At 35.6% G+C, this 70,082-nt stretch overlaps 4 protein-coding genes across 4 annotated transcripts; all 4 read left to right on the top strand.

The window, feature by feature from the left end:
• Positions 1-16,751: 16,751 nt before the first annotated feature.
• Positions 16,752-17,916, top strand: LOC149541339 (endochitinase 4-like). The gene is made up of 2 exons (XM_089796619.1): positions 16,752-17,547; positions 17,698-17,916. The coding sequence occupies exons 1-2, from the start codon at positions 17,127-17,129 to the stop codon at positions 17,874-17,876; spliced, it is 600 nt and encodes a 199-aa protein (XP_089652745.1). The 5' UTR covers positions 16,752-17,126; the 3' UTR covers positions 17,877-17,916.
• A 1,600-nt stretch (positions 17,917-19,516) lies between these two features.
• LOC149541338 (cold-responsive protein kinase 1-like) lies at positions 19,517-21,361 on the top strand. The gene is made up of 5 exons (XM_089795594.1): positions 19,517-19,745; positions 19,900-20,080; positions 20,287-20,437; positions 20,812-20,914; positions 21,153-21,361. The coding sequence occupies exons 1-5, from the start codon at positions 19,517-19,519 to the stop codon at positions 21,359-21,361; spliced, it is 873 nt and encodes a 290-aa protein (XP_089651720.1).
• A 2,392-nt stretch (positions 21,362-23,753) lies between these two features.
• LOC149541337 (endochitinase 4-like) lies at positions 23,754-24,951 on the top strand. Its single transcript, XM_089796621.1, has 2 exons — positions 23,754-24,598; positions 24,749-24,951. The coding sequence occupies exons 1-2, from the start codon at positions 24,178-24,180 to the stop codon at positions 24,925-24,927; spliced, it is 600 nt and encodes a 199-aa protein (XP_089652747.1). The 5' UTR covers positions 23,754-24,177; the 3' UTR covers positions 24,928-24,951.
• A 91-nt stretch (positions 24,952-25,042) lies between these two features.
• On the top strand, positions 25,043-34,096 carry LOC149541336 (cold-responsive protein kinase 1-like). The gene is made up of 6 exons (XM_089796616.1): positions 25,043-26,027; positions 26,117-26,241; positions 26,524-26,737; positions 26,841-27,072; positions 27,279-27,429; positions 33,241-34,096. The coding sequence occupies exons 1-6, from the start codon at positions 25,694-25,696 to the stop codon at positions 33,574-33,576; spliced, it is 1,392 nt and encodes a 463-aa protein (XP_089652742.1). The 5' UTR covers positions 25,043-25,693; the 3' UTR covers positions 33,577-34,096.
• Positions 34,097-70,082: the final 35,986 nt, after the last annotated feature.

Below are 70,082 nucleotides of genomic sequence, written 5' to 3'. Positions count from 1 at the left end.
TTAGATGTGCATCCATTTCTTCAAGTGTATTCACTTGCATGAATTGCATAGATAGCTCAATCAACAACTAGATACAAGTTGGAGCTCTTTGATGGGGTCCACTTACAAAAAGCAACCTTGCCAATAAAATATACAAGCCTTGTCACAACAGGATAGATTCAAAAAGGCACTATTATCCAACTTACTGCATATACTATTCCAACCATTTGTTCATCAAGGTAAACCACCTATTGTCTAAATATTCTTACAATAAACCTTTTTTTTTTCTATCCAAGTACAATCTATACTTAATATACATTTCTTCTCTTTTCTGTAGGTGGATTGTAGTTTCCAAATTATTGGTCTCTTCAACAACACATGAAATAATTGGTGACCCCACCTTGTACTACAACAAACCTGAGAAAATTGTAGAAAATGAACAACCTTTTTCAGTTACATTCAAAAATGCAAAATAATTTCCAGCTTCCATTCCATGTACTCCAAAATTGATGTTTGGATTGCATGCATCCCTAATTAAAAAATCTCCCCCCACTACTATTTCTTCTATCTGAAGCTTGAATTCATTCCAACCACAGTGGATGATACAAGGTCATGTTACTGCAAAGAAGGAGATACACCACTTCAAAAACAACAAAGGAAATAGGCACATGTTTAGTTTTGATATGATAGGTAAAGAAAGAATTAAAGTTTGTGTCACTTGCTTCGATGAACTAGCTGACCTCCATTTCCAACAGATTCAACCTGGAAGTGTGTATACATTATCTCGTGGTACTATCAAGTTAGTGAACAAATTTTATAATAAGCTTAATGGTGATATATAGAAGTAATGTTGAATGATGATTCCAGGGTCAACCATTATGAAGATGACTGCTTAATTCCAACACTAATTTTCTCATTTACAAATATTATAGATATCCTGTCTCATAATGTTAACACTTCTCTAGATATTATTGGAATAGTTATATGTGTTGATCCTTCCACTACAATAAAATGAAAAAATGATGCAACTGAGGTCCTTAGGCGAAGTCTCAAACTTGTAGATATGTCTTCGTCCATAGTAACTGTTACTTTGTGGCGTAAAACAACCCAAATTGAAGGTAGTCAAGTGCAAGAAATGTATCATCTACAAAAAGTTACTATTTTTGCCATAAAAAATGACCGCATTGCTGAATACAATGGTAAGGTGGTGAGTACATTGGCAACATCACAATTGTTTATCAATCCTGATATCGAAGAGACAAAGCAACTACAATCTTGGTTTGCAACAAATGGCCCATATCCTCCTTCCCCAAAGTGACTTTGTAGGGCCATCCACCATCTTAAAGAAAAATAACATCTAATCTATCACTGAAGCTCCTTCATGCACATTACAACCTCTACATTGCATTGTTAGAGCAACCTTGATTTTTATTAAGACGAAAACTACTTGCTATCTAGCTTGTCCCAATGAGATTGGGGGTAAGCAATGCAAAAAAAGAGTAGAACTAAATGTTGATGGACATTGGTCTTGTTCAAAGTGTCTACTTACTTTTCTAGAATGTAACTATAGGTATGTTCTTCAAATAAAGATTGAAGACCCCACAGGTGGTCTTTGGGCAACAACATTTGATGAGGCTGTAACTAAACTCGTTGGGATGCCTACAAAGGAACTATATATGCTACAATTCAACCACAACAATGAACATTCTATTGAGTTGGTCATAAAAAATCTATAGTACCATCAGTACCATTTTACTCTATCAAACCACATGGAAACGTACACCAATGAAACACATTTGAAATCAACTATTGATGATGTGACAAATTTTGGTTTCATTGATGAAATCAACTTTTTGTTACAAGGTATTTCTTCATTTTGTCTTACAAGTAATGCCTAACACCTCAATCTTACATACCTATATATGTACCTCTTTACTTATTTCTTCTTCCATACTCTTTTTTACTTTTTAAACTGCTTTCTGCACTAGCTATGTACAGGGTTTCAAGGCCCCTTCAAAACTTGTTACATACACTAGATATACAGATAACACTTTGTTTATGGTTCTAGTAAAGCATCAAATGTAGCTACTACTTACCTTGTATACATATTTGTGAGTCCTTTTTATAAATTATTTCATATTTTCTGTCCACACACTTAGAAATACTTAATATTCATACTTGTTATGTTTAACTTTATGATTTTTCTTTTTTGTTGGCTTACAATTATATATGTTATCTACAAACAAATTCAATCTAGAAACACATATATTACTAATATAACTTTAATTTTACAATTCTTAGTAGAATATTTGCTATTTTAATGGATAACTACACATGATTAATTGTAACACATTATACCTCGCAATGAAATTAACAACTAATTTTGTTGCTACCATACATGCTGCTACACTTGTATATTGTATTAAGGATCACAGTTATTGATTACATGTATTGTATATTTTATGGAGTACAAAAAATGGACTCAAATGTACATGATTTTAATGGATGGACAAACTTAACTAGCCCTGTTGATCTTTGATCACGTGGAAGAAGCCAATTGTATTATGCTAGGCATAGAGCTTAGATTAGTGCATGGCATAGGATCCATCGTGCAACTACCACCACTGCCTCACTTGTTCATACACTCCAATCCTACTACCAACCTTCTACTACCACCCCACATCAATTATCCAATCCACCCATTCCAACACTACTTCCATCACAAACCCCACCACCTCCACTTCCAATGTGCAAACATCTAATAGCCTTTCACACTTCAATAGCCCCATTGAACTACATACATGTAAGAGAAGTCGTTTGTATTATGCTCGCTATAGAGAGGAAATTAGAGCTCGCCAAAAACTTCAGCACATGCAATGACTCCAACATACATCAAATCAACCACTTTGTTTGTCTACAGAAGCTCTTCCAACCAACCATGCCATCTCTTTGTGTACCCCCTCTTAGACAAACCTTTCACAACATAGGCCTCTTCATCCACTCCCACTTAACAATATGGATTTCAATGTGCGATCTTCCTTCTTAGACATGACCAAGTCATTTAGAACTAGGCTAGATGCATTGTCTAACTTACACGCGTGTTATATATGTAATGAACGCTACTCAAGTATTCTTGTGTGCTCCTCACACAAAGACATAGCTTGTAGAAGATGCATTGCTAAGAAAGGTTTTCATCATTTCTCACTTGCAAACAATATGGACCCACTTGAACAACCAAATTTTCTTAAAGTTCTCACACAAGTAGAAGAAATGCTCATTGCACGTGTTAATCCAATCTTACAAGTAACACATGCCATGGCATACAATACAAATATAGTGGTCATACAATTATCTTCCCCCAAGATATAAAACTCATTGCAAAAACATTGCCACATAGGCTTGACGAATTGAATGTTTTAATAGTATGTAAGTTGAATTCACACGGAAAGGCTTATGATTGTTATGTCAATAAAAGTCATGTCCACAATGCACTCCAATACATTTAAATCAAATATGACCCTTATTACAATGACATGATAATCAATGAGAGCACATTATCAGTGCTGCCAAATACTACTACTGCATCTCTGAAATGCTTCACTCATCACATAGCGAACATAAAGAGCCACATTCAACCAACAATGACCTTGAAAGAGTACCAATTGACCACGAACAAAATACTCAAAATTCTACTTCATTTATGGTAAGTCTACCAAACAAACAATGTGAGTTGCAAATCATTAAGGAATCATTGCACCTCGACCATGAACCTAACACCAAACTTGATTGGCCCCACATCAGTTCAACACCAATTAATGAGTACACCACTAAGGAACTATTTGACATGGCATTTCAACTCTATTCCCAAATGGAACATCACAACCCATGCAACCACGAGCAAGAGATGTGCAACTTCATTAATATGCTTTGCACCTTATGTGTTACCATGACAACAGGTTCGGTCAACACCCATGGTTTACATACTTCCTCCTTAACCTTATGATGTGCCATCATAGCCAAGGTCTAGCATTGGTGTTTATTGAATGCAAACTTGATGATAATAGACCAACCACTATAGAAAATCTTCCGTCCCACTTAAAAAACCTTCTCGATTGTCAATTAGTGAAAGAACTAATGCATTTTGGATCCACCTTGTGAGGTACACACTCATACTAGAATAAACACCACACAAATCTAATAGATCTTATTACCCAAATAGGTACTCCCACATTGTTCTTCACTTTAAGTGCAACTGACACCAAATGGCCTGACCTACATGTAATCTTATCTCCAAACATAGCATTTACTGACCTAAACAACAAACATCACATACATAATTTCATTAGGAACCCCCATTCAACAACATTATACCTACATCAACGTTTTACAATCTTTCGTGAAGAGGTCATGGAGAAACTAATGGGGGCAGTCAATAATTGGTACCAATATGAGTGGAAAAGTTGTTGGTCTACTCACATTCATGGGTTCATTTGGCTAAAAAATGCACCCAATATGGATACATTGGATTGGGGTAATCCAGATGAAGTAAAAAAGGCCAAAGATTTTTTCGACCAATATGTCACTACTTGGAACCCTCAAGACAAATGTGATATTGAAAATGTTATTCATAGGGCCCCAATAGACGATTCGTGCTTGCACAACACACATGCAATAAATGTGACTAATCCACATGACTATGAGGAATTGGTTAATTGTGTACAAGGACACACTAAATGCACTGAATGGACTTGCCTATGAAAAAAAGGCCACCAACCAGAATGCAGGTATAAAGTGCCTTGGATAGAATGTGATGAGTCATAATTGCTATGTGATGACTTAGGTCACAAGTCATATGTGCCCGCACGCAATGATGCTAGGGTTAACATACATAATCCACAAATGCTCTCTATTTGGAGGGAAAACATTGATTGTCAACCAGTCATGTCATGACTTCTTGTTCTCAAATACATCGCCAAATACACTTCTAAAGTAGAGAAGAAATCTAAGAGTTGTGAAAATATGCTATCAAGGATATGTTTAGATGCTAACGAGCAAGATAATGTTGTCAAAGAATACCAAAAATTCATGTCCAAAATTATTTCGAAGCGCGATATCAGTGCACAAGAAACATGCCACATGCTACAAAAACTTCCTCTTGTCATCTGCAACCGAAATTTCATATTGCTTAATGTTAGAAAAAAATATTTCATCGCATTAAACCAACTACAAATGGACATGAGATACAATCTACCTACATACATCGCCCATCACACTTAGAGAAAATTTCATTCATAGAGTTTGTTAGATCATATACATATTTGCCCAATCATAAAGGGTGCAAATGATGTCATAGAGATGATAAAGCAATTGTTCAAGTCTACCCAAAATTTTATATGGTTCCACCTGAAGACTCTGACAATTTTGAACTATTTTATTGGAGTGAGTTTCTTTTGTACAAACTTTTTCGTTCACTCAAAAAAGATATAGGTCTTTTGAAAGAACCAATCATTTCTCATTGGAAGGCCATGCCATTGCAAAAATACAATGTTTGGCATATTGATCTCAAATAACAAATTGAAAATGACTTGGGAAAAGATATTGAAAGTGAGGATGAGCCATCTCTACAAGACCCACCCCGATTGCATGAGTGAGAACTTATTTCAAATATGTCTCGTTCCAATAATTTCAACTTTAATGAACTTGACTTGTTGGGTAAACGTGTTTTTGACAAGAACCACAACTGGGAAGGTCACAATGTTCCTTCACAATTGCATGAAGATGCAAACCTATTTGTTCCTAGAACTAAGATATCTCAACAAGCTAATCAACCAGTGCCAAAACATGAGTACAATTACTAGTACGAGTTGTAACCCAAACAACATTTGGCCCTTCAACTAATTTTAGACCATTCCATTGTGAATAGTCATATTGAACCTTTGTACATGCTCTTGCAAGGAACAACAGGAATGGGAAAGTCATATCTAATCAATTGCATACGCATGTCTCTTCAAAATACATCCCCACATGGCTTAATTCCTATCCTTATTCTTGCACCAACTGGAATAGCTGCATTTAATATACATGCAACAACTATATATGCAACCCTTAAGATACCAATTAGAGAAATGAAACCACTACAAGGACAAACATTAACAACTTACCAAGAAGAAATGAAAAACATCAAATATATTTTGATCGATGAAATGAGTTTCATAGGCCCAAAATTGCTACTTAAAATTGATTTGAGGTTACGTAAGGCATTTCCCCACCGACAACACATTCCTTTTGGGGGACTATCTATAATTCTAATTGGTGATTTTGCATAGCTACCTCCTGTTATAGAAAAACCTATTTATGTAGCACAAACAATAGCTCAAAATCTTTGGCTTAATTTTAATATAATTGTAACATTACAAACAATATTTAGACAAGATGGTGGTGACCCAACACAAATAAAGTTTCGTCATGCACTACAAAACATGCACAATGCTGAACCAACTAAGGATGATTGGAAATTACTAGTGACACACACAAACATACACCTTCCACCAACTAAGCAAGCAAACTTCAACCAAGCAATACATTTGTTTGCCACAAATGAACTAGTTGCTATACATAATAAACAAAAACTCAAACAACTAAATGCACCAATTGCACTATGTGTAGCTGTAAATACTCAACGTAATAATGCTGAAACATATAGGGTAAGTGCACCAAGTTGTGGTGCCAAAAGGGGGGTATAAGTGGACACCTTTTTCCTGAAATCAGCAAATTCTAGACTTCAACAAGAATTTGAAGATAGTTACGCTCAAAATTTTAAGATATGACAAAAAAAAAGTCGTAGTCCTTTGAATCTAGTTTCTAAACTACTAATTTTTTTTCAAAATGGTTTAGTTTTAGGTCCTCAAAAAAGGGGGCCACAGAAAGTGGTACTGTTTATTCCAAAAAAACATAACATAGTACAAAGTGTGGCCCCCTTAAAATTTTAACTTTTTTTTTTGAAATTCTTTAATCGCTCCAGTCAAAAGTTACCTAACACTATGTAGTTTATCCCAGATTTTTCGGTTAATTTTATAATGTGTATTTTTTTTTAATGAATTTTTTAATTAGACCCATCCCAAAAACGTGAAATATCTGTGTGCTCCCCCTAGAAATGATTGAAAACTAATCTAAAATTAAAACTTCTTTTTTTCAAAGTGTGTAGAATGGAGTCTAGTTTCTAAAAAACTAAGTTGTTACAAAATTCGATGAATGAGCTAAAATCTATAGCCCAATTAGTACATGGTGGTTTCTGACAAAAAATGAACATACATTCAAAAGAAATTATAGATGAAAGACTTAAAATAGTTCAAATTAAAAATAAATTATATGATTAGATAGCTAATACAGAGACCTATAATGTTATGTAACTTGATCTTATCGATACCCAACCACGAGGAATCTTGAAGGGGAGCACACAAGAAAAATCAATCATTTTTTGTATGTTTGCTGGAAAACACGTCTCAGACCTATTTATAAACTCCAAACCTTTGGGTTGGATCTCCAAGGAAAAACCAAGCCTTAGGCTTGGTTTTAATGCAAAGCTTTGAATAGCGTGTGCGCCCTATAGCGCGCACACACTATTAAAACGCTAGTGAATTCGAGGTAGTGCGCACGCGCTATAGTGCACACGCACTATTGAGACCTAAATTAAAAACCAAAACCAAGAGAGAGCTAGGGGGGTGGGGCGAGGGAATGGCTATTTGTGTGTGTGAGAGAGATAGAGAGAAAGTAGGGGATGGGAGAGGGAAGAGAGGAAGTGAGAAAGAGTAGGGGTGGCAGAGAGAGTATAGAATGGGAGATAGAGGAAATGTGAGAGAGTAGGGGTGGCAAAGAGAGTACAAGATGAAAGAGAGAGGAAGTGTGAGAGAGAGAGTAGAGGTGGCAAAGAGAGAGTACAGGATGGGGGAGAGAGATTGAAAGTAGGGGATGGGAGAGAGAGGAAGTGTGAGAGAGAGTACAAGTTGGGAGAGAGAGATTGAGAGTAGGGGATGGGGGAGAGAGAGAGTAGGTGGTGGGAGACGGAGTGGGAGAGGAAGAGTGAGAGAGAGGAGGATGGGAGTGCATGTGTGTGAAAGAGAGAGAGTAGGGAATGGGAGAGGGGGAAGATAGAGTAGCTTGAGAGAGAGTAGGGGATGGAAGAGAGAGTAGGGGATGGAAGAGAGAGTAGGCAATGGGAGAGGGAGTGGGAGAGGGAGAGAGAGAGAGGGGGGATGGAAATGTGTGTAAGAGAGAAAGAGAGAGAGTGAAAATGTGAGAGAGGGTAGGGGGTAGTAGAGAGAGAGTAGAGAGGGAGAGAGAGAGAGAGAGTGAGAGAGAGTGAGAGTAGGCAGTGGGAGAGGGAGAGTGAGTGAGAGAAAAAGTAGAGGATGGGAGAGGAGAGAGGGGGGATGGGTGTGTGTGAAAGAGAGAGAGAGTAGGGAATGAGAGAGGGGAGAGAGAGATAGAGAGAGTAGGGGATGGGATAGAAAGAGAGTAGGCAATGGGAGAGGGAGTGGGAGAGGGAGAGAGAGGGTGGATGGAAGAGAAAGAGATTAGGCAATGGCAGAGGGAGTGGGAGAGGGAGAGAGAGGGGGGATGGAAGAGTGTGTAAGAGAGAAAGTAGGGGATGGGAGAGAGTGTGAGAGTGTGAGAGAGAGTAGGGGTGGAAAAGAGAGAGAGTGAGAGTAGGGGATGGGAGAGAGAGAGAGAGAGAGAGAGAGAGAGAGAGAGAGAGAGAGAGAGAGATAGTAGGCGATGGGAGAGGGAGTGGGAGGGAGAGAGAGAGGGGGAATGGAAGTGTGTAAGAGAGATAGAGGTGGGGATGGGAGAGAGTAGGCAATGGGGGAGGGAGTGAGAGAGAGAGAGAGAGAGGGGGGGGGGAATGGGAATGTGTATAAGAGAGATAGAGTAGGGGATGGGAGAGAGTGTGAGAGTTTGAGAGAGAGTAGGGGGTGGTAGAGAGAGCTTGTACAGGATGGGGGTGAGAGAGAGAGAGAGAGAGTAGGGGATGGGAGAGAGTGTGAGAGAGAGTAGGGGATGGAAGAGAGAGAGTGAGAGTAGGGGATGGGAGAGAGAAAGTAAAGAGGGAAAGAGAGTACTTGAGAGAGAGAGAGATAGTAGGTGGTGCAAGAGGGAGTGGGAGAGGGAGAGAGAGGGGGGATGGGAGTGTGTGTGACAAATCTAGAGAGTAGGGGATGGGAGAGGAGAGAGAGAGGGGGGGGATGGGAGTGTGTGTCTATGAAAGAGAGAGAGTAGGGGATGGGAGAGGGGAGAGAGAGAGTAGGGGATGGGGGAGATAAAGTAGGCAGTGGGAGAGGGAGAGAGAGAGAGGGGGAATGGGAATGTGTGTAAGAGAGATAGAGTAGGGGATGGGAGAGAGTGTGAGAGTGTGAGAGAGAGTAGGTGGTGGCGGAGAGAGCTCGTATGGGATGGGAGAGAGAGAGAGTGAGATTAGGAGATGGGAGTGTGAGAGAGAGTAGGGGATGGGAGAGAGAGAGAGTGAGAGTAAGGGATGGGATGGGAGAGAGAGAGAGAGAGTAGAGAGGGAGAGAGAGAACTTGAGAGAGAGAGAGATCTAGTAGGCGGTAGGAGAGGGAGAGGGAGAGAGATAGGGGGGATGGGAGTGTGTGTGACAGATGTAGAGAGTAGGGGATGGGAGAGAAGAGAGTGGGGGGATAAGAGTGTGTGTGTCTTTGAAAGAGAGAGAGTAGGGGATGGGAGAGAACGTGATAGTGTGAGAGAGAGTAGGGGGTGGCAGAGAGAGAGTACAAGATGGGAGAGACAGAGTGAAAGGATGGGAGAGAGTGAGAGAGAGAGTAGGGGGCGGCAGAGAGAGAGAGTACGGGATGGGAGAGACAGAGTGGAAGGATGGGAGAGAGTGTGAGAGAGAGTAGGGGATGGGAGAGAGTGTGAGAGAGAGTTGGGAATGGGAGAGAGAGAGAGAGTAAGAGTAGGGGATGGGAGAGAGAGAGTAGAGAGGGAGAGAGAGAACTTGAGAGAGAGAAATAGTAGGTGACCTGGGAGAGGGAGTGGGAGAGGAGGAGAGAGAGGGATGGGAGTGCGTGTGACAAATATAGAGAGTAGGGGATGGGAGAGAAGAGAAAGGGGGGATGGGAGTGTGTGTGTGTGTGTGTGTGTGTGTGTGTGTGTGTGTGTGTGTGAAAGAGAGAGAGTAGGGGATAGGAGAGAGTGTGAGAGTGTGAGAGAGAGTAGGGGGTGGCAAAGAGAGAGTACGAGTGGGAGAGACAGAGTGAAAGGATGGGAAAGAGTGTGAGAGAGAGTAGGAGGTGGTAGAGGGAGAGAGTACGAGATGAGAGAGACAGAGTGAAAGGATGAGAGAGAGTGTCAGAGAGAGTAGGGGATGGGAGAGAGTGTGAGAGAGAGTTGGGGATTGGAGAGAGAGAGAGAGAGAGAGAGTAAGAGTAGGGGATGGGAGAGAGAGAGAGAGAGAGTAGAGAGGGAGAGAGAGAACTTGAGAGAGAGAGAGAGAGTAGGTGGTGGGAGAGGGAGTGGGAGAGGAGGAGAGAGAGGGATGGGAGTGCGTGTGAGTGATCTAGAGAGTAAGGGATGGGAGAGGGGAGAGAGAGAGGGGGATGGGAGTGTGTATCTGCAAAAGAGAGAGTTTAGGGGATGGGAGAGGGGAGACAAAGAGTAGCCCAAGAGAGAGAGAGAGTAGCGGATGGGAGAGAGGGGCAGATGGGAGTGTGTGTAAGAGAGAGTAGGGCATGGGAGAGAGTGTGTGAGAGAGTAGGAGGTGGCAGAGAGAGAGAGAGTAAGAAGTGGGAGAGGGAGGATGGGAGTGCGTGTGAGAGATCTAAAGAGTAGGGGATGGGAGAGACGAGAGGGTGAGAGAGATAGAGAGAGTAGGCGGTGGGAGAGGGAGAGCAAGAGAGAGTAAAGGATGGGAGAGGGGAGAGAGAGTAGGAAGAGAGAGAGAGTAGGGAGAGAGAGAGAGTAGGGAGGGTGGAGAGTGATGTGTTCTCATATAGTGCGTACGCGCTATGTGAAATCACCTAAAAATGGTCAAAAAGAAACTTTGGGGCCCGTTTCATTCATTCTCTGCTTTTGTTTTGTTCTGCACTATGTTATCCCGACAGAAATCACAGGTTTCAACACAACAAACACTCTTTCAAGGTGGCAAACACTATTTCAAGCTAACAAACACTAGTTCAAAGTGGCAAACACTTTTGGAAGCTAGAAAACACCAAATTCAATCATTGGATACATGATTTGAAGACTTTTTGAATATTCCTTGTATAGAAAAGGTTAGTGCAATCTATTTTAAATATTGTTTGTTGATATATAGATACAAATTTGATTATAATTTGACATGTTTAATATATAGTGAATTCATTGAAATTTGTATGTTTCAATGAAATGTTATTTCGAAATGGTTAGAAATTTAACAAGTCATTTTATATATATATTGTGTATTCATTCAAATAATTATAATTTCTATATGTATTTGAATAATTTATAATTTACACATTTTAAGTAATTAAAATGTTTGAATAATTTGACATGTAGAAATCATCATCATGCCAAGGAAGAAACCAAAAAATCAAACAAATGAAGATAGGGAGAGAGATTTGGCAATTAAAAGAGATAAAATGAAATTACTACGTGAGCAAAGAAAATTGCAAAGCAATAATGAAGAATTGACTTTTGAAGAGGATCAAGAACCACCGGTACCAAGAAACAAAGAGGAAGAATTGGAAAGACAAAGAGAACGAATGCGACTATTACGCTCAAGAAGACAATTGAATTGTGAAGCTACACCATCTTCTAATGTTGGAGTCATATCGTCCGCTACACCATCTTCCAATGTTGAAGTCATATCATCCTCTCATGTTGAAGAGACACCGATTTGTAGATCCGACGATATACACACTCCATCATGTCATGTTGAAGGCACAACATCAACACATCAAGTAGGTGATATTCCATCTTTTGCATCTTATTGCCAAGGCACATCATCTTTGGTTCAAGGTACGCAATACACTCAACCTTATGTTGATGTTCAAAATATTGAGAGAATTGAAGAGATTATAACACCTTCTAGAATTCGTTTTAGAAGACCAAAATATTTGATTGATATTGATAGTAACATTTTGAAATCAATGCCTGACAAGATTAGCAAGCGTACTTGTCAAAGAAAAGTTAATCGTATGTGGAGATTATTTTTTGATGAATTAAATATTACAGGTCAATGCCAATTATTTGTTGAAATGATGAGGAATTTAAAATTTAGGCCTATCATGAAGATTCTTGGGCTAAGAATGATGGATGATTCAAATGAAAAAAACATTGTAAAGAATCTAATGAATGCTTATGATAAAGTGGGTTCTAAATCACGTACCAAAGATAGTAATATCGCAAGACGAGTACTTACATCGACAATAGTAAGTAGCCAAATGAAGAAAGCTCGACTCATGAGAAAGATAAGCAAAACATTAAAAATTGGTAGAGGTACTCTAAGGAGAGCCATGCTAAGGCATGAGAGATTGGAAGATCCAACAAAAAATGAGTTATGGACATTTAGCGGTAGACTACCGTGAAAGGATAAAGAAATTAGTGAAGCCTTGAAATCATTGATCGAAGATTTTTGAAAAAATAACACACGTGTTTCCCCTAATCACAGAAATGTTGTAAGAAGGAGGATTGGTAGCCAACATATCATATGAACAAACATATCATATATTAACCAATAATGTCATACATCAAATATAGAATGTCATATGTACATCAAATGTGTATCGAATATGTCTCTCAGATGCCTATATATATACATGGGGAAGGAAACAAGTCTCTATATATATGTATCAAATATCTCAACTACATCTTTTCCTTCCCACGAGGGGAAGGAAATAAGTCTCTCGACGTCCTCTGCCGTCGTGTGGAGGGAGACAGTGGAGATGACGGGGCCCTCCTGACACGCTCACTTGACCTCTTGTTGAGGCTCTTCTCCAGGTCCAACTGATACAAAGAAAGTAGATATGAATCAATATTTATTATACATTGAAATCAAATATATGTACTCAAAAAATCAATTATTTTCTTACCACCAACAAATAGTCACTTTGTAAGTCCACCTCAAATGCTCGTGGACAATCAGGCGTGACAAGACCCTACAACAATACAATAAATATAATCACTTATAAATAACATTAGAAATTTTGAGATTAACTATTATAAACAACAACTAAAACGAAGAAAATTCTTTCATACCTCCGTCAGTGGCTGTGAGCTAGCCACAGCTGCGGCCACTCCACTATCAACAGACTGTCGCAGATGAGGAGGTGTGTCCGACATCATGAGCTGCATGTCATACAATACACGTTATATTTAACATGAAACATAGAATAAATATAATCAAATGAATTAAATTAACATGAAACAACTGTACCTGTGTGAAGCTCGTATGATGTCTCTGCTCTGCGTCTGTGGTAAAGGTTGAGGGTCCTGTGGAGAACTGATGCACATGCATATTTTTTTTGGTCAATCCTTAATATGATTACGTAATAAATATATGTATTAATTAAAATGATTAAATTGATACATACCTCAGGACTCGTTGAAGGGACAAAAAATGGGCCTAGAGGATCGCTGCTAGGCCCAAGAACACTTTGACCCTAAATTTTGAACAATGTCAATAAATCCTAATTAATTAATCATTCACTATACGTATGAAATGTGATCAAATTAGTAATTTACCTGTGTGTCAATGCCAAATGTCTCGTTCAGGAACTGATCGGTGACAAGCCCATCATTTGCACCATCTTCGACATGAGTGCCAAATGTGCATAGGGATCCGCATGAAGTGCACATGTAACCACAACGTATAGAAGGCTCCCCCTCAACTAATGGGCTCATGGAATGGATGAGGGTTTGTGTCAAAGCATTAATGGTCCCTAGAGTGCTGGCCTCTACATGTTCCTTCACAACTGAAGAAATAATCACATGCTCATGCTGTGGATGGACCACGGGTGCCCTAACTACATTAGGGTCACGACGTGCTCCGAGCCTCTCAAATGATGACCCCCCATCTCTAACTTGGGAGTCTAACATATCAAAATAATTGGGGATCTCCCCAAGGACAAACTCACAATATAATTTCTTCAAAAAATACATGGGGACCTCGTGATTGTTGCAAGGAGGGGCATCAAAAACCATCCACCATCTATCCCAAAAATTATTTCTAATAGCATCATGTATGCACCAATGGATGGGGAATCGTTTAGTACCCTCTCTAACAGTATTTTGCTCACCGGGTTTTCTAAATAATGCACATATAATACCTTTTGGTATTTCCTTTTTTCTAACATCTTCATATGACAATTTATTTGCATAAAATCTTTTTTGTTCATCCCTCTTAGCCCGCCATTTGAATATCTAACTGACCACTAACTGAGGCTATCTGAGTGTTAATGGATTCAAGGGATGATGCCAATTGAGCCCTCATTGGATAGGTTTGTCCGGATTCTTTCAACCGAGCAATGATTCCTTCTAATTGAGTTTTGATTCTCTCTATTTCATTTCTTATATTTTCTTGTGTGCCTGGTGGAGGTCTTGCAATTGGTTCAGGTTGTGGAATTTGTTCTTCTTCTTGAGGAGGGTTTTGGTTTTGGGGTTCTTGAGGGTTTTGATGTTCTTGTGGATTTTCTGGTTGATTATGAACATTTCTTGATAAAAAATCAATTGAAATTCAAATAAATAAACAAATCTAAATGAAGTTTGTAAAAACCCTACAAAAGAATATAAAAAACTTACAAAACAATATGAAAAATATACCAAACAATGCAAAGTTAGGTTTATATCACTTACGGCGTCGTTGTGGGTGCGCTTGTGGTCTTGGATTTCGTCAACGAGGAGGCATTTTGGCAAATGGTGGTGCAAATGTTGAGTCTTCAACTCGCGTACGCGCTGCTCGCTGTAGGAGTAGAAAAAAATGCTGATGAAAATGATGGGCTGTGGGTTTGCAGCCCATCATATATACTTTTTATTTTTTAAAAAGCGCGTACGCGCTTTTTAAAATAGAAAAAAAAATTTCTTTGTCACCTTTTTGGCACCACAACTCGGTGCATATGCCCTCTACAGATGCCCAACTCTCACAAGAAGTACTCATATGTAAATTCTAATGTGTCATGCTTACCGCAAACCTATGGATACAAGGTGGCCTTGTCAATGGATCCCTTGGTGTAGTTAAGGATATTGTATATGCCCCATCCTCTAAGCCTCCTTAGTTGCCAACATATGTTACTGTCACATTTGATAGCTACAATGGGCCTCCACGGTATGTCAACAACCTAAAAACCATACCAATCCATCCAATTACCCGAGGCAACCGTACCCAACTACCACCAACTACTACTTGGGCTATCACTATACACAAATCACAAGGCCTAACTTTAGAATGGGCCACAATTGATATAGGTAAAACTGAAAGACAAGGCCTCACCTTTATAGCCATATCAAGGGTCAAATCCCTACAAGGCCTTCGAATTGAACCTGCCTTCTCATTTGAGCGCTTTTACAAAATGAAAAAAAAACCCTACAATATTATTAGAAAGAAAGAAGAAGCTCAATTGTCCTTGCTCTCACTTTGACAAGGTACTTTTTTATAATCACTCCCACCCTTCTATACACTTTCCCTTTTAAAAAAAATTTACCTTATCTAAGAATTACATTTGTTTGATGACATTTTTGTCTACTTTTCTTTTACAGGTTCACTATATGCAACAAAGAGATGACAAAACTCAGATTGACTTGTCATATAGATGATATATAAATGTAATATGAGATATCCTACAAGTAATACCCATACAAATACATTGTATTGTCAAATTTGGCACACTTACTATTACTTAAAAATAATGCTTCTATCAAATATCATGCATGTTTCAAATGAAACTTTACAATTATATTATAATTACTATTTAGGTCTACACATACATTTCTTGGTAAACATTTGTATCAAACATTGTGCATGCATCAAATATTTTTTTTCCATTTTATTGTATACTACTCTGCTTCTAAAATACCATTGTTGTTATGCACTATTGGACCATGTACTAAAAATCATATTTTCTTGAAAAATAATATTATTTATCATCACAAAAATATTTGTTTAACCCTTTACTATACTATGCAATTTCATACAATGATAGTTTTTAAAAATTACGCTATTGGCTTTTCCTTGAACCTCTCATAGGTACAAGTGCGAGTGTATTATAAAAATAACATTTACTCTAATTTATTTTAGATATTTAGTAGTAATTTTGTTCCTCATTTCATGACACCTAGAAAATCACTAAATATTCCCCTTTTCACTTTGGTTAAGCTACTCTCAATGTCATTTTTGGCATGGTAGACATGTAACACATGACATTTAATTTATTCACAATTTTTTTAAATTTATTGCATTTATATATAATTGTTAAATATACTATGAGAAAATGCATAATAACCATTTTACTATTGCAATTGCAAATAAAACAAAATTTTCAAAATCAAATTTGTAGTTTACAATAATAACAATAGGTGACACTTTGACTATAAAATTTAAATCAATGTGGAGGAACTCCACGCTATGGGTCCTGTTTGATTTGCTATTTGAGAAAGGATAGACTAATCTCCATCCAAAATCAAAGGCTAAATGATATTTTCAAAAAAGACATTAATGCTCTTACATATGGAGAGGGACTTATTGTGTATGGTCTTGCTTCAAGTAAACGGATTTACAGGGGACTTGACTAAACAGATAAAAATTCAATGCTCTCCCGCCCACAAATTACAGAAAATATTGAGGCATGGCTCCTGTGCTGTCTTCAACTTAGAAAGTTTAAATTGGTCCATGGCTCCAATTTTGTTGCCTCTTGTGACTACAGGAGTGAAAGACGAAGACAGTCAGAAGTTCTGACATCTACCTGAAATGAGGATCATTTCAATCAGATGTGATAGAACACGGCAGTCTTTGAGTTTAGGTATTGCCGGCTCTGTAGTTTTATGCTTTCCCCCAATTTATTATTAAATCATTGAATAGAATCACCCAAAATTGTTTTTCCATGCATGAATTGAATAGATGACTACACTCTGGACTAGAATAATTAGGTGATTTTTAAATAAAGATGGTCTCTGTGGGAACCTTCTTCGATTGGGTTTATGCCCTGTTACCATTTATGGTTTTACTGAACGTGATATCTTGTCAGAATTGTGGGTGTTCCAGCAATGTCTGTTGCAGCCAGTATGGGTATTGTGGAAACACCACAGATTACTGTGGAGAAGGTTGCAGGGAAGGTCCTTGTACTGCTAAGAGTTCTAATTCTTCCTTGGGGGAGTTTAATATTCTCAATGACACCAAAATTAGAGATCTCTTTAACAGTATTCTCTCTCGTGCCTCGGAAAGCTGTGAGGGTAAGGATTTCTATACACTTAATTCATTTATAGCTGCAGCAAAGACCTTTCCGGGTTTTGGAAGCACAGGATCAACGGAGATTACCAGAAGAGAAGTAGCGGCTTTTTTAGCTAATGCGGCTTTCCTGGTTGGAGGTAATCCAACTAACAATTTTTTCTTTGTTTTATTGATAATCTTTTTAAGTTAAGTAAATATCCTTTGATTAGACTGGAGGGCTTTTACAAAGTGGGTCAATAAGCTTTTGTTTTGCTCCAATCTTGATGACTCTGAATCTTGAACCACAGATTTCTGCTATGTCAATGCAATCAATTCAAGTTTGATAGACTGTGATGAGACGATCACTCTGTATCCCTGTGCTCATGGAAGGAGTTATCATGGGCGTGGTCCATTACAATTAAGTTGGCAAGTTGTCTTGGACTTGTTCATTGACCTATTTTTATTTGCCGCCAACAAATCAAATTAATCGTGGAAGTAACGAACTTATAATCTACAAAGGTTTCAAAAGGCATAAATCTATTCAATTTGATCAATAATGTCAAGTTTAAAGGCAATCAACACTACCTATACATAGTGTGTCATCCAAAGAGATACATGGGGCTCCATTGGCCTTGAGGGCCTATTTTTCAAAGAGAAGGGAGTTTCATAAAGTAAAATAAACTTTGCTACAGAATTAATTGAAGTCTTTTTTTAACAAATAGCAGTAGTTATTTGAATGTGGAGGGCTAGAAATTATGCTAAACAATAAAATTTGCAAGGTCACCAGCTTTCATAAATTGCAGCGGTTAAAATGTTAAATTTAAACTGCATATGAAATTCATGAAATCATCTCCTTAAAAATAATCTTAAAAAATCTCAACAGTACCAGCTGAAATCTTTTAGGAAGTCCCCTCCACAAGGCTTGAGCCTTAAATTTCTGCACTATATTTATTATAACTTAAAATTAGGGTTAAATGTGGATCCAAGACAAAAGACCAAACTGGTTCACAAGGAGGTTTGCACACACGCATTGTAGGAACTTGAACTTAGATCCTTTCAATGTCATACAAGACTGAAAGGCTCCTACACTTATAATATTAAATGTATTACTGGTTACTTGTTTTTGTTCAGGAACTACAACTATGGACCTGCAGGGACTTACCTCAAGTTGGACTTACTAAACCAACCAGACCTTGTATCCACCAACTCTACAATCTCCTTCAAGGCTTCCCTCTGGTTCTGGATGATCAATTCTATCTGTCACACTGCCACTGTTTCTGGACAGGGCTTCATAGAAACTGTTAAAGGTCTAGATAGCACGGCGTGTGATAGCCCTTCGGATGTTTCCCTGAGGGTTGATAACTACAAAACATACTGTCAGAAACTTGGAGTAGACCCTGGAACAAATCTAACATATGACATAACATCAATTTCCACTGGAGGAGGAAGAAAAATTAATAAACTAGTACCCATATTATTAGGAAGCATAGGAGCAGCTCTTCTATGTTTCTTGTTCTTATTCTTCTGCAGGTTTTGTATGAAACAGTTAAGAAGACATAAATCAGATAAAGGTCTAGGTATGTATACATATGAAAAAATATTAGTTTATTGGTTAGTTACAGTTGCCATTTATGCCAACTCTAACATTTTCAAAGTGAAAATCTAGGTGCTGACGAAATACAACCTGCAAATACTAACTTCAATTACACTTATGAAGTTCTTCAAGAAGCAACAAATGGCTTCTGTGCTGCAAACAAACTTGGGGAAGGAGGTTTTGGTGAAGTGTATAAGGTAAAACTTTAGCAGTCGGTAGATATAGTTGGAATCTGTTTCCACCATTTTAGTAGATTGTGAATAGATACCACTGCGAAATACATAAAACTATGTAAAATTTGATATTAAAATGATTTTGTTTATTAGATTCCTACCAGCCATCTTGTTTCTTTAGTGCAATTAATCCAGTTTCCTTCCTTCTTGTCTTCCAGAGCAGTAAATTTCTCGAGTGCTTTACTTTGACACTAAGTTACATAAGCTTATGTTCAGTTTGCTAGATAAATCTTAGGAAGAGATGGTTGTAAAATTTCATGTAAACAATGATATTTAGAAAATGTTTTACTGAATGAACCCATGATCTATTTGCAGGGGATATTCAAAGACGGAAAAGAGATTGCTATTAAGAAGCTCTTTGTAACACAATCAACAAAAGCTATGGAGGAATTCCTTTCAGAAATTGAGATTGTCAGTGGCTTTCTTCATAGAAATCTCATCCGTTTGCTTGGGTGTTGTAGTAAGGGGCAGGAGCGATTTCTAGTTTATGAGTTTATGCCAAATAGGAGTCTTGACAAACATTTGTTTGGTAATGATTAATGAGTTCAACTCATTTCTTAAAAAAAATGATTTCCAACTATAATATTTCACGCTTTCATTCCATGGTGACTGAAACTCTGGATGCAAACAGGGGAGGGGGGGAATTTTTCTCAACTGGATAAATCGTTTCGAAATATTAACAGGCACAGCTCATGGTCTTGTATATTTGCACGGACATTCTCACTTTCCAATTGTACACAGAGATATCAAAACTCCCAACATCTTTCTTGATGAAAACCTGCAACCTAAGATAGCAGATTTTGGACTAGCCAAATTTTTCCCAGAAGACAAGACGCATCTTACAACCAGGGTGGGTGGAACCATGTAAGTCATTAACTGATTTACTTGTCCTTTGAAAATGCATTAGGCGCTCCTCTTGTCTAATTTAAGTTTGCTTTATTTTAACTGTCCTTTAACATTCTTTTGCCATTAATGAACAATAGTGTATCTATTGTAACTACTGAAATAAGCTAGCATTACAACACTTAACTATTATAGAATCTTATAAACTCACATTTTGTTAAATACAGTGGATATACTGCTCCTGAATATGCTGTGCATGGCCAATTAACACGAAAAGCAGTTGTTTATAGCTATGGAGTGGTTGTCCTAGAGATTGTGAGTGGAAAGAAGTGCAGCAATACTGGACTTCCGCATCCCTTGGACCTTCGTTTGCAATGGGTATGTATGCTTCTTAAATTTATACACCAGCATATGAAATGAAATGAAGTTCATTGTTCACAACCAGTCTAGTGGACATTTTGTAGAATCTATTGGAGTTAAATTCATACATACAAAAATATAAATTATAGAGTTACTTTCTATAATATAAAAACTTATATTGGCGTCAATAAATAACTGAAATAGGCCAGAATGATCATACAAGAAGACCCACATTAGTATAGACAAACAGATCTTTAATCTGATTGTAGTGATCCATATTAAAAAAAATATAAGATTACCAAATTTTTTTTGCCTACGATCATCAAGGGGTAAGAGATATGTCCCCAGGACTGAGTCTACCAATGCCATTTCGAGAATGTTCTGACATGAAGGCAGATGTTGATGTTATCCTTGGGCACGGAACATTCTATTTCGAGTCAACACGCAAAGCTGTTGGCCCACTGAGCATCAAGAAGGAAGCTAGCAGATGGTGGTGTGTTTATTCTTTGAGATCAACTGAGTGCTTTAATTAGCCGATAGGCTACTATAGGTGGGAATTTCACTCAAACCTGTCCGATCCTTAGAATACCGGTGGTAAGTAGGTTAGTGGTTTTCAGTTGCCCGTATATGTTTTAGTGGTCGGAAAAATCATTGACTTGATCAAACCAACTCTTATCTGTATCGGATTTTAAATCAAATGCAATTAGATGAAATCTTTAATGGACACGAACAGGGCGAAATATGAGACTTTCATCAGAGAGGCGCATTTCTTTTTCACGCGATTTACATAGGAGAGCATTGATGGTCACACAGGATTTTGAACAGATTTTTCATCGTGGTTGTGGGTATTTTCTACCTACACGGTGGAATGTCTTTATCACTAACAAAGGGGCAGAGGAGCGAAATCAGTTGGGCGGAAGTCAAATTTATGTGCTAGATTGAGAAAGAAAGAGAATTTCAGGTTCTTAAGGCAGAGGTTTTGACTAGTACAAATTTGTATAGAACAATTCATGAGGTTGCGAATCCAAAATAGTATAAAAGAGGATGAAGAGCAAGCAGCGGCTAGGTATATTAATGTTCTATGGTTTTTGCTTCAAGATGAACTGGCCTTAGTGAATGTACCTTGGATGTGGCATATGAACATGCCTTGAAAGCAGAGGGAAAACTAAATTGGAAGAGTAAATGGCAAATAAGAAGGGTAATAAAAATTTGAATAAAGAAAAGAAAGTTCCTCCAAACAAGAAGAGCCCAAGGGAAATGTGAAACCTGACTTTAGAGGAAAAGAGGGCTTTAGAGGCAAAGGATGATGTTTACAATCTTTTAATAAACATGAACAACTTCTTTTCATAATCTAATACATCTTTTAATTCGATTACTTTACAATTTACTTTCTATTAAATAAACATGAACAACTTCTTTTCATAATCTTTTACACTATTCTTACCAATTTCAGACTTTGATCCACATTGTGTTGTTACCATCGTCATGGTGTTCCAAAGAGCATTAAATCAAACTTCTAAGAATCAGTTAGTCTTCACACATTAAAAGCACCTCTTGGTATCTATGTATGGTTCCACCACTCAAAATCTCAACTCAAAACATACCACACTAAAGGCATGAACTTTTGCGATTGCGCCCCTTGTTCATTATTGGAGTTGAGTTTTAATTGAATTAGATTTGCAAATCTAAGTTCTTTACTAACTTTGTAATAAATATATGTATTATGTTCCATTGATGACATAAAATAATGTTAAATCCTAGTTGCAACATTTAAAGAAATACATAATTTATTCTTAAAAAAAAAAAAAATTCAAATTTATATAAAATTTCATCCTTATAATTTATATTGCATTTCCTCCACAACATTGAATGATATGTTGTGTTTCATTTATCAATGTAACAAAACTAGTAAGATATTTGACACAAATTCGAAGAAATATAAATTATGAAAGAAACAAGTGCCTTTGCCTTAATTATAATAGTTTAAGATTAAAAAATTAAAAAGAATTTTAAAGATAATATTTAATAAAATTTAATTAATATTTGATTAAGATTAAAAATATCATTTAAACCATATATATTTAAATATAGAAAAATAATATTTTTATAAAAAATAATTTATAATTAATTTTTTAAATATATCAAATTAAATTAAAATAAACATTAAAAAATGAAAACTCAAAATTAAAAATAGAAACACTTGAAGTAGCAAAAGTTAATAACTAATTCAAGCACAAGTGATTAGGCTAAATTGATATGACATGAAAGAAAGGAAATTTTATTCACTATATTCTATTTGTTAATGAATTTTATCATTGTCATATAAAAATTAAATAAACCTTTATAAAGCATTGTAAATAATAGAATGAAGAGCTATATAATTAATTAATTTTTTTAATCATATGTTACTATTATAAATGAAAAACTATTATTAATTAATATGTTTTATGGGGTTCGTATATATTACTATTAGAAATACTTTCGATTAATTTGGTACCTCTTTTTATTTTTTTGATATCACTATAGTTAATACAAAAAAATCTAACATATAAACATTAGAAAAATCTAAATTTAAAATTTAAAGTAAAAATACTTCATTTCATTTCATTCGTAGCTTGTAGTTGCCATAATTTTAATAATTTAATTAGGTAGAATATTAAATAATTTTATTAAAAATATAAATTTAATAACTATAATAGAAAATTGAATTGGTTGTAATCATAATTTAATTAATATTTTTAATGAATTTTTTCAAATATTTTATTTCTTTAGTTAATTTTTTTTTTAAAACCAAATGATTTCTTCACTTTAATAATAGACTAAATGAAACATAGTATGCAAATTGGGTATCAAGAGTAAGTACACATTTATCAATTAAAATTTTCATATATTTTTATAAAACTTTTCAAATATTTTATTTTTATAATTAAAAAAATGTTTAAACCAAATGATTTATTCACTTTAATATTAAACTAAAGGACAAATAATTCCTAACGAAATAAAATACTAACTATAAAATTTTCGAAATTTTTTTAATTTAAATTGTAATTCTTGAAAAAAAAACAAATGAAAATTAAGTATAAAGAATAAGTAAGAATAAGTACATGTGTATCAATATTTTAATATTTTGCATGGAACTTTGTTTTGTATTTTCAGCATTCTAAAATATTGGTGAAGTTGAAGTAAAATAATTTTTGTGAGTGTAGAAATTACAAAAATCAAAAATCAAAATAAAAAATAGAAAACACTTTCATTATTATATAATCTAATATATATTTAATTTCTTATATACTTTTTAAAATGTCTTATTATTTATAAAAAATGAATAACTTATTGACCGTGTATGGTCTTGCTTCAAGTAAACGGATTCACCAGGGACTTGACTAAACAGATAAAAATTCAATGCTCTCCCGCCCACAAATTACAGAAAATATTGAGGCATGGCTCCTGTCCTGTCTTCAACTTTGAAAGTTTAAATTGGTCCATGGCTCCAATTTTGTTGCCTCTTGTGACTACAGGAGTGAAAGACGAAGACAGTCAGAAGTTCTGACATCTACCTGAAATGAGGATCATTTCAATCAGATGTGATAGAACACGGCAGTCTTTGAGTTTAGGTATGGCCGGCTCTGTAGTTTTATGCTGTCCCCCAATTTATTGTTAAATCATTTAATAGAATCACCCAAAATTGTTTTTCCATGCATGAATTGAATAGATGACTTCACTCTGGACTAGAATAATTTGGTGAATTTTACATAAAGATGGTCTCCGTGGGAACCTTCTTCGATTGGGTTTATGCCCTGTTATCATTTATGGTTTTACTGGACGTGATATCTTGTCAGAATTGTGGGTGTTCCAGCAATGTCTGTTGCAGCCAGTATGGGTATTGTGGAAACACCACAGATTACTGTGGAGAAGGTTGCAGGGAAGGTCCTTGTACTGCTAAGAGTTCTAATTCTTCCTCGGGGGAGTTTAATATTCTCAATGACACCAAAACTAGAGATCTCTTTAACAGTATTCTCTCTCGTGCCTCGGAAAGCTGTGAGGGAAAGGATTTCTATACATTTAATTCGTTTATAGCTGCAGCAAAGACCTTTCCAGGTTTTGGAAGCACAGGATCAACGGAGATTGCCAGAAGAGAAGTAGCAGCTTTTTTAGCTAATGCGGCTTTCCTGTTTGGAGGTAATCCAACTAACAATTTTTTCTTTGCTTTATTGATAATCTATTTTAGTTAAGTAAATACCCTTTGATTAGACTGAAGGGTTTTTACAAAGTGGGTCAATAAGCTTTTGTTTTGCTCCAATCTTGTTGACTCTGAATCTTGAACCACAGATTTCTGCTATGTCAATGCAATCAATTCAAGTTCGATAGACTGTGATGAGACGATCACTCAGTATCCCTGTGCTCATGGAAGGAGTTATCATGGGCGTGGTCCAATACAATTAAGTTGGCAAGTTGTCTTGGACTTGTTCATTGACCTATTTTTATTTGCTGCCAACAAATCAAATTAATCGTGAAAGTAACGAACTTATAATCTACAAAGCTTTCAAAAGGCATAAATCTACTCAACTTGATCAATAATGTCAAGTTTAAAGGCAATCAACACTACCTATACACTATACATAGAGTGTGTCATCCACAGAGTTATACATGGGGCTCCATTGGCTTTGAGGGTCTATTTTCAAAGAGAAGGAAGTCTCATAAAGTAAAATAAACTTTGCTACAGAATTAATTGAAGTCTTTTTTAAACAAATAGCAGTAGTTATTTGAATGTGGAGGGCTAGAAATTATGCAAAACAATAAAATTTGCAAGGTCACCAGCTTTCATAAATTGCAGCGGTTAAAATGTTGAGTTTAAACTGCATATGAAATTCATGAAATCATCACCGTAAAAATAATCCTAAAAAATCTCAACAGTACCAGCTGAAATCTTTTAAGAAGTCCCCTCCACAAGACCCGAGCCTTAAATTTCTGAACTATATTTATTAGAACTTAAAATTAGGGTTAAATGTGGACCCAAGACAAAAGACCAAACTGGTTCACAAGGAGGTTTGCACACACGCATTGTAGGAATTTGTACTTAGATCCTTTCAATGTCATACAAGACTGAAAGGCTCCTACACTTATAATATTAAATGTATTACTGGTTACTTGTCTTTGTTCAGGAACTACAACTATGGACCTGCAGGGACTTACTTCAAGTTGGACTTACTAAACCAACCAGACCTTGTATCCACCAACTCTACAATCTCCTTCAAGTCTTCCCTCTGGTTCTGGATGATCAATTCTATCTGTCACACTGCCATTGTTTCCGGACAGGGCTTCATAGAAACTGTTAAAGGTCTAGATAGCACGGCGTGTGATAGCCCTTCGGATGTTTCCCCGAGGGTTGACAACTACAAAACATACTGTCAGAAACTTGGAGTAGACCCTGGAACAAATCTAACATGTGACATAACATCAATTTCCACTGGAGGAGGAAGAAAAACTAATAAACTAGTACCCATATTACTAGGAAGCATAGGAGCAGCTCTTCTATGTTTCTTGTTCTTATTTTTCTGCAGGTTTTGTATCAGACAGTTAAGAAGACATAAATCAGATAAAGGTCTAGGTATGTACACATATGAAAAAATATCAGTTTATTGATTAGTTACAGTTGCCATTTATGCCAGCTCTAACATTGTCAAAGTGAAAATCTAGGTGCTGACGAAATACAACCTGCAAATACTAACTTCAATTACACTTATGAAGTTCTTCAAGAAGCAACAAATGGCTTCTGTGCTGCAAACAAACTTGGGGAAGGAGGTTTTGGTGAAGTGTATAAGGTAAAACTTTAGCAGTCGGGAGATATAGCTGGAATCTGTTTCCACCATTTTAGTAGATAGTGAATAGATAACTCTGCAAATTAATCCAGTTTCCTTCTTTCTTGCCTTCCAGATCAGTGAATTCTCAAGTGCTTTACTTTGACACTATCCCTTAGTTACATGAGCTTACATCTGCTTGTTCAGTTTGCTAGATAAATCTTAGGAAGAGATGGTTGTAAAATTTCATTTAAACATTAATATTTAGAAAATGTTTTACTGAATGAACCCATGAACTATTTGCAGGGGATACTTAAAGACGGAAAAGAGATTGCTGTTAAGAAGCTCTTTGTAACACGATCAACAAAAGCTATGGAAGAATTCCTTTCAGAAATTGAGATTGTCAGTGGCTTTCTTCATAGAAATCTCATCCGTTTGCTTGGGTGTTGTAGTAAGGGGCAGGAGCGATTTCTAGTTTATGAGTTTATGCCAAACAGGAGTCTTGACAAGCATTTGTTTGGTAATGATTAATGAGTTCAACTCACTCCTTAAAAAAAAATGATTTCCAATTATAGTATTTCACGCTTTCATTCCATGGTGACTGAAACTCTGGATGCAAACAGGGGAGGGGGGAATTTTTCTCAGATGGATAAATCGTTTCGAAATATTAACAGGCACAGCTCATGGTCTTGTATATTTGCACGAACATTCTCACTTTCCAATTGTACACAGAGATATCAAAACTCCCAACATCCTTCTTGATGAAAACCTGCAACCTAAAATAGCAGATTTTGGACTAGCCAAATTTTTCCCAGAAGACAGGACACATCTTACAACCAGGGTGGGTGGAACCATGTAAGTCATTAACTGATTTACTTGTCCTTTGAAAATGCATTAAGCGCTCCTCTTGTCTAATTTAAGTTTGCTGTATTTGAACTGTCCTTCAACATTCTTTTGCCATTTATGAACAATAGTGTATCTTTTGTAACTACTGAAATAATCTAGCATTACAACACTCAACTATTATAGAATCTTATAAACTCGTATTTTGTTAAATACAGTGGATATACTGCTCCTGAATATGCTGTGCATGGCCAATTAACACAAAAAGTAGATGTTTATAGCTATGGAGTGGTTGTCCTAGAGATTGTGAGTGGAAAGAAGTGCAGCAATACTGGACTTCCGCATCCCTTGGACCTTCTTTTGCAATGGGTATGTATGCTTCTTAAATTTATGCACCAACATATGTAGTGAAATGATGTTCATTGTTCACAACCAGTCTAGTGGACATTTTGTAGAATCTATTGGAGTTAAATTCATACATACAAAAATATAAATTATAAAGTTAGTTTCTATAATATTAAAACTTATATTGGCGTCAACAAATAACTGAAATAGGCCAGAATGGTCATACAAGAAGACCCACATTAGTATAAACAGATCTTTAATCTGATTGTAGTGACCCATATTAAAAAAAATATAGGATTACCAAAATTGTTTTTGCCTACGATCATCAAGGGTTAAGAGATATGTCCCTACGACTGAGTCTACGAATGCCATTTAGAGAATGATCCGACATGAAGGCAGATGTTGATGTTATTCTTGGGCATGGAACATTCTATTTCGAGTCAACACGCAAAGCTGTTGGCCCACTGAGCATCAAGAGGGAAGCTAGCAGGTAGTGTTGTGTTTATTCTTTGAGATCAATTGAGTGCTTTAATTATGTTAATATTAAGTATCTACAATTTTTACTAAAAGATTATACAACACTTTAAATGTTGTAGAAATGTGAGGCGTCACCAAATCTGGGACTAAGTAAATATCTCGTTCCATATTTTAAGTTTGTTTGAGAAACTGAGAAGGGGGAGGATGATGGGTGACAGTAATGGTTTGAAAGTATCCTATTTCTTGAGGAAGGAAAAATAAATGCCAACCGTTTGGTAGATAGAAGAGACAAGCTGTGATAGATCAGTACAAAGAGGAGCTAGAAGAGGAGTTTCTGTAAGTTGCTATTCAAGCACTTCAATATAGAGGCATTTTCGCAGACTTAGAGGGGACAAATAAAATGGTTTATATAGTTTTCATTCTCGGATAATAATAGTTCCATGTAGTTTCTGATAATTTTCTGATATTACTTATCTTTGTCGTGTTTTCGCTTTTGGTTCCGCTGTTCTCGATTTCTGTTTGGTGTTGACCATTTACACTGTATCTCTTATACTCCACTGAATTCTGTACCTATTACAGGGTTATTTAATTTGTAGCAATAGAGGTTGTTTGCATCAATTTAGCATCAATCAAACAAACAGGATCCAAAGGGGAATCCATCCGAACTGAGGAAGAGGCAAAAGGAATGCAGGACCATAGTTATATAATGGCGAATAATGGGTTAGGGGTTAGGAGATTAGAAGTCATTAAGGGCAAACTATATCAAGATAATTCTGTGGATGAGAAAGAGAACTTCAGCAATGCATCTAGGGCAGTAGAAGGTTCATTGAAGTTATGTCCAAACAAGGATCTAGACTGAAGGTTGAAATTTCAGATTTTAAAGGCGAATTCACCTCAGATTTATTCACAGATTTGGAGAGGTATTTTGAGGCAGTAAGAATTGATGATAATCATAAACAGGTGAAAATTTCAGCTTCAAAGTTGAAGTCTCATGATGCTTTATGGTGGGAAAAATTATTAAGAACTAGGGACAACAGGGAATGAATAAAATCAGATTGTAGACCAACATGTTGAAGCACCTTGAGAGCTAGATTCTTGGCTACAGAGTATTAGCATAGACTATTAGAGAATTTCAGAACTTAAGGCAGTGGTTTTGACCAGTACAAATTTATATAGAACAATTTATGAGGTTGCGAATCCAAAATAGTATAAAAGACGATGAAGAGCAAGCAGTAGCTAGGTATATTAATGTTCTAAGGTTTTAGCTTTTCCCAGTACAGTCAATCAAATCGATGGCCCAAATTTAAGAACTTAAAGTCAATTACTTAAGATCTAGGGCCAGAATTTAAATATGAGTTAACTGTCCCTGACCCTGGCAGCGAATTTCAACTATACTGTAGCCGTTTTCTTAATGATGCTTTTGTATAACCAGTTCTTTAAAAGAGTCAGTGTCAAGAAACTGTTGGACCGTTACTAACAAAGTTGCCAATTTGGGTGCAAGAATCGGCTGTGCAAAATATTTTTTGAGGGTTTTAGATGCATTTGGATGCACATGCAGACACGCACACACTCACACATATATTCTAAGGTAACTATCACAACTTCAAGCATTATACTCACTGAGCTTTTTGGATATCATCCGATCAGCAAATGGTATTGACCAAGCAAGCAGCATTGATTGAACGAACAGGAAAGAAAAAGTAGAAGTAACCAATCAGACAGCGTCTTGCACAGTACAATCAGCAAATAATGACCTCAGTCATTTCCAGCAGTCAATACGATCAGTGAAGAGTATAATTAATCCATATTTACAAGACGTATAGAGGATGGCGAAGACAGTCAGTACCTTATACGGTCGTCAAGAAATACGAACTTGTCAGCGGTGAATAGGATTCAAGGGATACATGCCGAACGAGTACACATCAGCAGAACAACACTCGGACAGAAAATGATCTAGTAGGAGATAGTAGTCTTTAGTAGTACTCACCAAATACTTTATGAAACGTCTTACACTCGAGGTAGCATTCACATATAACATTTCAAGCGTCGGAAGATCACACTTCCCTGTCGAGTACTGGATAGGCTTTAGAGAATAATGATTAGCGATCTTCAGCACTGGTAAATCAGGAATACGAAGAGCAGTACTTAGAGGCAGTGGCAGTTCAAGCTGGTAATTAAAAGCATATAGAAGTTACAAACGTGTGTGATTAATGGAAAAAATCTATAATTAATATCAATCAACCTCCCAATACTGATTAAAAATCACAAAGGTAGCATCAGTTTTGATGTTTTACTTTTTTCTGGGCTCCCGGATGCAGTGCGCATCCGCAGGGCATCCACATCCCTGCGATACACTTCCTGGGTGCCTCCTCTTCCGCCTTTGAATGCATCTGCATCCGCAGGTGGGGCGAGAAAATCCAATAAATTAGGTTACTAATGATAGCATAATGCTTGTTTAAGGAACGTGCAAAGGTCCAACTTTTGGATTCCATTACACTTTGGTGTAAGGTCAAGACTCAATCAAGAAGAAGACTAAAAAAAAGGTTCACTCATTTACAGATTAACTGTCTATGTGCATATTGGATTTGTACTAATGTTCATAACAAGTCTAGAATTTATATGGGTTAGTGAACATTATTACTTCTTTGTGGGTGGAACGTTTATGTTCCTTTCTTTTTCTGGAAGTCAGACAAGATCTTTCTGAATGAATATATATATAGAGAGAGATAGAGTCTAATCTGCTCAAATTAGTATTGCCCAATTATGTATATATTAATTTCGAGTGTGATTCAAATTGGAATTATGAATGGTCTGTGAATCATAATCTTCAGCCAGAATTTACTTTCAGTTTTGTCGTTCATGCTTGTTGTATAGTGATACACAAGTATTGGTTTCCTTTCGTACTTTCTGCTGAAAGTACCCCCACATTTGTTATTCTTTAGAAATTTGATTACTCATGTTATACGAAGGGAGTTCTACCTAGGCAAAATTTAGAGAGAATCTATATTGTAGTTTACCCAACTGTTGATTAATGGTTTGATCTTGTTTGGGCAAAAGAGTCATTTTAAGCATGATTTTGAAGAAGACTAATCTGTTAACCAACACATGGTATCCCAGAAACCATAAGTAATGAGAGGGATAGTAAATCTCTATGTCACTTCTGAATAACTTTTTCTGGAATAAAGTGGATGATAGGTTGCAATATAGCTCAAGATACCACCCCTTAATCGATGTTTAATACAGATGGTAAATAGAAGTCTAGTTAATCTATGGAGATGTTTGGTTGATGACAACCCAAACAATGCAATTTGACTCTAACCCAAATTCTGTAATGACAGGTTTATAGATAAATCATGTATGGACTTAATTTGATCCAGCAGTAAGCCCACACGTAAAGAAATGCTACAAATGAATAATATATGAAAAATGCTGGCATAGAAAGGGAAAGATCTTCCGGGAAGGGAAATAATTAGGGTACATTTGCAGAAGAACAAGTTGAAAGCCCAAGAAATTTGAGTCTTGCAGGATTTTGAAGAGGATAAATAACAATGCATATGTGATTGACGTTCTTGAGGATTCAGAAATCAGTTTTAATTTTAATATGACTGATCTTTCTTCACACACTACTAAAACAAATGAACAAAACAAAATGTGGAGCAAGTTACTACCAGAGAAAAAAAGATAACAGATTGAAAGAGTGTTAGATAGAAGACATTATATTTCAACAGTCCATAGCAATTAGAGCGTATGTTTCTGAATTCAACTGTCAGTTTTATTTGCAATTTTGCATTAACATTTGGATCATACTCCTGTCATCAGCATGAAAGAGAGCTGCATGATCAGTTTTATTTGCATCAATGTTATCTCCGTCATCAGCACGAAAGAGAGCTGCATGATCAGGTTTATTTGCATCAACATTAAATAGCTGCATGATCAGGTTCATTTGCATCAACGTTAGATTTGAAATCTAACATTGATGCAAATGAACCTGATCATGCAGCTCTTTTTCATGCTGATGTAAGTTACATTTGAAATCTAACATTGATGCAAATGAACCTGATCATGCAGCTCTTTTTCATGCTGATGTAAATTTAACGTTGATGCAAATAAACCTGATCATGCAGCTCTCTTTCATGCTGATGACGGATTATTGAGTATGATCTGAAACGTTGATGCAAATAAAACTGACACAATTGAATCCAGAAACATACGCTCTATAAGAGTGTTAAATACCAAATTGGCCGCTACAAAGAACAGGTGTATATAATAAATTTTCCTTCAATGGGAAGGCTTGCTGAATTCCTATAGTACCTGGATCAGAGAAGCAAAGTTACTGAAATACACAAACCTACCCCACGATATATCTCTAGACAAGGAGATTCCAAATTAAAAAATGTGGGATGGATGATACACAACGGAATCTGTGAGGAACTAGATGTCTTTTGTATTGTTATTTTGGTTGAGAAATTGATGTGTTTGGTTGGAGAGAGTGGCAATGAGAACGTTTTTTTAATATCAGTAGTTGTAGAAACCACCCTGCTTGTAGGGAAAAAGAAACAGGCATCAATAGTTTGGTAAATGGCGTGAAACTAGCTGGTATAGATCTGTAGAAGGTGGCTCTGTTGCAATTCTGGCAGTCCATTTAGAGCTATTTTGAAAGACATAGCTGGGAGATAAAAGTTGAGGTTTTTGCTCATTTTCTGATACTAAGGGTTGTGTTTCAGCTGATAGTTGTTCGGTACATTGCTTATCTTCACTGTATTTTCACTTACGATTCAACTCTGCCTGATTTTTGTTTGATATTGCTCATCTACACTGTATCCCTGTTTATATGCTGTTTTCAGTCCTGTACTCTGCAATAAGGTTATCTAACATGCAGCAATAGAGGTTGTACATATAGAATGAAGAGCTAGAGAGCTCCATAACAATTGGCTTATAAGATGACATTTTCTAAAGGTTTTAGGAATGGATTGGCAAGTTAAAAGAGTTTGATTATAAGAGAAATAATATTATTCAGTCGCTTGATAGGTATTCTTCTGGGAAATCATGGTGCTTAATCCTCGTAAACATGATAGCAATGAGAGCTAAGAGGAAGATTCTTTTGAATCAGTACTCATAAAATACATATTAACCTAATAAGCACATTTAGATCCACATTTTCTTGATCATCAGGTATACGCAGAATTTGATTTTCAGATACCTCTTAGAGTTGAAATCTGCAAGTGGAAGTTTTTGCATATAATGTTTGCTCTGCCAATTATCTTCCTATAATATTTACCTGGGAGATAACAAAATATAGTATCTCGTTTCACTGGCAATATTTCTAGATGGTATTAATTATTTTTTTGATTGATGCAGGCTTGGAAGTCATTTGAAAGAAATGAGAGCTTAAGCATTGCTGATCCAAAACTGGAGTTAGCGACTCTATCTGAAACCGATCAAAGACAGATCTTAAGAGTTATACACATTGCTCTTCTTTGCACTCAAGGCTCTCCTGCGAAGCGACCATCCATGTTTAATGTTTTGTCAATGTTAACAAATGATTCAGAGATTTCAGATGTACCCACTCCACCGGCCTTGTTGGATCTTTCAACAGAAATAACTCCTATGTCTTGCCCAGTAATTGCTAAAACTTCATCTTCAACTTCCTCAACGTCACATGGATCCATCAGTATATCTCTCTTCCCACGCTAAGAGTTATTATTGATCTCCCTATTGATCGGGGTAGATTTGGATGCTAATAAATGAAACATGCCATGTTTGGTTGATGGACTCATCGCATTATACAAAGTCTTTAAACACACACAAACACTTGCCCACTTACAGTAAAAGATATGTGCATACTGCTGGTTACCGCCAGTGCCAAATAGAATGAACAGGGAAGGAAGAACTCTTACAAAGTAAACGATTTGTTTTAGAATTTCAGCATTTCCATATGGATATTTCTTTCTTCCTTTCTGAAAGATTTTAATAAAGTCTATCAAGTCAAAGCAGTTTATGGGACTCCAGACCACACCCACTGTATAGAAATTCGTATAGTGGTTTGATAAAAAAATTGAAGAATGGAAGAAACAAAATTTTCATGCCTACCCTTTCCAATGATGTTCATTGTCTTGGTCGGAATTTGGTTGGCTTGTATCTTAGAATTCGAAGAACTGTCCTCGTTTATGGAATAACTGAGTAAATGACAGAGGGGCTTCTACATTGCCTATTATTGGATGTTTCAAAACCAGAGGAATTAATAGGGAGAATTCAGCCATCTTTAGTTCAATTCATGGCAGGCCTTTCCTATAAACCCTTGGGTTGTAGGCCTGGTTTAATTAGGCCAACAAACAACTAAATCTAATTGGTTATAATTAAAATTTGGATTTATATGGAAGAATTCAAAGTTTCAACCTTACAAATTGTTCAGATTAGGGATGAACCCTACTTTGCCTCATTTAACAACTGATTAATTTGTGATTAGTTTGTAATTGAAATGTGGAAATGGTAGTTTATATTTTTGAATAAAATTCTGTTTTAAAAATTGAAGGAATTTTATGTCAACAAATTAAGGTTATGATCTCATCTCATTTGTTGAAGATCTATGGGCTATAATTGTGACATAACTCACAACACAATGAAGACTTCTAGTCTTATCTCTTTAAGGTATTAGGGAAATAGATTGACCAAGACTTTTTAATGAGCCGCTTATCTTCACTAATGGTTCGGTCTTCAGAAATTCATATAAAAATCTAACCATGAGAGCAATTATTTTTCACAAGATAACATTAACATGTACACATACAATACCATATTCAAATGACATTCAACTAGTAACTTTCATGAAACAACAATGCCATGAAATCAAACACCAAAGTGACAAATAATAATTTTAGATACTTGACAGAGAATGTGAATTGGAAAGGCCATATGTATCATCTTGGCTACTTGTATTCCCTTCTTAGCGCCCTTATGGGTTGCAACAAACTTAATCACGTGAACCATTGCCTTTCCCACCCCAATAAAGTGGACCCAATAGGTTTTCTTGGGAATAATCTTAGAAGGGCCTAAGTCACAGGCTTAAATAGTGATTGATTTGATCAAGGCTTGATTATAAGAGGATTTGATGTATCTTTTGCTAAATCAAGGGTTTGTCCTCATCACAACATGGTTAAGTACAAGAGGAGTGCCTAACTTATATCAAGAGAGAGACTCATCCCCACTCCATTCTAGTGCATTTCAATTGAAAAGGAATGGTAATTTTTCTGTGTGTATTACATTGTGAGTCCATCCATTTCTTGGTCTTTTGCATTGATAACAATGAAGGTAACTATTAGGGGCATGCAACAATCTCCATTCAAAAGGTCATATGGGACTGGGACATAATTCTCAAGTAGTACCTTCCCTAGTCTGATAAATTCCAACTAATAGACTTAGGTTGCTTGTGACAAGTTTGTCGTCCCAAGAAGAAGTAGCTTTTGGCCTATGTCACATGGTTACCTTAGTAATATTGTCATCTATATTCTTCACATCTTAGATAACCCTTAACATTGTTTACCTGTGAGTTATAAGTGATTGCCAACTAACTATCCTAATACAATGTTTAGCTCTAGTTACCATTATTTGCATAATGTATAAGTACATGGTAAATGTGCAACCATTAACTTACCATATCTAGGGTAACCCTTGACAATCTTCACCTTTGTAAACTAGGTAAATGCCAACTAATCCCCAACAATAAATCAAACATTAATTATTGGTAATATCTAATGATTGTCATGTTAGGAAAAATTATGTCTTAACCTTACAATAATAAAAAGGTATTCTTGGTACCAAGAGAAAAAGAAGAAGAAGGTATTATTCATGAAGGGTTACTATTGGTATGTGAGTGTGGGAGGTTGCAAGGACGCAACACTCCCCTTGTGGGCTTTGGTCCCTTCATTGGTTGGTGCCAAAGGTAGTGTGCTTTAATGGGGGTTTCTTGGGGAAATGTCCCTAAAACCAATTTTCATTTATGATTTGTCACTGTGAATCCTGATCATTTATCATTAGGTCATATATCTAATAGTAGGTGTTTTGTATGCCTTGTTTTCCCTAAAAGGCAACCCTATATTATGAGGGCATTATATAATGACTATCCTAAGAGTTTGATAGTTGTTGAGTTGCTTATAAATCTTCACTGTTGATACTCTTGTGAGTAGTTTGCATTGTATTTATATTGTAATATTTTAATGGTTTTTGAATAATATATTGGGCGACTTTTGGGGAGTGGAGTTTTTCTTGTGAAGGGTTTCCTCCCTTAGATCATTGTGTTGTGGTACACATGTTATTTATGCTTAATTTTATTAAGTTTCTATAATTGTTGTAAAGATTTGAGATAATTTTTGTATAACCCTTCTTTCAAGGTTAGCATAGGATGTTGTTTTGTTATCTTAGCTTGCTTACATGTCTATCAATAGTCAATATCCTAGAGGTTCATACTTGGGTCATATCTAGCCCAAGGCTAATTGACATAATAAGTAGGAATTGACTTAGTCTAGTAGTCATTTTTGAGATTGATGCTAAATAATTTTAGTCAAGTATTGTATGCCCTTATAGAAACACATTGACTAAGAACATAATTAACACATCCCTTATAAACTTGAGGTCGTGGGTGCACCCTTTTCTCAACCTAACTATATATGTACTGACTTTTGAATGAGATCATAATTGCACAAAATTCTTCTCACAAGGTTTCTCATAGGATGCCTATAAATAGACTCCCATAACCATTGTTTTATTATATTTATTATGTCTTACTTTAGTGGGGATTCTTTTAAATGATCCATAATAATTAGTGCTAACTACAAGCACAAATTTTTGACATTGTTTCCAATTCAACGTGCCTAAACTATAATACTTCTCTCTAAGGACATTAGGATCTCTAATTAGACCTGGCTACTAATATTGACCCTAATATAACGTGAGAATCTTGAAACCCTTACAATTACATGTCGAGGATATCTACTTGACATGTTTTACACAGAGAATCAAATTTTCACGAGAATTTAACAATTGGAATTTCTTCTCAATGATTACTATTCTAATCATCCTTTCCAATTCTTTGGAATGGGAAGTGAGTAGGATAAATGGATTGAATATATTTGTAAAGCTAATTTATTTTGCAAAGTGACATTCCTAAGCAAAGGAGGGGATTTTATATTGTCTTGGCAACACCATTTAAAAATGATCATTATTTGGGCATTTATCATTAGTTATCTTTTTTATACACTTCATTGGTAGTTTGCAAGGTGGAGAACACTAAAGATTCTAGCATTTTCTACAAAAGTTTGAGATTTTTCAAATAAGAAACTTTTATCTCTAGGAGTTGATGTTCCATGGAGACTACTGTGGAAACATCCATCTCACCAATGCTTGCTTACTATTTTGTCACCCTACATTTTGATGTAATAGGATCACTATTATTGGTGGCAATAAGCTACAAATTGAATCAATTTTGTATGAAGAGGTTAAAGGAAATTAAATTATCTAGTGTATTGGTTAAGGATGTATGAATCCCTTTCAGGAATGCCTAAATAATTACAATGAGAACTTTTGCATTCAATTTTCCAATAGGAGGGTAGTTTGAAGTGAGGAAATAGATCATCTTTCAAGCCATGTGAATGTCTCTTAAATGGAATAAACTAAAGTGGTACAAAAAAGTGCTAGACAAGAAGAAAATAACACTTATCATAAAGGAGGAGGGTGAAGCTCCCATGATGCAAAGGGAGATTCTTTTTCCCATTATAATTATTCTTCCCGTCATGAATGACCTAGGTCTACCTAATAGAATGTGACATGCATCTATTAACACTACATCACAAATTATCACATCTTATATAAATTTCAATAAAAAAGTTAACTAGATATTATTCACTTATCAACAAACGATGTCCTTTCTACAACTATGAAAACTTGTAGAAAGTTGGACATTGTAGCTTTTTTGGCTTCAATATTTCCATCATCTCTTGTACACTAAATTGTTTTTTTAAAGCAAAAGTGGACTAGCCACTATATATATTTTATTAATAAAACTTGATTCAAAGTCTTAACCGGGAAAGAATCAAGAAAGAAAACCCAACATCATTAATGTTACATAAAAAAAGTTAGAAAGTATTCACCTATTACAATATTGGTTGCAAGAAAGCTAGCAACAACATCGCAAAACAAAGTCCCCCAGATCTATACATTTTAAGAACTCATGTCACATAAAATCTGCAACCAACAAAAAACTCGATGTCAATTTAGCCCACTTGCTTGCAAGCTTATTTATCTGATGTAATCACTTTATGAAATTCTTCATCAAGAATAGTATTGCCAAGTGGAATGGTCCTTTCTTGATGAAAACCGTCACAACCCCTGTTAGCTAAATAATCAGCCAAACCATTTCCTTCATGAATGGTATGTGAGATAAAGACTTCCACAAATGAATCTAATAAAAGCCAAATTTTTTAAAGGATATAAGCCTGTTTCTAATTATGGGATACTCTTTTAATACAAGCACTGGTTATTACCATGGCATCCCCTTCCACTTGAATGTTGCTGAAGCCAACTTGTTTTTCCAAGACCAACCTAAGAAACAATGCTTGTGCTTCTGCCATATTATTTGAACCATGAGGGAGGGGAGAAGATTTGAAAGCTAGTACATCACCATGGTGATCTCGAATGCATACACTAGCATAGATTGGCCTGGATTGCCCCGAGATGAACTGTCAAAGTTCACTTTGATTTGTTTGGCAATAGGTGGAATCCAATGTACTTTATCTATCATGGGAAGAAGCTACACTTGGTTGATGACACCGACCAATAGGCACAAGGATGTGTTTCCACTCACGAATAATAACACTATCCCAAGAACACTTTCGAAATGAATTTTTCAATAGAATTGAGAACATTTTCAACTGTGGGAGGGTGTTGGCAAAGATTCTCGTGTTCCTTTAGAATTGTTCTAAATAGATTTCATCTTTGTTTGAGATTTACTTGCACCTTTTCTATTTTCATAAGAATGAGATGCTTTTTATTAAGGATTATCCATCTTCAATCTATCCACATCTTGGTGAAGCTACACTCTCCTGCTCAAGTTGTGCAATGTAAACCCTTGTTTATTCCCATTTCCCATTACTTTTTTGTACTTGAGGATAATCAAATTCCCTATGCCTAGCTTGTCCAGACTAAAAGCATGGTTTGTTAAAATCTCTTCCTCTTCTAGAATTTCCTCTTTCTTTAGGTAATCACCCACACCTCTTGAAAAGTACTTGTTTCTCCTTTCTTATATGGATATGCATGCTCCAGATTGGATTTTCCTCTACCTTCTCAACATCATCCTCATTATGCTCAACTCCATTGTTCATCCTACATAAAGCTCTGTTGTATAATCTTGTTGACTAAATTCTTCTTTTTCTTGAAGTTTTGTGATTGTTGTGAATACAAGTAAGTATTGTCATTGACATCAAACTTGTCATCATTGATCTCAACTAAGGTTTGAAAGTATAGGCCTAATCATGTATACGATTAATCTAGAATGTTGTTGTATCATACTATTACATATGTGTGGAGAGATTGATGGTTAGGGTTATAGATGATATATCTAGATGATTCATGTCTATTCTGAAGCATTGAAATAGTGTTCTTGAGTCAACATCTAAATTTTGGCTATGTATGATTGTTTCGGTGGGCAAAATGTGATAGAGTATCAGTAATGTGGTCAATATTGTTCCTCTTTAATTCATCTTGGCTTGTGGTTCTAGTATGATGTTGGTGGATGCAAAATAAGGTTGTATATTAGCTTTCAAATTCTAATTCATTCAACATCGATTTTTGTGAAATGCTTTGCATTCCTTCATCTTTTGAAGATTATGTGTTGTGGTTCTCATATATAGTTTTTTTAGTGTTAGATGATGCTATATTGAGCATCCATAGGTGTTGCGGAGGTTTGCATCATGTTTTAAGGTTATTTATGATTTTGTCTTTCAAAGTTGATTTGAGTAGTTTGGGTTCATGCAACAATGTGCAAGTTGAAAGTGATGTTTGAGTGTAATAGGAAGGTGTTCGTAAATAGTGTGATGCTTTACCCATTGTTTTTTCCTTTTGAAATGCATTATAGAAAGTATTTTGGGTTGATTGTATATTTTTTACAAATTACATCTATTTAGGAATACCTAATTGGTATTATTGGTTGTTGTGGATGATATATAAAGGATGATACCATTTTGACAATTGTATAAGTTGAATAAGGTTTTGTCTATGGTGTGTGATGCAAGTACATGTACTTTCGTGTTAGGTTAGGAATAATGAAATTAGTTTCAAATGTTTAGAATAATGAAGTTAGTTTCAAATGTTTAGAATAATGAACTATAATTAATGTTTTAGGGGATGTTGTTTCTCTTTAGGGTGCAGTAGCACCTAGGGATTGTGGCTCAATCCTATGCATTTTTGGCTTGTAAATTGTCCTAGCTAAACCTTTAGAGAATAAGGACTTTTTTGGAGTCCTCAAAGTGTGTTTAAGTGATTAGTATGTCGACTTCATGAATTGATAGTGATTAACCTAGTGTTTGACTTAATTAGGTTAGAATAGGCAATAGTTGTCAAAAAGTCAAACTTGGTAAAATAATTGACTTTGACCCCAAAAAGGTTGTAATGGTTTGAATAGACTTTAGATAGTCTTAAGGGACCAAGTTGAACCCATTAGTGGTCATAAAAAGGGGTGAACCTCTTAGATTGCAAAAATTGTAAAATTTGTCAATGACAACTTTACAACTTTGCAAAGTTGCATTGACAATAGTTAGCAACTTTTCCCCAATGAAACAAGAATGAGTTGGAATTTGGTTTAAATAGTTGAGTCACATGCATCTAAGATATATAAGCCCTTTCTGTTTGATGGGGGGGAAGGTGGGTTGGAGGACATTTTTGTACAAAATAGAGACTTGAAGTTATAAGGAACTCATAGAAAACTATTCATAGTCATCTTGCAAGCCCAACATCCACAAGTTAATGGACTGACCTAGGCATATGGTTGGCAGGGATATATAGAGCTTCATTTCTAGTTTTAGTGTGTGCAATTTTTTTTGCAATTTCTTCTATTTCGATAGGAGTTAGAAAATCTTTCCACAAGTGGCCTGTTCACTAGTCCAGTTAGAGTAGTTGACACAAAATCCTCTCTAGCATGGATTCTATGGGGTGAAGGGTATGTGCAGGATCATGGTGTGCCAAAAAGTGGCTATGTGAAAAAAGTGGAGTTTGAAAATTTCTAAAAGCATTTCAAAATCTGCTTTGACTTTTTTCCACCCATCTTGATACCAAAGCTAAAAAGTTAGGACCAAGCCTTCTCGGGTATTCGATCGGTAATCAAGTATTTGATTTCATATGGGATACTCGATATTATATCAAGTATCCAATATGAAATTAGATACTCAAAACCTATAACATAGATTTAAAAAAAAACCTGAGAGCTCTTTTTACATTGAATTTTTTTTGGCTTGAGTGTTGACCTCCATTCGGGTATCGGGTTTCAGAACAGGTTTATGATAAGGGTAATTTTTTTAAAAAAAAAATAAAATAAAATGTTTTGAATGAATATTATTATAAATTGGTTATTTTAAATTGAATTTGTTAAAAATTAGGTTTTTTTAAAATAGAAATTGTTGAAATTTAGGTTGTTTTTAATAGAGATTATGTTTTGCAAATTAATAGGTATGGTTGATCCAAATGATGATATTGAGGCAGGAAACAATGTTCCTTGTAACCCTCCACCAAATGATCCAGTACCCCCCCCCAAAAAAATCATCCACCAAACGATCCCCTACCCCCTCAAAACCCTCCTCAAATTAAAGATTTGATATTTCAAATATCGCTGAACTGAGGGTTTTGTGAACCACATATAACATTGTACTCACATTGGCTCCCACATTATCCATGTTAAACACCATAGTGGATAATATTGAAACACTTACCAATGAAAAAAATGTTGCTCTTTGCTAGCATGACTAAATGCATGCCATGTTTGATGATGGGTTGGACTATGATGAGGTTGTGGCCCTAAATATAACTAAGGATGATATAGTTTGCCTTTTTGTGGACCCAAAAACTAGTAAACAAGTAGAACACACAAAGCATAAACTATCAACTAAATGGTGCACAAATGAGGCTATGTGTGCAAACTTTTGGGATTATTGGTGGATGGTTTTTGACATCCCTCCACACAACAATTTAGAGGTGCCATTTTATTTCATTACAAAATTGTATGCCAAATTTGTGTTGGGCCTCAAAGTGAACTATTGGAGCATGAGGCCCAACATGGGTGTAGGAGGAGGAGCTCCTCAGATAGACACTTTGCCCAATGGAAGAAAGTTGGCACTTTTGTCCCCCCTACTGATGTCTCCCCCCCTCGTTCAATGCTAGGTCAGTGTTGCCTCCCCATGTTGATGATGCCAACGCGAGTTCATCATCAGTGAGCTCATCACATGTTTGTGTGCCCCATACTTGCATAACATGGAAGAATATTTGTTTGGGTCCCATAAGTGATCTTTCTTAGTATCAGTTTATATTTGAGGAGGATACACTAGATGTGTATACAGAGGCTAAACACCTTGAAATGAGAGAGGAGGGGCATGCTAAGGCATGGAATCATTCTATGTTGGTATGTGTATACTTTTTGTTGTTACGACATATGCGATTTAAAGTTAATGTTTATAATAGAGTAATTTTAATTTTTAACCCATACTGACTTAGACATGTATGTGATCTTCATTCATGTTTAGTTGATGACTGAGGAGGAGCTCAGACAAGTTGATAATGTCACGCTCTCGACTATTTCATTTGGCCTTGAGACATCTATGGTATATTATGTTGTGTTCTCATTTTTTTTAAAATTTGATATTGGAGCATACATGGTTTCTAATCTTTTTTTTTCTCTTGCAAGTATCACCTGTCAGTGGGGGGCAAAGTGTGGGGGATGAGGCACATCCCATTGACGAGGGAAAGGTAATTAGGTTCTTTTAAAGTGATTAAATATTGATGCATTCTTGTAAAATGTTTGAGGTAATGAGATTTAATTACATTATTTATTGTATAAGGTGTGGCTACTGGTGACGAGTCTAGGTAGATTCCACATTGCAAACCCTCTAGCATTTCCATTCGCAGTGAGAGCCTATCCATTCACAAGGAGAGGCCCATCATATGTATAAGTATCATTTATTTTTTATTTTCCTTATTTTCATAAATAAATTCAAAACTGATTTCCATGATATTAACAACTAGTATTTTGTATCTCATAGGAAACACCTAGTGCACAAGAGGTTGGATGCCAAATTTTTGTATCTTTTCTAACGCAACCATTATATCTAGAAGAGGAGTCGACATAGGTAAGTTGTAGTTTGAATTCTTGATTATATGTTATAAATTTAGCATGCTATGAATTATAATGTTATAGTTTAAGTTGTAGATTCATCTGAAAAACATACTTGAACATACACAAGCCACAATCAATGAGGTTCAAGCATATATGAGGACATATGAGAGGACTCCTGACTAGTATAGGAGGTCGACAAGGGAGGTATTTATGATGAAAGTTTAATACTATAAATCTTCATTAAAAAAAAGATCATCATGCATTTGAGTAATTCAATGTTAGATACATAGAATCATATAAATTTAGTAGTCTAACTTTGGGTTTTCCTTTTTTGTTTATGTAGGAGGCATCCTATCCACCTAGTGCAGTGAAGAGGCTACATTTTGATCATCCACCAGCAACATAGGATAGTATAGTTGTCATAGGATGCATCATGAGACATTTTGAGATGGCATATGCCACATTATATACAGAAACATTGATATTATACACATTCTGATGGCATGATTAGCCACATTTTGTATATGGATCTATGTATTTTGATATATATTTGTGTAGTTTGTCTATGGGTACATGAATTTTGATATATATTTGTGTAATTTGTCTATGGATACATGTATTTTGATATATATTTTTGTCATTTATGTGCACAATGATATACATATTAATTTAGTATAGTATTGTTCAATTTATCTAGATCATGTGTATTGTTCATGTTTATGGAATATCATTCATTTTGATCATGTTTGTTATATTCAATTCAAATGCAATAATTTTTGAATAACATTTTAACAACCTTTATTATCAAATTTTGATGCAATGTTTAATTTGAAATGCTATCATATATGTTTAATTTGAAATAATCTCTACAATCCCTTAAGATGTCACTATGGTTCACCTACCCAAATGTACTTAGAGCACCTTGGAAATGAGATAGGTTATTGTAGGACTTGGCATGAACGTCCTATACTATTCAACATTTCATTGATAGCCCCCATGAGCTCCGAGTTATGACCCTTGGAAGATCAACCTCGAAACACACGTAGAGCACCTTGGAGACTCTTTGGTATGGGGTGGCCGCGAATGATGGAGGTTATCCATGACCAAAATAGGGGTGTCACTAGGGTTCATCTACCCATCCAGAGCTAATGGTGCTGATGATTCAATGCCAAGATTAGTGGTTCCAAAGTTACGTTGTGATGCACCTATGAACTGAGGTACATTGCAAGTTTTGGCATGGAGGCGAGATCATTGTGCTGAATCCAAATGAAATGTGATCTCTTGAAAATGAGATATGTTATTTTAGCCCTCAACATGAGCATCCTATAGCATTCAATATTTCATTGATAGCCCTCACAAGCTCTGAGTTATGACCCTTCGAAGATCGACCTCGAAACACACTTAGAGCACCTTGGAGACTCTTCAGTATGGGGTTGCTGTGAACGATGGAGGCTCACCATGGCTAGAAAAAGGGTGTCACTAGGGTTCAACCACCCATCCAAAGCTAATGGTGCTGATGATTTGATGCCAAGATTAGTGGTTTCAAAGTTATGCTATGATGCACCTATGAATTGAGACACACTGCGAGTTTTGGCATCGAGCAAGATCACTGTGCTAAATCCAAACAGAATGTGATCTCTCAACAATGAGATAGATTGTCTTAGGCCTTGGCATGACCATCCTATAGACTTTGATGTTTCATCGATATCCCTCATGAGCTCTGAGTTAGGACCCTCAGAAAACTGATCTTGAAACACACTTAAAGCACCTTGGAGACTCTTCGGTATAGGGTGGCCGCAAACGATGGAGGCTCTCCGTGGCCAAAACAAGGGTATCACTAGGGTTCACTTGCCAATCTAGAGCTAATGGAACTAACAATTTGATGCCAAGATTAGGAGTTTCAAAGTTACATTGTGATGCACCTATGAACTAAGACACACTGTGAGTTTTGGCATCGAGTGAGATCGTTGTGTCGAATCCAAAAGAAATGTGATCTCTCAAAAATGAGATAGGTTATTTTAGGCCTTGACATGACCATCCTATAACATTCAACATTTCATTGATATCCCTCACGAGTTCCAAGTTACGACCTTTAGAAGATTGACCTCGAAACACACTTAGAGCACCTTAGAGACTCTTCAGTACGGGGTGGCTGTGAATGATGGAGGCTCTCCATGGCTAGAAAAATGGTATCACTAGTGTTCACCTGCCCATCTAGAGCTAATGACACTGATGATTTGATGCCAAGATCAGCGGTTTCAAAGTTACGCTATGATGCACCTATGAATTGAGGCACATTGCGAGTTTTGGCATCGAGTGAGATCGTTGTGTCGAATCCAAATAGAATGTGATCTCTCAAAAATGAGATAGATTGTTTTATGCCTTAACATGACCATCCTATAATATTTTATGTTTCATTGATAAACGCCATGAGCTCTAAGTTACGACCCTTAGAAGATGAACCTCAAAATGCACTTAGAGCGCCTTGGAGACTCTTTGGTACAGGGTGATCGTGAATGATGGAGGCTCTCTATGACCAGAACAAGGGTGTCACTAGGGCTCACTCACCCATCTAGAGCTAAGGGCACTGACGATTCGATGCCAAGGTTAACGGTTTCAAAGTTACATTGTGATGCACCTATGAACTGAGGCACACTATGAGTTTTGGCATCGAGCGAGATCACTGTACCAAATCCAAATGGAATGTAACCTCTCAAAAATGAGATAGGTTATTTTAGGCCTCAACATGACCATCCTATAGAATTTGACATTTCATTGATAGCCCTCATGAGCTTCGAGTTACTTGGAAGATCGACCTCGAAACACACTTAGAGCACCTTGGAGACTCTTCGGTATAGGGTGGTCGCAAGTGATGGACACTCTCTATAGCTAGAACTATTAGAGTAATTAAGTCATTTATTAATCTAGTTGCTTAAGCTATCTCTTAGGTGCATATAATTAATATTTTATATTAATTATATTGCCCTACCTAGTTTCTCTTCGTGTATTTAATAATTCTCTCGTAATTATTAAATACCTTGTTTGATACTCTTCCTGTATTTAATAATTCTCTAGTAATTATTAAATACCATAAAGAGTTTTACGTTACCTTTTTTGGGTATCAATCTCCTTTATAAGGACGATCTCTCTATTGTATTTTCATCATCTTGGAATACATTTTACTCTCAATTTACTAAGACTTCTAGGCTTATCTTTTTTCCTCCTTGGTTTCTTTTTTTCAATAGGTTATTTGCATGCAAGTGATCTTGGCAAACTATGAAGTTTTTTTTATCAACTTCTACATGGTATCAGAGCCTCCCTACTGCTTCCTGGTTTGAAGCCACAATTCAGAGACACAAACCCTAGCTTTTTTGAGGTTTTTTCTTTAATCAGGAGGAAGTGTATTTTTTTGGCTCACTTTGGGCCAAAATAGATGCTGTTGTCATGCTTAGAAGGCTCGGTATAGTAAAAAATCATATAAAACTTTTGATTTTTGGACACTATAGCTTCTAGAAATTTTTTTGGCCTCTTGAAGGGTCATACGGACAAAAAAACTCAAAAAAATTAAAAAATTCAATTTTTTGGCCATGCGTGCCACACCACTATGCAGGCACCCTAGTGCCACCCCACCATCATTGGAGCACTGGTCGCGCCTGGCCTAGGCTTAGCCACCACCAATTGCATAGCTGCGACATAGCCAACACCCGACTATCGCTGGCGTGCTGCCCTCTAATTCTACCACCATCATCGCAATGCTCCACTCGACCATTGCTACCTTTTTCTATGACAGCTGATCTCACAAAACTAGTGGCTGATGTCACTAAGCCATTAACTAACATCATTCTCAGGCATGCCTAAGTCATATGCCTGGCCACCCTTGCTGACGTCAATTCACAGTTAGCTGACATCATTACCTAGCATGTTGACATCACTTTTTAGTGGCCAGATTTATTTTTTCAGCTATAGGCAATTGACAACCATACGCTAATCAATTTTTTTCGATGACTGTAATTTTCTAGTGAGCTTGTTTTTTGGAGTAGTAGTTCATTTTTTGGCCATAACTTGAGCATATGGAGGTCTTTTTTCAATATGAAAGAAGCACTAGAAAGCTAGTTCCAAGACAAAGAAAATGACACTAGTTTTATTTTATTCTAAGTCCATTTGGGCTCCTATTTTTGGTGTTGAAGTAGATGCTTTAGTTTCCTCCCTCTCTGCATCTTACATCCAAGTTTTTTCTTAGTTTTTGTGCTTTCAGTAGTTGTTTCTTTGGCTTTTGAGGGATATTTTTATACATTATGGGGGGAAGCATTTTCTTTTTTGTAATTTACTTTAGAATTGACCCTTCTACTTCCATCTTCTTCTCTCAATGTTGGACCCCTTTGTGGCCCGGGTAACACTACACAACTATCACACTTGGAAAGAACACATGACTTGGCTTCTTACGTCATGTGACTTATGGTCATATCTGGATGAGAACCAACCTATCTTGTAGTTCCCTTTTGAGGTTCTTTAGCATAGAAACAAAATGGATGAAGCCATGTGATTGATTGCACTAAACATCTTTGATAGTCTACTGTTTCACCTGGATGGTTTGACCACTCCTCGGGTTATTTGGACCAAATTTTGCAACTTGTTTGGCATAGTGAATGAGTTCCAATCACTACAGCTTGATGTAGAGTTGACTTCTTTGACACCTACCAACTTCCCCACAATCGAGGACTTATTGATGGAGTTCAAATCTCTGTGTTTAGTTTTGCAAGGATATGGAAAAAACAAAACTGATGATGAATGTATTTTATCAATACTCTCAAAATTGTGAGGACAACATCAGATCTTCTTTTCCACTTTCTACTCCACTATGGATGCCTTGGGTAATAGACATCAGATGCCTTATTTTGAGATATTCTATGATAGGTTAACTTGTGAGCAATCCAAGATCACTCAGATGGATTCACTTACTAGTTCATAGTCATAGGCATTGCTTGCCAAGGATACATAGGAGCATAAGACAAAGCAGATATTAGATTCCTCTTCTCAGCACTCTATTGGTCCATCATCTTTTAAGAAGGTGAAAAAGAAGACTGAGATTCCTACCTATCCCTATTGTTAGAAGGGACCCCATGATGAGTCACATTGTTTTTAGAAGAAATTTGATGTCTATGAGAAACAAATTATATATTTGCAAGCTCTTCTTCAGAAGAGCATTGTTTCCTCTCCATCCTCTTCTACCTCATAGGGGTTTTCCTTTCAGTCTTCTTCCATATCTTTGACATCTACACCAAATTTTGGATAGGGTCATGCATTATGGGCATCCATTACATCCCCTTCCCATGTCCCTTGGATATTGGATTTAGGTGCTTCCCACCATATGACATCTTTTCACGATGTCTTCTCCACCATTGAGGCTTCTTCCATTCCTCACATTCTCATGGGGAATAACACTGCCCTACTAGTGTTGTAGAAAGGTTTAGTTGGAATTCAGGATGGTATATTCAATGATGTATTGTATATTCCCTCTTTGTCTGCAAACCTTCTCTCAATTTCTCAAATTACATGTAGTGGATCAAGGAAGACAATTGAGTTCGCCGCAGATTTAGTCTTCATTTGAGATTGTACAATAGGAGGCCTTATTGCTACAAGGATAGTTGATCATTCCACCTATTTATACACCTTCTCACACTTTGGTCCACTATCTCCATTGTCAAAGCACACTTCTTCTCTTTTGTGAGAGCATCATGTGGTGCAATCAAGACACTTGAACCTTTGTATTGTTCCTAAGATCACTATTTTGCTTCCCACACCACATCCAATTGAGGTCTTTTCTCTTTAGTAGGATTCTTCTTTAGCTTTGTTTGACCCTCTAGCTCCACTCATCGAGCCTACAGGTGCACCTATTGTGGATTCTACAGAGGACATTCATCTCCTTTTTCATGATAGTGTCAGCACACCTGCACTAGTGATTCCCTTTTAGGATCCTCATGTTTTCTCCATTCAACATTAGTTAGGCCTTCCAGTTTCACCTCTCCTTCAGGGGTTTCCTTGTTCTGTGCCCTTGTTTATTCCACATTGGAGTTTCATTGGTTTGATCATTTCTATAGGGGATCCATCATTCTGGGGGGCTTTTGGTGTCTCTTCTCTCTCTCACGGGGGGGCTGGTTGTACTTATGGTTTTGAGAGTCTCTTGAGCCATTTTCGATCTATGCTTGAGGTTACAGAAGTTGTCCTTGGGGGGTCTTGTTGAGGCCTTCCTTCCTTCATGTTTTTTCAGCATGTTTGTTGCATCTCTTTTTGGAGAGGAGTTTTTCCCACTGGGTTTTCTCCTTTGTCCCTAGTTTATAGAAATTTCCTTGTTTTGGGTACCTGATTAGGCCTTGTTAGTGGGACCCATTTTTCCTACTTTGATAGCTTTGCTAGGTTAGCTTACCTCTCGAGCTTCGCTTAAGGGGGGGGGGGGGGGGGGGTTGTTATTACTCTAGTTGTCTAAGCTATCTCTTATGTGCATATAATTAATATTTTATATTAATTATATTGTGCTACCTAGTTTCTCTTCCTGTATTTAATAATTCTCTCGTAATTATTAAATATCTTGTTTGATACTCTTCCCCTATTTAATAATTCTCTTGTAATTATTAAATACCATAAAGAGTTTTATGTTACCTTTTTTAGGTATCAATCTCCTTTATAAGGCTGATCTCTCTATTGTATTTTCATCATCTTGGAATACATTTTACTCTCAATTTACTGAGACTTCCAGGCTTATCTTTTTTCCTCCTTGGTTTCTTTTCTTCAACAGTTTATTTGCATGCAGGTATCTTGGAAAATTGTGAAGTTGTTTTTATCAACTTCTACAGGAACAAGGGTGTCACTAGGGTTCACCCACCCATCCAGACCTAATGGCACTGATGATTCGATGCCAAGATCAGTGGTTTCAAAATTATGCTATGATGCACATATGAATTGATGATGAGGGCACAAAGCACAACCAAAATGAACATAATAGGAAAAGGAAAAATATTATTATCAGTAGTGATATGCTATTACATTTAGTACAATGAAAATAGACTCAAAGACATGCCCTACATGCTTACAATGGTTTGATTTTAGAGAAAAATCCTCCTCATAGTACCCTCTCCTAAACTCCACCAAAAAAACTGCCTTTACAATGCCATAAATGTTCTTAAGTAACCCCAATTAGGTTTAGGGTTAGGAATACATTCTAGAATATGCCATTTGGCATCCACCACCAAAATAGAAGGTTCTAAAGATCATGTTAGAAGTTGGTGTAAAATTAGAAGAATCCAGAAATGGTAATCCAACTTCCAAGAGGCATAACTTTTGATCTAGGACTCTGATTGACAAACCATTTACATTTATAGAAAGCTCTCCAAGTGCTTTATAGGCCTATGGAAAATATTTTCTCATCTCCCATTTTTTAAGCCTTTACGAGGCTGTTTAGTGCCTCAAAGCTAACTTTGAGGTGCTCTTAGGAGGTCTCTAGGCAACTTAAAACTGCAATAACTTTCAAACCGTAAAACCTTTTGACTTGATTCTTTTTTTGGAGTGCTTTAAATTACAATTATAATCATCCCTCCAACTTAAACTTTCCAAATCATCATAATTATGGATTAATTACATAATGACCTATTTTTTGCATTGGCACATATCCCAAGGTGCTCAAAAACCCTAACCTAGAAAAGCAATAGTAGAGCCATGAGAGTTGAAACCTTTATTTGACCCAAATAGGTATCCATAAATTAAAGCACATTAAATAGAAACTAACACTAAGCATACTTTTGGGTGATATAGGATTGCCCTTACACCACTAGATGCTCCTGCATCAGACACCCAAGGCAGATTGAAAAGTGACCCTATCACTTTATAGCTGGTAGAAGAAAACCCAAATGTCCAATCTCTGTTGCGGATATCCAAGTTGAATCTTCTACTTGCCATCTTTTCTACTTCACTAGGTATTCTTCATATTGCTTGTTTTTGGTACTCCGACCTACATGACTATCCATAATTTCTTCCATCTCTTCCTTCTTAGAAGTAGGAATTGGACATGGCTCTAACATCAACTCTTCATCTACACCATCATCATGATATTTTGTTAAGTCTGCAATATTAAAAATAGGAGAAATGTGAATCCCATCTAGCAACTCCACCTCATATGCATTTCCTGAATCATGTTTCTTCAAAATTTTGCAGGGGCCAAATTTCTTCATCTTCAGCTTGTTGTAGATACCCATTGGAAATCATTCCTTCCTAAAGTATGCCATAACCAAATCCCCAACTTGGAACTCTTTATGTCTCCTCTATTGATCTACCCTAGCCTTATACTATTGGTTCATCTTGGTAATATGTGCATGTACCTCCTCATGTAGGTTCTTGACATGTTCATAAAATTCTTCTGCCTCAACATTTGTCCTCTCCCCTTGCTCCATCTTCCTTAGCTCTAGTGCAGTCCTTAGACTACTCCCATACATAATTTGGAACAGTAACCTACCAATACTCCTATTTATATAATTATTGTAAGAAAATTTTACTTTTGGTAGAATCAAATCCCATCCCTTGGGCTTATCTTCTACTAAGCACCTCAAAAAATAATCTAGAATCCTATTCACTACTTCTATTTGTCCATCAGTCTATGGATGATGTGCATAACTTAACTTCAATTCTATCTTCAACTTCTTCCATAGAGTCCTCTAGAAATACCCAACAAATTTAGTATCTCTATTAGAAACAATACGTTTTGAGAGACTAGATAGCCTCACCACCTCTTTTAAAATTAAATCTATAATATTTACTATGTGACAAGTCTTGTGGCATGGAATGAAATGTTCCATCTTGGAAAACCTATCAAGCAACACATATATTGAGTCATTACCCCTTTGTTTCCTTGGCAATCCAAGGACAAAATCATTACTTATGTCCTCCCAAGGCGTCGATGGAACATGAAATGGTTGATATAGTCTAGTATTGTGACTAAATCCTTTGGCTGTTTGACATACTTGATAACTTTGCAGAAACTTTTTCACATCTTGTGACAATTGAGGTCAAAAATAATGTTCTCTAATAATGGCAATGGTCTTAACCAAAATGTCCTACCATCTCTCCACCATGTTTTTTCTTGATCAAGTTTTCCCTCATAGAACTCCTTGAAATACACAATTGACTACCCTTGAACAACATATCATCCCGAATCAAGTAATCTAGCCACTTGGTTCTACCTAGAGTAACATGTTCTTTACAAGCCTTCTATGCCTCTGTAAAATTAGGATACTCAAGGTACATATTCTTGAGTTAATCAAACCCAACCACTTCAACTTGCATTACTGTTAGCAATAACTATCTCCTACTTAATGCATCTGCAACCCTATTAGACCTTCCACTTCTATGTTTCAATACAAACGTATAGCTTTGCATAAACTTTACCCATTTCAAATGTCTTTGATTCAATTTACCTTGGCTATTTAGGTATTGCAATGCCTGGTGATCAGTATATAAGACAAATTATTTTGGCGACAAATAATGCCTCCATTTCTTTAAGGCCTGAACTATTGGATAGAACTCTTAATCATAAATAGAGTACTTCTTCTTTGCATTATTCAATTTTTCACTAAAATAGGGAATAGGTTTACCTTCTTGGCTCAACACAGCCCCAATAACACTACCACTAGCATTTCAATCCACCTAGAATACCTTGTTGAAATTAGAAAGTGCCAACATATGTTGCTCTATCACTTTCTTCTTTAGCAATTCAAAACTCCTTGTAGCTCTTGTAGTCCACTTGAACTCTTTTCTATCCCCCCTCATTGTTTCAATTAGGGGTGCACATATGCTATTGGAATTCCTAATGAACTTCCTATAAAAACTAGTCAGACCATGAAATGACCTCACCTCAGTAGCAGACCTTGGAGTAGGCCATTCCAAGATGACCTTTAAATTCTTTGGGTCCATTTTGAGACTTTTAGCTAATACAACAAACCCCAAATAGACTAACTCTCTTTTGAAAAAGCTACACTTCTTCAAATTAATCAATAGTTTCTCTTCCCTCAACCTTTCAAGGATACTATAAATGTGTAATAAATTTTCATCCAATGATTTATTGAAAATTAAAATATCATCCAGATAGACGATAACAAATTTTCCCAAAAATCTCTTTACTACCTCATATATAAGCCATATGAAGGTGCTTGGTGCATTGGTCAGTCCAAAGGGCATGACTAACCACTTATATAGACCCTCCTTGGTCTTGAATGCATTCTTCCACTCATCTCCCTCTTGTATCTATATCTAGTGATAGCCACTCTTGAGATCTATCTTTGTGAAGTACTAAGCTCCACTCAAACAATACATCAGATCATCCATTCTTGGCAAAGGAAACTAATACATGATGGTTATTCTATTTATAACTTGAGAGTCTATACACATTCTCCACTCTCCATCCTTCTTTGGTGCTAGCACTAGAGGTACTACACATGCACTTAGGCTCTCTCAAATCAAACCTTTCCTCAATAGCTCCTGAACTTGTCTGTTTAGCTCTTTAGTCTCATTAAGAGTCATCCTATGAGAAGCCTTGTTAGGAAAACTAGATCTAGGGACTAAATCTATTTGATAACTAATTTACCTTATTGGTGGAAAACCTTCTAGAACATTATCAGAAATGACATCTCCATACTCACTTAATAGACCTGGAACTTCAAGTGGAATTTTACTACTACCTTCCTTATCTTTTCTAGGAATAAAAGCATAACACATACGTTGATGTTTCATGCCATCCAAAATTTTTCTTCCATCAACAAGACATACCTTATCACTACTACATACCTTTTCACTCTCCTTTATCAAAGGCTTCAATTTGTGGCAAACTCCATCCTTTGTCAGAGAGTATGTATATGCATGACCATCATGTACAACATGCCTATCAAACTGCCATGACCTTCCCAACAATAAATGGATGACATCCATTGAAATGATGTCACAGAGAACCTCATCATGGTAACTCCCAATCTTGAACTTTACTAAACATTTCTCATTAACCAAGACCTTATGATCATCCTGCACCCAAGAAATCTAATAGGGTTGGGGGTGTTTCTCCCTTTTAAGCTTTAACTTTGAGACCATCTCCTTTGAGACCATCTCCTTTGACACCAAGTTGTCAATGCTTCCACCATCAACAATCACATCAAAACATTTACCCTTACACTCGCAACTGGTACAAAAAAAACTCCTCCTTTGTCCAGGTTTAGTCTCACCACTCAATAAGACCCTTTAATTAAATAGAACCTCTCCTCATTTTGCATCCTCTGAATGCTATGACTGTGCATCATCATCTACATGAGCAAACCTTGCTTGACCATCAGCTCTCATATCTATCCTTCCTTGGCATTGAGGGCATTCAAAGGCATGATGAACTTCTTCATTAAAATGAAAATAAGTACCATGAAAGCCTCCTCTTCCTAAAAATTGTCCATGTCCTCTACCTCTTCCTCTCTGATCTCCAAATTTTTGATCATGAGAGTGGTTGAAACCCTTGTTCCTTTGGTTCCAGTTAGTACCCACATCTTCATTTTTCTTCTGGTTCTCATTTTTTCCTCCAAATGACATGCCACCGCCCTGTCCTCCTTGACTACACCCCCTTTTCCTTCCATCAAACTTTTTGTTTAGCTTCTCCTCAACTTGCAAGGCAAACTGGTATGCCTCTTCAATGCTAGTCCTTCTAACTAGACTTAACTCCTCCTGAATGCTAAGTCTTAACCCACTAAGGTAATGGGCAACCTTCTCCTTGTTTTCTTCTACATGCCCTTCCCTAATAAGGACTCGATAAAATTCCTCTATGTATTCCTGGACAAATTTTCCCACTTTTTTTAACCCTTGCATCTTCTTGAACAAATCAAGCTCATAATCAACAAGAATGAATTGCTTCTTTAGTTTGTCCACCATACGATCCCATCTTGTGATTTTCTCCTTTCCTCTTCTATTTCTTTCCAACTAAATCTCTTACCACCAAATTTTGGCATGGCCTTTTATTTTAGCCTTTGCAAACTTAACCCTATCAGGGCCCCCAATATCCTCATACTCAAAATATTCCTCCAGCTCATTGATCCAGTCAATCAACTCATATGGGTTTAGATTTCCCAAAAATATGCCAATGTCAATTTTAGATCTTTTTCCAAGCTTGGCAATGGCCCTAAAAGGATTTTCCTCTCCCTAGTTTAGGAATTCTCTGTCTGCTCCCCCTTCTTGCCCAATATTTCCTTCTTCATTTTCTTCCTTACTTTTGTCATGTATAGAAACATTCATCCCTCTGCAGATCTCCTCCTGCAATGCCTAGACTTGTCTCTGGAGGGGTCTAGGATTAGGAGTAACAACTCTGACCCTTTCACCATGCTCCCTTCATGGAGGAATCTTCTTATATCAAACTCAAAACCACATAGTCCTAGTGCAAACTACCTCACAATCGGCATTCTGTCTACACACTCAGGAAAACCTACTCTGATACCACTTGATGAGGACACAAACCACAACCAAAATGAACACAACAAGAAAAGGAAAAATATTATTATCAGAAATGATATGCTATTACATTCAGTACAATGAAAATAGACTTAAAGACATGCCCTACAAGCTTATAATGGTTTGATTTTGGAGAAAAATCCTCTTCACAGTACCCTCTCCCAAATTCCACCAAAAAAACTGCCTTTACAATGCCAGTTTTGTTCTTAAGTAACCCTAATTAGGTTTAGGGTTAGGAATACATTCTAGAATATGCCATTTGGCATCAATCACCAAAATAGAAGGTTCTAGAGATCATGTTAGAAGTCGATGTAAAATTAGAAGAATCTAGAAATGGTAGTCCAACTTCCTAGAGGCATATTTTTTGATCCGGGCCTCCAATTGATGAACCATGTACATTTATAGAAAGCTCTTCAAGTGATCTATAGGTCTATGGAAAAATTTTCTCTTTCCCCACTTTTTGGGCCTATATGAGGCTGTTTAGTGCCTCAAATCTAACTTTGAAGTGCTCTTAGGAGGTCTCTACACAACTTAAAATTGCAACAACTTTCAAACTGTAAAGCCTTTTGACTTGATTCTTTTTCTGGAGTGCTTTAAATTATGATTATAATCATCCCTCCAACTTACACACTCTAACTCATCATAATTAGGGCTCAATTACAAAACAACCTATTTTTTTTGCATTGGCACATGTCTCAAAGTGCTCAAAAACTCTAACCCAGAAAACCAATAGTGGAAGTATGAGAGTTGGCACCTTTATTTCACCAAAATGGGTATCCAAAAATAAAAAAAAATTAAATAGAAACTAACACCAAGAATATTTTTGGGTGATACAGGATTGCCCTTACACCACTAGATGCTCCTACATCAATTAAGGCGCACTACGAGTTTTGGTGTCAAGCGAGATCACTATGCCGAATCCAAACAGAATGTGATCTCTCAAAAATGAATAGGTTATTTTAGGCCTTAGCATGACTGTCCTATAGCATTTCAAATTTTATCGATAACCCCCACGAGCTCTAAGTTACAACCCTCGAAAGATCGACCTTGAAATGCACTTAGAGCTACTTGGAGACTCTTCGATACAAGGTGGCCGTGAATGATGCAGGATCTCCATTGCCAAAACAAGGGTGTTACTAGGGTTCACCTACCCATCTAGAACTAATGATGTTGACAATTCGATGCCAAGATCAACAGTTTTAAAGTTATGCTGTGATGCACCTATAAACTGAGGCACACTGCGAGTTTTGGCATCGAGCAAGATAGTTGTGCCGAATCCAAACAGAATGTGATCTCTTGAAAATGAGATAGGTTATTTTAGGCCTTAAGATGACCATCTTGTAGCATTCAATGTTTCATCGATAACTCCCACGAGCTTCGAGTTACAACCTTCAAAAGATTGACCTCAAAACTCACTTAGAGCACCTTGGAGACTCTTCAGTATGGGGTGGATGTGAAGAATGGAGGCTCTTTGGAGCTAGAAAAAGAGTGTCACTAAGGTTCACCTGCCCATCTAGAGCTAATGGCATTGATGATTCGATGCCAAGATCAATGGATTCAAAGTTACGTTGTGATGAACTTATGAACTGAGGCATACTACAAGTTTTGGCATCAAGCGAGATCGCTGTGCCGAATCCAAATGGAATGTGATCTCTAAAAAATGAGATAGGTTATTTTAGGCCTCGATATGACCATCTTGTAGCATTCAACATTTCATTGATAACCCTCACGAGCTTTGAGTTATGACCCTCAGAAGATTGACCTCAAAATGCATTTAGAGTACCTTGGAGACTCTTTAATACGAGGTGGCCGTGAACAATGGAGGCTCTTCATGGCTGGAACAAGGGTGTCACTAGGGTTTGTATTAAGTAAAAACATTATTTTTTACCTTGGAGACTCTTTGATACTGGGTGGCTGTGAACGATGGAGGCTCTCTGTGGCTGGAGCAAGGGTGCCACTAGGGTTTGTATTAAGTAAAAATATTATTTTTTACCTCTCTCAAGTTTTTGGCATTGGGCATAGTGCAATTTTGGTGTTAGTATGTATTAAAATCATCATTTTTTAGGTCCCTCCACATAAATTGCATTAAATAAAATCATCTTTGTTTCTTACATTAAATCAACAAGTTCACATTTACAATATCTCAAGTGTTTCATCATCATTACATCAATACACAACTACCAAAAATTGTAGTTTAAAAAATAGTAGTTAAAAAAATCATAGTGTCAAAAAAAGCAGTGTAAAAAATAGAATAGATTTTTCTTCATTTTGCTCCTTATTTTGATTTTTTATCTTCATGCATGGCTACTCTTCATGATGTACCTACATTCCAATATCATAAAAAATATTAGTAACTTATTGTATTAAACAATATAATCATCGATTCCCCAAATCATTTTGAACAAAATAACATAAGAAGTAAATATACCTAGTCGAGTGTTCCAATAGGACCCTCTCTCTATTTTAGGGTCTCCAATAGGGCTTAATGATCAACATTAGTAATAGTAAAAACTTCTTTTACTTTTGGTCTTTCTTGATGCTTCAACAACTTCACATTTGTTTCTATAATAAGATGCGAATATATGAGAATTATTTTGTGCTTCTGATAGTCTTTGAATGTAAGAATTCCATTCCTTCTAAGCATGAATGTCCACAATCATGTTCCAACAACAACCATTGATCCATTAGGATATGTGAATCCATCATCATCTGTGATCGGTTGTGCAAGCTTTTGTTTACCTCTTACACAATGTGCTAACTAATAATCTAATTTCTCATCATTCCCTTATGGTGCAACCAATGCAAAGACATGTCTTTGCTTAAGAAGATCTGATAGATGGTTATGTTCAAGTGAACTTTCCATGTCATCATTTCTGATAGAGGGTATGATAGACAATGGAGTAAGATAATATGGAGCCCATGTGTCCATCCACTCACTTGACTCACAGTGATCCCAATCACACTAAAAATAACTAGGACAAAAGCAAGCTACCTGTCATGTCCAAATGGTCCATATACTAGAATTAGAGCTTTGGAATGAATACATTTTTGATGAGTCTCTCACTATAGCGCAATCTGATCTATCACCTATGGACCCTTCCTCAACCAACCAAAAGAATCTATGTACTACTGAATCAAGAGACCCCCCCCCGTGATAATGCTAAACTACACCAATCGATAATGCTACAAGCATCAAGAAGCTTTGCTCCTGAAATCTTCAATTTCTTCTTAATTAGAGCTCTCTGCTCACATGCCCCTACTCCATCATGTTCCCCTTTCTCATGGCTAGACTCAAAAAAACTTCAAATAAGAGTCACCCCCCTCTCTACATGCATCCTACATAACCAATAAAAAATGTGAGCATTCTTGAATTGACGTGTGAAATTATCTGACCAAATGATATGTCTATCCATGGCAATGCCATGCTCCTGTAAGAAATCAAAATAATTCTTGAAAAAATGTTGCACAAAATCATGAGAGTGAGATCTATCATCACTCATATAAAAATGGTACTATCTAATAATATTTTGATTATCTTCCACACTATCAAGGGCATGTCTATATGTTATGTGGACAAAAATAGCAATATGAATGGAGTTGTAATATTGAGATTGTGTCTTATTTTGAGGCTACAATGTGTAGTTCTGGGCAAAGTCAACAACTGATATAATAGTGCCAATGGAAAAATTTTCCTTACACATTCTAAATTGTTGATCCAACCACTAAGACCTATGACTATGTCTTGCATACTTGTAGAAAAGATTTGTCTTGAAATCTGAAATAAAACTAGCCACACTGATTTCTTTTGCAACCAATGCACATATAGAGTTCTCACCCCCACTCTTCAATGTGTATTTGATAGTTTCATATACCATTTTTTTTACTATTGTCTTCCCAAGATCTTGTTCAAACCCCTCATGGAAACATACATATCAAACTTGGATAAGCGACCACATTCTAAACACTTCTCATTTAAGCAAGCATTTCTATAAAAGAAACAACCATCAACTCTATGCCATAAAAATTGATCTAGCAAGTCTCTTGATGATTTTGAAATCCCACTAGCACTAAAATTCTCCAACATTTCTTTACTATGCAAAGTAGAACAGATGGAGTGTAATAGTTCATGGTGCATAGAAAACTTGACATAATATTTGCAACGACAAGTATTTTTAATTTTAAGTGGCACACAATAAAATGGCTTCAAAGATTCAAAAGCCCTTCGTGATTTATGCAATCTTGGATGACTCTCTCTAAATTCTTTGAACAACACAGTTTGACTTACCTCTAGATAATGTTCAGGATGTGGCATGCGGTCTCTGATGCCAATTCTCAACTTTAACACATCTTTAGCATTGGGTGATACTCTTGAGCTAGAGTGCCAAAATTGTGTAATTTCTTCCTTCACCTCATCAGATAGCTTCTTATCAAAATGTGGAAGTCTCCCACCAAAATCCTATGTTTCATTTTGAAGAGGATTATCAATTCTTTTTTTTCTACTAAGTGCTCTTCTCAAAGTAGTATGATTTAGGTTCAAGTCAATACAAGTTTGTCTCATATATCTACCCTTTCTCAAATGATGACTTACCAAAGAAGTAATAACCCTTTGAGCAGTTCTCTTATCCTTCTCCCTACTAGTTTTCCCAATGCTATTGAGAGCACTGAAAAGATTCTTCACAATAATAACATTTCTTTCCAATGTTTTATTGACATGAATCTTCAATTTGGAAAGCATAGGTCTCATCTTTTGCATATTTAATAAGTGCATAAAAAGTTGACATTTCTCCACCACTGTCTTGTTGAAAAATATCTTATATAGTCTTGAAGCCCATAACTGAATGGTTCTCTCTGATTTTTTCCCTTCCAAATTGGTAATAATCATTTCTTCAATTTCAATTATCCATTTTGGTGCTCTATAAACTTCGTGTTGATTATAATTAGGAGATATGTAATGTTCCTGTGCATTGTCATTTTCAACATGGTCAATCATGCAATTTACATTATGAACTAGTAAAATTTCATTCTCCAAATTTTCATTCTCTAAATTTTCAATCCCAACATTATCATTATCAATTGGTACATTTTCATTCCCCAATTGTACATATTTATTATATGACTCTATGATTTCACCTTCAATCAATACATCATCAACTTGACTCACATTTAACACACCTTGTCTCTTCCTTTGGTGATTTACTTTGTCCCTTTCCCTATATGCTACAGTGTCTTCATTTGATACCTTCCTTTTGCATTTAGCCTTTCAATGACTACTATTCCCCATTCAAAAAATAATACCAGACACCTAATCATACATTATAGAACCTTTTTGGATAGTATAGGCCCCAAAAAATCATTTTTCTCCAAATCCATGAAAATGGCCCCCAAAAAATGTGATTCTCGAGTTTGCAATGATAGAGAATATTTTGAAAAAAACATGCCAGTATTTCAAGTACTCAATCCCATATTAGGTATCTAATCCCAATTCGGATACCTAATATAATATTGGGTACCCAAAATGGATGCCCAAATTTTGGAGGGAAGTCAAAATTTGGAAAGTGTGGGCAATATGAACAAATTTGTACACATGTTATTATATATTAGTATTTTATTAAATATAATATTTGTATATAATTATTATTATGATTATGATTATTATTATATTTTTACCATTATTATTATTATTATTCAATATAATATAGTAGTATATATTATTATGATTATTATTATTATTATGACCTATAAATATAATTATATAATAGGATATTATATAAGATTATTATATTATATTATTATGATTTTTACTATTATTATTAAATATAATATAGTAATTTATATTATTATTGTTATTATTAGTATTATGACATATAAATATTGTTGGAAATCTGATTGAAAAGATTAGTGATGAAGAAGATTGAAGAACAAAGAGGGAGATTGTTGCAAAGTAGGAAGTTGGTTGTTAAAAGAATATTTTCAATCATTGTTTTGTCATTGATGTCAAACCTTCTATTTGTAGGAATGACATTTACTTATAAGATCCAAGTACTATCACTTAGTTGATTGATGAAGAGGATTTGATCAACAAGATGTAACAAAAGTACCTAAGGGAAAGGTTGAGTTATGATTTTGTAATGAAGTGCAAGGATCAGTTAAGACAATGGTTAAATGATGTATTGATGACATATTCAAAGATACAGAGGTTGGCCACACTTAGAAACATTAGAAGTATAAGTTGTTATAAGGTTGACTGCAAAGCTTAAACTAAGTTCATTAGTGAGTATCAAGCAAGCTAGTTGAAGTTGAGCAAATTTTCAGTTGGAGCCAAGTAGATAGAAAATCTAGTGTGTGCCAAGTGAACTTCAAGCGCTGAATAAAGTTCAAGTGCCAAGCAAAGTAACAAGTGCTGAGCATTTAGAAAATCTTAGTAGGTGCCAAGTGAACTTTAGGTGCCAAGCATCAGTAAAAATGTAGTTGGTGCCGAGTAACATAGTATGTGTTGAACACTAGAATTTCAATAGTGCCGAGCTACTGCATTATTGAAAATGATGAAGATTCACCAAGTCTGAGCTGACAGAGTTGTTACCTTGAATTTTGTGAACTAGTTGGAGGGTAAGGATGATGAGCTAGTGGCACAAAATTCTATGTAAACTATTTTTGAACGAATTCAAGAGGATTCTTCATGATGTTTCTAGAAGAAACAAAATATGGATTAGATTCAATGAATCCTACCTAATCCATACAAATTGAAATTAAATAAGAGAAGAATTGAGTGAGAAAGGAACTCCAAGAATTCTATTTAAGGAGTCATAGACCAAGAAGTAAGAGTTGCTGGAATGTCAAATTATGAAGTGGTTAAAAGGGTGTCAAGAAGAAGACATCTAGAAGAAGGAAGAATAGAGCATAGAGACTCTGCTTCAACAAGTGGTCAAAGAGAGATGATTGGACTAGTACATTGAGCATGGAGACTTAAGGAGACAAAGCTTGAAAGGAGGGCAAGATGTCAAGAGTTGCAGAGACTGAAAGCTAGGCAATGATATGAGTTGAGAAGTGATATGAGATCTGCAAGTTGAGCTGTATTCTGCAATTAGGTCAAAACCCCTTATTATTACTTTCTAGCAATTGTATCAGTTAGGGTAAATGAAAATCCTATGGAATTAGGTTGGTTTAACAACCATTTGTAAATCCTTTAATAGGGTGACATTCTAAGTGAATGTTCTAAAGTCCTCTAACTAGAAATACTTCTAACAGGGTGGTTAAATCCTTTAACTAGGTCACATTTAATAGTGTGTTGTAAACCTTTAATAGGGAAAGCCTTTCACAGGTAATCACTTTAGAAGAGTGAGAATTGAGTAGCATGTTACTAGTGGTTTTTTCCAAATTAGGTTTCCATGTAAATCACTGTGTTATGTGTTGATCTTTTTATGTGTTATGCTTGCATATTGATTTATAGTAACTTGTTGAATAGGAATGTCTAAGCTTGGATAATGAATGGTTGAATGGGCTTACTACACTTAGTAAAAAGTTTGAATAGGACAATTGGACCTTGAATAGCTGATTCACCCCCCAGTTATTCTAAAGCATTTCTAACAATTGGTATTAGAGCCATCTGCTGATTTAGTTTCAAGGTACTAGAGGTAGGAAGATCAAGATGTCCAAGAGAGAAGTTCCCAAGCTCAACAAAGACAACTTCATTGCAAGGCAAAGTCTGATGAAATTGCACCTTGGATCAATAGGTGATTATGAAAAAACCTCAATTAGAATAAAACATGTAGACCCAACTGGACCTCTTACTACAAATGATTTGAACAAAAGAAAGGAGCACAATCAGTCAATGTTGGAGATTGCCTCTGCACTCAGTTATGCTGAATTTGATGACATTAAAGAATGTGATACTATATTCAAGATGTGGAAAGCCCTAACATATATCTATGGAGGAGATCAAACTATTCAAAGAGCAAAGAGAGAAAGCCTTTGAGGAAAGTTTGATGACATGAAAATGGAGGAAGGTGAAAATGCTGCTCAATATGGATCCAGAATGAAAGAAGTGGTAAGTGCAATAAGAAGTCTAGGTGGTCAATTAGAAGAAGAGACTATCAATAGCAAATACTTGAGAACCTTGCTTCGTATCTATGCTATTAGAGTTTTAACTATCCAAGAGCTAAGGTGTGTACAAGGGAACCCACTAACCTTTGAAGGAATAGTAGGAAGACTTACTGCATTTGAATTGTCAAACTTTGATAACTATAGAACTGAGAACCTTGAATCTACTTTTAAGGCCAAGCTAACATTGAAGGACACTGAGGAGGTAACATCAAACAATAAGAGAAGGAAAGGAAAACATGCATCCAGTGATAGCAACATAGATGAAGAAGATGTGGAACAGTTGGAAGCACTACTGGCTAAGAGATTCTATAGAGGCAAAGGTAAATTCAAAGGTAAGTTGACTATAATTTGTTTTAATTGTAATGAAGTAGGATATATTACTTCAATATGTACATAAAAGAATAACTACAAAGATGGAAACAAGTACAAGAACAAGAGAGAAGATGATAGTAAAGATTACAAGGACAAAGGAAAAATATGCTACATTGTTGAAGAATATTTTGATGAGAATAATGATGAAGTAATATATGTGGCCATGAAGGATGAATCAGATAAAGATGAAGATGAAACAAAAACATTGGTAACCTGTATGAACAAGAATGATAAGTGGATCATAGACAATCAATGCTCACATCACATGACATGAGACAAAATTAAGTTCATTACCTTTACTCAATATGATGGAAATAGTGTTAGATTTGGTAATGATTCTCCATGTCAAATCAAAGGAAAAGACTCAATTAAACTTATAGAGAAAATTTCATGTGATAATGCATACTATGTTGAAGGATTGAACTACAATCTGTTGAGTGTATCACAGTTAGACAATGCAGGATGCAAAGTAGAATTTGGAAACAAATCTGCCAAGATCTATGACACTGATAAAATTTTGATAGGAAAAGGTGAACAAACTAGGAGTAACTTGTTTTACCTAGATATGAAAGATGCAACTTGTCTTGTTGTTAGACTTGATGATGTGTGGTTATAGCATAAAAGGTTGTCATGTTAACTTTAATAATCTAATTAGCATCAACAAAGAGAAGAAAGTTAAAGGTTTTCCTAAACTAAAGAAACATGAAAACACAATGTGCAAACAATGTCAACTAGGAGGAATGACTAAGTCTAGTTTCAAAAGAAAAACATACACTTCCAAAGAAGTACTAGAGTTAGTCCATATAGACTTATGCGGCCCAATAGAAGTGCAAAGCTACCTAGGAGACAAATACATAATGCTATTTGTAGATGACTATTCTAGGATGATGACTACTATGTTTTTGAAGCAAAAATATGATGCATTTCAAATGTTCAAGTGGTATTTGGCCAGAGTTGAGAAGGAAACATGTAAGAGTTTGAAATGCCTAAGATCGGAAAGAAGAGGAGAGTTTACATCAAAGGAATTTGAGATATTCTGCAATGACAAAAGCATCAAAAGACAAACATCAGCACTAAGAACTCCCCCACAGAATGACATTTCTGAAAGAAGGAATAATCAGCATCAAAGCTTCTATATTCAAACTATATCAATATTAAATTAGTCATATTTAAAATGAAATCATTGTTATGTCAGAGACGTTACCTATCTGAATAACATAGTTATTATTTTTATCTCTAAGACGTTACTCTTATTGTAGGTTATTATTCGTTGCTGATTGTTTTTTTTTTTTTAAAGCACAGCTCTGTCCTTTTTTGCATTTGGAATCTTTCAGTAAGTCATTATGGGTAGAGTTAATTGATCCTTGTATCATTGTCCTCTATCAAGCATTTTAATCTTTGTCACATTTTTTCTTTAATCTGCCACATATTCTTATATTTTTTCTCTAACGTTCTCTTTTGCAGGCTTTCATCTCTATTTCCATCCACCTTTTTATTGTTTGTTGAATATTCTTTGTACATCTCTGTGCATTTATTCTTTTGTATTTACTTTTGTCTTATACTTCACGTTAAAATAGAAAGTTTCAATTTCCTTAATTTATTCTCTCATGTTTTGAAGTTTTACATAATTTATATCCTTGTCAAGGGAGGCCACGTATGAATATGAACTAAAAAATAGGTTTCTTCTCCTTATAAAATCTTTAAGTTGTTTCATCAAAACTTTTAACTCTTTAAAATTTTATTAAAGTTCTATAACTTTTTTTTTGAAACTTTTGTAACTTTATTTGTTTTAAAGTGTATCTTTAATATAAAAAAAAAGACAAAATGGTATTTTCATAAATCTTATAATTTGTTTCAAAATAATATTAATAGCAGTAATTTTTTTTAGTTTTAATTTTTTTTAACAAAAGGATTTATGTATATAATTTTTTTTTCTTCAATCCATTTAATTAAGGAGTATTATTACAACTTAACTATGTCTACTTTAACATAAAAAATCAAAGGTTAACAGTTCAAATTACCACTCATGACAAAATAGTCTATATTTTTTTTAGTAACGTCTCTGTTCAAATGAATTTTTCATAATATTCTCTACTATCTATTATAATTATCATGTCCATAACCTTAATTATTCTTAGAAATGCTGGCTATTTTTTTAATCAATTAGTCTTTTTCAAACTTCTTTCTTAATTGCAACTTCTTTTTCTTCATTTCAAACAATCATTTTTTAAGAAAATTATTATTACTTCTTACCTCAAATTTATTTGAAATTTTCAGCATACTTATCATTTAAAATCATAAGGAGTTTTTTAAGTGTCATTTATTCTTTGTGTATCCTCAGTTACATTTGCCTATGTTTTATTCTATTATTTTGTTATTTGTTGTGGTAGCCATCCATTGATTATCTTAGTTGCAATGTTCCCTACTACTGCAATATCTCTTTATAAAAACCTTTAACCTCTCTTCATATTTTGCATTGATATTACATTCATCACCATTTCCTCTTAAATAAATGATTGATTAATTGAATATTTTGAGGTTGGTGATTTTCTAAGTTCATTTAAAAATAAAACTTTAAAAATTCATTTAACATTTAGGTTTTTTTAAAAGCCCTTTTATTTTTATTTTTATTTCAAATTCTCATCTTTTATAATTAAGCTTTTTACATGAGATTAATCCTTCTTCCATGTAAATAATATCTTTTTTTAAATACTATTACCTTATCTAAATTTTGGGATGCTTTTTTTAAAGCAAATTTTTACTTGGCTTATTAAAAAGCTTAAATTTCTCAAATAAGTTTTTTTTTCTTCCTAAATTTAGAAATATAATTTATTGAAGTATTTCTCTCTTTTTTTAGTGTTTGAAAAAAATATTATAATAATTTTTTCAAATCATTTATATTCTTGATATATTTTTAAATTATTTTTTAGACTTTTATAATCTCAGAAGCCAAATGATATGGAAACTTAATGAGATGATTTATGAGTCATCCTTGTTTATTTCCTTGATAATGACTATATTTTAATGGTCTTTTTTTATATAATTATAATTGTGTGGTTTCACACCGTGATATTTTTAGTATATTTATTTAAGTATATATGGGTGCACACATATATACTCAAATAAATATATAATTTTTTTTATGGCTATAGTGATTCAGGAAAATTGATATATACCTTCAGAAAATGAATTAAGCACTCATTATTACCCTCAATGGAGTTTCCTACTTGATATCCATACATTGTTTATTTCTCATTGATCTTCCTTGGATCATTGTATTTACCTCAATTCTTTTTGGATTATGAGAAACCTTACACATTTGCCTTCAACTTTATTGTGATATTTTGATGTGCACATAGTTGCACTTTTATGCTTTTATAGCATCGTTCTATGCCCATGTTGGCACTTTATGGTTTTATACCATTGATTTACATGAAGTTATTTGGATACTTTTAAAGTTGCATAGGGAGCCAATTTTTCAAGGTTAACTATGTAGGTCCCCTCAGTATAACTGATACATAGTTTCCTTATCTGGCCCATGGAGTATCCCTCCATCCTATATTGGTGTGCACTCATTTTATATGGAGGTTCCCTCCATTTGATCCTATTTGTTCCACTTTGATAGGATAATATCTTTATGGAGTTTCCCTCCATTTGGTTCTATTGGTTCCACTTTGAAAGATCAATATTTATATGGAGTTTCCCTCCATTTGATTCTATATGCTCTACTTTGAAAGGTTGATATTTATGGAGTTTTCCCTCCATGTTGTTCCATTTTGTTCCTCAATGAAGAGGATGTTATTATTGGAGTTTTTTCCTCCAAATTTAGATGATTTGATCCAATTTGAAGGCAATATGTTGTTAAATCCTCATAATCCATTCCTTTGAGTATCCTAACAAAATCATGATAATACTAATTTGATCAGCATTTCTTTCCTTTTACTTTATTTTAATATATTAATGTGATAATGATATGCATACTTTATTGCTTAGATCATGAGTCATGCATGTTATGGATTGATCACCCATTAACTTGTAGTGGGATGATTCATTAAGTGGACTATCTATATCCACATGATTGATGCAATGTTGATGCAAATATCATTAGTCGGCCTTGTCTATGGTCATTAGTACATTAGTATAATATACCTTCCATGAGAATACTGATCAAACTTTTTGATAATATTTTGAGCATATACTTCATCTTGATATTAGGTTAACTCCATTGCTTTGTGGTAACATGTTGTATCTTCCTCTCTGTTTCTCTATGATAATTTTATCATCCTTATTCAAAAGGATTTCTAATTTGAAAATAAGATGAAATACTTCTTGTGGATAGTTTTCTTGTTTCTTGTGTCTATGTTTTTCAGGTAATCCATCCAGGCACATACAAGACAATATTATTTGGTGTACTTTAATGACCTATTCACTTCTCTCTTGGCTCTATGAAGATCTACATACACTTACAAGAGAACTTTTACAGAATTGAAGACATTCTCAAAGCTCAAGTTGCTGCTATTTAGAATTTCATTGTAAAAAATTGGGTTTAATACCCTTTGATGTAATTTCCCCAAGTAAAGATTAAAGGGGGGTGTTAGAATTAGTAATCTTTCCTTGGTTGTATTTATTAAATGGGATAAACCAAGGTATCCCTTATGTTGTTTGTCCTCTAGTCCACATGTGAGGACAAGTATTTTTTATAATTCCTTTATTAAGGAAAATAGTTTATTCCTCCTTAAGAGGATTATGACACTTGTTATGCACACACTTATGAATGTGGCAATCATTCACATGGGAGTTACAAATAACTCCTCTTCTCATCTCTTTATAAGAGATACTTCTCTCTCATTCTCCATAACACACAATCATGATGTAGTTCATGTAATGAGCCCTATGGTTCCACATTGTCTCCTTCTCTCTCTTTCTTCATTCTTAGGCATTTGCCTCATTCATATAATTCACAAGGGGTTTGCTTTGCTTTCCCCTTTTAAAATCTTTGTCTCCTCCTTTGTGTTGATCTTGGAAAGCTCTTATAAAGTATGGTAATTATGTTCATCACAAAATCTCTTGGATTAAATTATAATTCTTTATTTTTAGTTCATTTCATTTTTATTATTTCTAAAAAAATTGATCAACAACCTTTAATCAACAATTGAGGGAAAAAGATGAAGAAGCTGATCAGAACAAAGAGAAATAACATAAGATGAGTAATGCATATAGAAGGAGAGAATGTAAGAAAGGATACAACAACTAAGAGGGAGAAGCATAAATGAAGCAATCATGATAATAGATCAAGAGAGAAAGAAATTGTGTATTCCAATTTTTTTTTCGGCATTTGACTTACTGTTCTAACCTAGTTAACATGGTTAAATAGTTTAGTCTGATGGTTGATTAGTTTGGTTTTCCATCAATGCCGATATTGTTGGAAATCTGATTGAAAATATCAGTGATGAAGAAGATTGAAGAACAAAGAGGGAGATTGTTGCAAAGTAGTAAGTTGGTTGTTAAAAGAATGTTTTTCAATCATTGTTTTGTCATTGATGTCAAACCTGCTATTTGTAGGAATGAAATTTTCTTATAAGATTCAAGTACTATCACTTAGTTAATTGATGAAGAGGATTTGATCAACAAGATGTAACAAAAGTACCTAAGGGAAAGGTTGAGTTATGATTTTGTAATGAAGTTCAAGGATCAGTTAAGATAATGGTTAAATAATGTATTGATGACATATTCAAAGATATAGAGGTTGGCCACACTTAGAAACATTAGAAGTATAAGTTGTAATAAGGTTGACTGCAAAGCTTAAACTAAGTTCATTAGTGGGTGCCAAGCAAGCTAATTGAAG

Source organism: Cupressus sempervirens, chromosome 8, assembly GCF_028749045.1.
Source record: "Cupressus sempervirens isolate cs-2001-9-10 chromosome 8, ASM2874904v1, whole genome shotgun sequence".
Lineage (NCBI taxonomy): Eukaryota > Viridiplantae > Streptophyta > Pinopsida > Cupressales > Cupressaceae > Cupressus > Cupressus sempervirens.
This window is presented reverse-complemented; position numbering and strand designations above follow the sequence as displayed.

Excerpts from the sequence above, each read along its gene's own strand:
- LOC149541336 (XM_089796616.1), top strand. The coding sequence starts at position 25,694 with ATGATCAATTCTATCTGTCACACTGCCATTGTTTCCGGACAGGGCTTC. Across the intron at positions 26,028-26,116 it reads TAAATCAGATAAAGGTCTAG|GTGCTGACGAAATACAACCT; the intron begins GTATGTACACAT and ends GTGAAAATCTAG. Across the intron at positions 26,242-26,523 it reads GTTTTGGTGAAGTGTATAAG|GGGATACTTAAAGACGGAAA; the intron begins GTAAAACTTTAG and ends AACTATTTGCAG.
- LOC149541338 (XM_089795594.1), top strand. The coding sequence starts at position 19,517 with ATGATCTATTTGCAGGGGATATTCAAAGACGGAAAAGAGATTGCTATT. Across the intron at positions 19,746-19,899 it reads TCTTGACAAACATTTGTTTG|GCACAGCTCATGGTCTTGTA; the intron begins GTAATGATTAAT and ends AAATATTAACAG. Across the intron at positions 20,915-21,152 it reads GGAAGCTAGCAGATGGTGGT|GGCGAAATATGAGACTTTCA; the intron begins GTGTTTATTCTT and ends GGACACGAACAG.
- LOC149541337 (XM_089796621.1), top strand. The coding sequence starts at position 24,178 with ATGGTCTCCGTGGGAACCTTCTTCGATTGGGTTTATGCCCTGTTATCA. Across the intron at positions 24,599-24,748 it reads TGCGGCTTTCCTGTTTGGAG|ATTTCTGCTATGTCAATGCA; the intron begins GTAATCCAACTA and ends CTTGAACCACAG.
- LOC149541339 (XM_089796619.1), top strand. The coding sequence starts at position 17,127 with ATGGTCTCTGTGGGAACCTTCTTCGATTGGGTTTATGCCCTGTTACCA. Across the intron at positions 17,548-17,697 it reads TGCGGCTTTCCTGGTTGGAG|ATTTCTGCTATGTCAATGCA; the intron begins GTAATCCAACTA and ends CTTGAACCACAG.